At 37.9% G+C, this 72,089-nt stretch overlaps 2 protein-coding genes across 3 annotated transcripts; one reads left to right on the forward strand and one right to left on the reverse strand.

Moving 5' to 3' along the window:
- Positions 1-27,133: 27,133 nt before the first annotated feature.
- Positions 27,134-35,158, reverse strand: LOC139123208 (S-phase kinase-associated protein 1). The gene is made up of 5 exons (XM_070689315.1): positions 35,024-35,158; positions 32,381-32,477; positions 31,917-32,131; positions 30,977-31,117; positions 27,134-29,944 (listed from the first exon to the last, which is right to left on the reverse strand). The coding sequence occupies exons 2-5, from the start codon at positions 32,475-32,477 to the stop codon at positions 29,909-29,911; spliced, it is 489 nt and encodes a 162-aa protein (XP_070545416.1). The 5' UTR covers positions 35,024-35,158; the 3' UTR covers positions 27,134-29,908.
- A 177-nt stretch (positions 35,159-35,335) lies between these two features.
- On the forward strand, positions 35,336-44,606 carry LOC139123211 (vesicle-associated membrane protein 7-like). 2 transcript variants are annotated; one of them, XM_070689322.1, is made up of 5 exons: positions 35,336-35,715; positions 36,597-36,796; positions 39,513-39,714; positions 40,683-40,838; positions 42,254-44,606. In XM_070689322.1, exons 2-5 carry the CDS (start codon positions 36,648-36,650, stop codon positions 42,398-42,400), a joined length of 654 nt encoding a protein of 217 aa, XP_070545423.1. In that variant the 5' UTR covers positions 35,336-35,715; positions 36,597-36,647; the 3' UTR covers positions 42,401-44,606. The 2 variants fall into 2 exon arrangements, with proteins under 2 accessions (XP_070545423.1, XP_070545424.1); XM_070689323.1 differs by having other exon boundaries at positions 35,618-35,800.
- The last annotated feature ends 27,483 nt before the right edge of the window (positions 44,607-72,089 follow it).

A 72,089-nucleotide genomic window follows, 5' to 3' on the forward strand; every position in this document is an offset into this window, starting at 1 on the left:
TCCAACTCCTCTGTTGTGCATATAAACTGTCCCCTATAATGATGCTTTCAATAACAATTTGGGAGATCACTTATTTGATATTCTCACATTGGCACTACATTGGGTATAGGTCGGTGTCAAATGTTCATGTAGCTGTATGTACATTTTTTGAGGACATTGACAGAATACAAACTATTCAGAATAGTGCAAAATGTCATCAATAACAACTGGAAGCTTCAGGTCGAACAACTTTTGAATAACAAATTAGGATCAGATAATCTATGAGTTATTTGTAGTTTCCTCATAGCCTACAATGTATAGTGAATCAACATTTCGGTGAAATTCCAAAATCAAATTTCTTGAACACAGATGCACGTGTTACCACCCTCTCCTAATCAATTACAATTATATCAATTATTCAGGGTCCATATATGCACAAATAGTGCATATTTTTAATTGTGAAATTCTTTTTTACAGTTTTGTCATAGACTCCCATGTATAGTTGATCAACATTTTGAGCGAATTTCCAAAATCAAATATCTTGTTAAGATGAGCGCTTGTAAACAACCCATGCAAATCAAGTATATTTATATCAGTTATTAAACATCTATAGATAATCACTGAGATATTGCTAGTTTTATATTTGAAAACACACGTCCATAGTTTTCTTATAGTCGACTACCATGTATAGTGAATCAACATTATTGATGAAATCTAAAAATTACATTTTTTGTACACGCATGCACTTTTTACCTGCCACTTCAAGCAAAGTACATTTACATGAATTATCACACACATATGATTTGATATTTTTTGGACAAAGCGTTATATCGGCCACAGTTTGCCTTCCTTTTGGGAGGGGACTTCAAAAGTATAGCAAGTCAGAAGGAGGTCTTGAACACATTGCGGGTTTGTTTGAGGGGTATTAAGTAACAGGGGAGGGTCACCTATTTTCATGCATGGATAAGGGGGAGGGTCACTAATTTTTGTGCATGAACTTTTGAAGGGTCACTATTTTTGATGCAGCGGTGTTTCGAAAAACACCGGCCCACCCCACCCCCTGTAATTTATGTCCAGTCCCTTAGCTCCCCACATACTGCCTATTTTAGTACCCGCATCGATGACCAAGTAATGGTTTACTGGTTCAGGTTTCACTCCGTAGCGTCTAATAAAGTGCTTGTGTAAAAGTGATATGTATATGGAAGTGACTGGGCTCGCGTATGGTATGCTATTTTTACGTTTTATCGCGTGTTAATAAACAACATGGTTGACAAGCGTTTTCAGACTTCAAAAAAGGACGCTAAATCATTGTACTGATTGCAAGGTGCTTCTATAAGGGATCAATGACCCCTCCCCACCATTTTATCTTGCCGCCAGCAAGACCATGTTTATCCTTAACATTATTGAAGCTCTGGCACTAACCTCCTGCCAGTTAGAAAAGCCGCGCTTTTAATGATTATTCTACAGAAAATGCGATGTCGTCATTCGGAAGATAAGAGTTTGGAGAAGACATCGATAAAAGGCATTGACGAATCTGAACATTGGTGCGATTTGGACTGAGAAATTTGATTCAAGTTCGCTGTAATATCTAAGATGAAATCAGTCATTGCATTCAAGAGAATGTCTAGTTTAGTTTAGTTTAAGTGTTTGTTTGTAAAATGCAGCGGGCCAAGCTAATAGGCAAGACTTAAAAGGCGCAAGTCGACACATTAAGAACAAATAAAGTCTATACACCGTAAGATAGATATGGTAATAATTTATATACATACGACGGCGCACATGCAACAATAACTTTTTTACCGTTGACTTCTCTCGCTAGCGTCGGGAAGTAAATATATATATTCTTTGAGCAAAATCGAAGTAAGCTTAGGGCTTTTATACACATTTAATGCAATTTTTTTGAAATTGACAATTTCAAAACAATTACAAACTTTAGGAATTCCCAATTTGCCTGGAGAAAAAAAACCTAGTGTATCATAAAATATAGCTGTTTATTATGTTACGATCAAGTGACAGTGAGCTAAGGTGTCTGTGACCTATAGGCATATCCAACAAAACATACGAAGACTATCACCACCATTTCTGTACAACTCGATAAAATTAAGTTTAAAAGAGATATTATAATTCCTTACAAAATACATGGAGTACGTTGGCAGTTGACTGTAAAAGGGGAGAGAAGGCGCAAGTGTGAAATTGGCCATTGCGTATGACCTGATTGCAGACGAGATGCTATATTCCAGGTTATACATTCAAATAAAAGTAGACCCAGTGGACTTATTATTCCAAGTTGACGAAAATGCAATGATCTTGAAGTTGCAGAAGAAACAATAGAGCGCTACTGATAAAGTTGGAGCAGGTTCCTCCACAGACCGTTTGTGGATGGAAACTTTGTTTTGTCAATATGAACTGTGCTTCAGACTGACGTCGAGTAGGCAAAGTTGTAACGTAATTTCCAGTATGATAAAAAACCGTTTAAGGCAATCGTAGTGAGTGAAAAGCAAAGCTATCGGTGTAACCTACAAGGGCTCAGTGCACAATGTTCCATACAAGCATAATCCAGCCACAGACACTTTAGAAAAGAAACGTACAATAGTAAAGCAACAGAGAAGCAAACAACAAAGAACCAAACAAACTAACAAACAAAAGGGTTGCAAGAGGGCAACGCTGTTTCAGTCAATTTTGACTGATTCTGTAGTGGGCAGTTTGGTTTCAAAACACAAGTTGGCTAGGCATGGATGTCAGAAGGATTCATAGTCACTCGATGTTATTTCGCATCGCTGTCAATGCATTCGCAGCGAGTGGTCGCCGTGCTATTCGGAGAAATGTTAGTCTCAAACAGTTATCCATTCACCATTGAACAAGACACAGTAATTGTTGCGATGACCAACACGGATCCAAACCTTTATTGTAAATCATCAAAGAAAACTTCTTTGATACAATTTTACAAACTCGCGAATATAACGGTGCGGGCGATTAGCATATTGAACTGACAAATTGCGATGTGGCCTGTGCTCCGATCGATCGACACTTTGTATACATACTTTTAACTTCCGTAAGTAAGTCGTTCAGTCACGCCAAATTTCAATCGTCTTGATATCAATTTGTGATGAAAAGTTTACACAGCTGAAACTTTACTAGTAGTTGATATTAGGTGGTTCAGTCTGAAATGCGTCAACAATGAGGGCAACTTCCGTAATATAATATTTTTCAATTTAGCTTATATAATATATATATATATATATATATATATATATATATATATATATATATATATATATATATATATATATATATATATATATATATATATATATATATATATATATATATATATATATATATATACTTATATCTCGAAGTATACAGATATCCTCGTGGGTAATTATAGTGCTCAATGCTAAGGAGAGCGTTATAAATAAACAGATGACTTCAAGTACAAAGTAATGATTTCATTACTTTGTACTTGAAGTCATCTGTTTATATATATATATATATATATATATATATATATATATATATATATATTTATATAAATAAACAGATGACTTCAAGTACAAAGTAATGATTTCATTACTTTGTACTTGAAGTCATCTGTTTAATATATATATATATATATATATATATATATATATATATATATATATATATATATATATATATATATATATATATATATATATATATGAATAAACCAACCTTTACCGGCGCTATCACTATCTGCAACTCATTCTCTATTCCTGCTAAGTATCTCGACAATAAGAATGTATTTTCAACTATTTTTGCATGGGCCGTCGACGGTTTCTGCTCGAATTGTGAACTTTTAACCTCCAACGTGTTCAATGCGCTGTACGCTGGAGGGCAAAAGTTCAAATTCAAGCAGCAAACGTTGACATGCTGTCACAGTCGAGATAGTTAGCAAGAGTAAGAGATTGGTAGTAGATAGTCATTGATAAAGTAGGTACAGGTTGATTTGTTCAAAACTAAACCTTTTTCATTATTTTGCGAGCTAAATCAGCAACGCCGATCGGTGTCGTAGAAAACTACCAAAAAAGCCTATGACTTGGCATGCAGCGGTTATGTGGCGATGACCTCTGTCCCGCGCGATCGATACGCCCATGGAGTTACGTCCCATGCACGGATGTAATATATTTTTTACATCCATGCTCCATGATACGCCATACCACTGCCGCTGTGTAGTGACAGCTATGTACTGTGTGAAAGTAGCGGTAAGGGCTAAACAAAGGCATGAAGTTGCCGAACAATCAATCAATCAATTAAATATGTTTCCCTAATACTTTTCTTCGTTCGGTGAAGAAAAATACGAGTGATGTATGACCGTGTCACCGCGAGTCGAAGACGAGTGATGACACGGTTATTACACCGTTCCAAACGGAACGAAAAAAATATTAGGGAATGATATACTTATAACATGCTCAAGCCATGAATTGATAAGTTTTTGCAAAATAGGAACTACTTTTGCAACTTATAATATCAATACGCCGTGCGCGAGCTGTCAATCATTTCTTGTCGTCGGTCGTGTGGGCGAGGAACACAGCGTGTAGGGAGCAAATGCCAGATGACCTCACACAACACGTACCATCCGTGAAGTTTTACACGATTTTAAAGACAGGGTACTACTAGAAATTCAACTTAGACAAAGTTCCGTTATTTTTCCAGAACAAAAATCGACTGAATCTCAACTGCGCGAACACTCTCTTAACGTTCGTTGTTTCCAAAAATTATTCGCGTAATTCCTTGGGAATATACAAGCGTTACACTCTTGTGTTTTCATAGTTCGGGTTATTATTTTCGTAGTCTATGAAAACTCTCTGTTCGTTGTTTACGAAAATTCTTCACGTAATTCCTTGGGAATAAACGCAGCAAAGTTGATGACATAGCGCCGTTGTCTTGAGGTAGAACGACCAGAGTATAAATCCTGGTATTTTCTCTTCAGAGACGACGAACGTGGCTTGTGTATGTGATCATCTTTATTATTCACAATCTCACTTTCAGACCCGTCTATAATCGTTGCCTCTGGAGAAAATTCACCTAAAAATCAATACACATATCTTTATTGTTTTACACAACTCAAAGAAATCATCCAAATGTCATTAATCAAAATAGAACCCAGGATATGGATCGATGGCTGAATAGACTGTCTGGGAAAAGAGCAGGCATGCTACAACAATTACCTGTAGTCCAATCGAGTTTGCTGGTGCCACCCTCGGACAGGTGTTCGTCCAATGAAAACAATCGACACAAATCGCGGTGGTGTTAGATTTAGATTAAAGCTTTCGCAGCGATTACACCTGCTTTTATTCCTTAACTTTTGCACTATTAGGTCTCCACGCATTCCAAACCTTACGTAAATACTATTTGGAAAGTTTCGAGTTAAGCGCGTTACATCGCTTTGTTTGCTCTCGGTCGTCTCTTCCAGGTAGTCAAAGCCGAGCTCCTAAAGTCTGTCTGTCTGTCTGTCTGTCTGTCTGTCTGTCTGTCTGTCTGTCTGTCTGTCTGTCTGTCTGTCTGTCTGTCTGTCTGTCTGTCTGTCTGTCTGTCTGTCTGTCTCTCCTCTCTCTATCTCTCTCTGTGTCTGTCTGTCTGTCTGTCTGTCTGTCTGTCTGTTTGTCTGTCTGTCTGTCTGTCTGTCTGTCTGTCTGTCTGTCTGTCTGTCTCTCTCTCTCTCTCTCTCTCTCTCTCTCTCTCTCTCTCTCTCTCTCTCTCGTACTTGCTCCCTCTCTGTGTTTGTTTATACCCCTCCCTCCAATGCAAGTGCCAGGCGTCTTTGCGAAGCAGGATTTTTAAAACCACGACAGTCGGTTAAATGTATAAGTGTTTAATCATAGACAGTAGGGAAACTACTGTTTATGTTTCATTGACGACAATAAACTTTCAGTTCGTCATTAAGATGAGATATGAGACCACAGAGAACGATAATGTAATAATGTAAAACTGCGTACTACCGCATCCCTTGATGTGGACAAGCAGGTTGTCGGTCTCATTACTTGTGGGCACAAGCTATTGGCGTGGGCTCTAACTTGGCGGTAACGTCGCTATTAAAGGTCTCCTAAAACCCTCTCGCAGGGCCAGAAACCAAATGCATGCATTGCTTCCAACCCTGGCGACATTTGTGCCTGAATTTGTACAAAATACTTGGGAGGTCATCGGCTGATACTGAATGTTCAAGTCTCATTACAACCGGTGACTTTTTCACTTTTTCACTGCGCTATCACAAAGCTAAATGAAACGTCCGCACCTTTCACGCGATATATGACCCCTGGGCATGTACTTTACCTTTTGAAATTTGGCGGAGCCACAACTGCAGCATAGCAACAACCATCCCCCGTACATTTAGCTGCTGGCCAGTAGTTTTTATCCAGCTAGTTTGTTTTGCAGTGGGCCAACCGTGTGCAAGGAGATGCCAAATTTAAATGACTGATCGACGTGTTAATTTTGAGAACTCAGTCCTGACACCAACGTTCTTGACAAGAAAATTTCGACCAGGCACCAGCTTTACTCCTCAGGGGCAGCCGACTCCCGGAAAATGTAACGGAAGGTTTTACACGAAAATGCTCAATCCTATCATATTTTGAACGGAATTTGGAGTGAAAACGAGAGCTATTCATTACACCCTTACCATAATTTAAAACACAATTTCCCTCCCGTTCGCGAGCGTTCTTCTCGCATGCCACTGGCGTTCCTGTCTCCCGACTATTCACGAGGAAAACTCCCTTTGTCTTCTCCCTATCAGAAGAGCTCCTCACCATGACTGACCCTCTATCTGCCTAATGATTTGCCCACTCTGTCGACCGATTTCTATTTCGTTCCCTCTGCTAGCATTTGAAAAGTTGCTCGAGTCGCTGACCAATGCTAATTTAAGAGAAAAAATTCCTACTCGCCCATGATAACAATCGCCCGTCCATTCTGCCCGCACGATGTCGCTGTTACGCGTGTACGTGTCAGCGGAGTAGCTTGCAAAAACACTCATTGACAACTGGCTGTGTTGACTGCTCTTGGATCTTGTATTGCCTTGTTAGCCAAGGGAATTGAGCTACTACAAGTTATCTTAAAGTAAAAAATCCCGCTCTGAAAAGTAAAACATTTGCTCGATGTTTTACGAAAACAGAAATAAGTGGTTTCGAAATAAAGAGCACGTTCTAGCATGGAATACAGTGTTAGGGGAAACTCTTTTGTGACAAATGTGATTATTTCACAGTCAACACTAGAATGCACATACGTCGACACTCTGGCTCGCTCTGAAATCGTCTATCTGTCTGTCTGTCTGTCTGTCTATCTGTCTGTTTGTGTCTGGCTCTCTCACTCACACGCCACCTGACACGCATTCTCTCTCTCTCTCTCTTGACTCGCATTCTCTCCTCTCTCTCTCTCTCTCTCTCTCTCTCTCTCTCTCTCTCTCTCTCTCTCTCTCTCTCTCTCTCTCTCTCCTCTCTCTCTCTCTCTCTCTCTCTCTCTCTCTCTCTCTCTCTCTCTCTCTCTCTCTCGTAGTCGCCTTGGGGACAGATGTTTTGTCAAACTTTTTCCATTTTTTTCTGATCTACCACTTGTGGGGGTTCATTTTGAGGCCCTTGGAGTAAGAAAAACTTTCACCGTCTTAGTTTTTTGAAAATTGAAATTTTTATTGTTCTCCATAGAGTTAACACAAGGATGGTGGCCATTTTGAATTTCAAATATCTTGGGTGATTTTTTCTCCAGAGAAGTACCAAAATTTGTACTTTACCCCTAATTTTTATTCTTGATTTTGAAAGAGAATGGTTGAACTTTCGAGGTGCATACTATCGAAACACAGTTAGTCAGTCTGCATGGGTATGATCACAGATAGTGGCAAGGACGTAAATAAGATATAGAAAAAGAACCCGCCTCAATCACTTATGTAGCATACCATGTTTCTTATCCTAAATAAACAATGAACGTATGAAGGAACACATACATACATACATACATACATACATACATACATACATACATACATACATACATACATACATACATACATACATACATACATACATACATACATACATACATACATACACACATACATACATACATACATACATACATACATACATACATACATACATACATACATACATACATACATACATACATACATACGTATGTACGTATATACGTATGTACGTATGTATGTATATATTTTTTTTTTACTTCCGTGTTTACGTAGCTCTAAAAAGGCCATGTTCGGCAGGTAAGGTCGGGTTATCGAAACAGCACAATATTTTTATTGTTCGGCCTTATGAAGTGGTGCAAATAATCTCCCACTTTAAACTGAATAGGCTAGGTCTGTAATATTTGAAGCATGTCAGATATTCAGATCACATCTCTGGCAATGCTTTGCCATTACTGATAAGAATAAAACACCTACAAACATGACAAAACACGGTATTTTGCTCAAAATCACTTTTTCAAAAATTCGTTCAATTTTCATTGAAAAGTTAGCCCAGGTTTAAATTAATATTGGTTGGAACATTGGTTGGGTTCACATTGTAGCATGACAAGCAGTCGTGAGTTGGGTGAGAAAGAATGGCAAATTTATGCAAATTTAAGCAAATCATCCACTTTCTTGGCTAACTTTCTTCTCCTGTTTTTAACATTTCAAAAAAATAACTCCACTTTCACAATATGCTCTTTAAATATATATAACGAAACAATACTTAGTGTTTCGCAATGAAGCTCTTACATTTTATTTTTCCTTATGATTTTGATAACATTTTTTAATGTCAATCTTTCAACTCTTGCCATTAAGAATGAAAATAAATACCGGTAATGCAAAACAAAAGTGCCGTTTTTTTTTAATTTCTACACATACTCAGTTTTACGTGAGATATTAAATGTCATAAAGTAGCGTCAAGTATTAACTGGAATTAATTTGTTCATTAATACCAAATTGAGATTTCTATCCTAAGTATGTACCCCTTCATCCTTCAAGTAAACTATTGCTACTATACTAACCTTTAGAATTTCTTTTCTTTGAAAATAGATAGTATTAGTGGGATTTTCATGTTTCCATGCTGACGACAGAGGTGAAAACATGACGTATATTAGCTCGCACAAATGCTACGGGCACGCCACAACCAATTCTCTGTGTGGTGTGCAGATATTATAGAAATACTGCGTCAATTTTGCACATGTGTCTATGAAATTGACTACCAACGGAGGTAACTTGAGGAAAGTGACATAATATTTGTGGACGTCGGACAGGCAAGAACGCCTGTTATTTCGTCTGTGCATCTCATTCACGGAATTCAGTACAAGTAAACCAAATAAACTAGATTCTTGGGTCAAAAGACAAATTAAATGGTCAGTTTAGATAAGTTGGTTTCCCGAGACGAGTCCATTAAATGATTAGTAACTGGATACTTCTCACATTTACTCGAAGCCATTATGTAGAGTTGGCAGCATACCTCTTATATTAGTCTCTCAATGTCCGATTGGCAGGGGTATTTAATCTATTTGCCTCTGAAGAGAACTTTCTCGCCGATATTTTGAAAATTTTATTGTGACTCTGTCAACTGCACGTGCCTTGGGCCGCCAAAGAGTATCGGGTTTACCCATCTGATGTATACATAGAAATAGATCCTAGTCTTTGGAGTTCTGTACTCAAAAGGGGACTTACAGATCGCCTTGTAACGAAGAACGGAAATTGTTCAATGTCTCATATCGTAATTCTTACAACTACCTCTCCATCGGGTTAATTGATTTATTTACATATGATGCCTGACAGACAATTGAATAAACTTTTCTGGATCAAAAAATGGACCATCAGATATAAACACACGCTTCGGCAGCGTGCCCCTAATGGGTGCGAAGCGTACACCGTTATTGGCCGAAGCACAGTCTCTCTGGAGGGACTGTGTTTGGCCCAATGAAATACGAAACAAAGCATACAGGCAAACCTACTTTGAATTTAATGTGTTGTCGGGCACAGAAGGCCGATATTTGTTGTAACAATGAATCGACTCTTGTTTTTTGGGTTGTTAATATGTGTTTAATTATATTCAATTGTTCGACAATAAGATATGCAGCAATGTGTTACAATAGGTACTCCTCAACACACCAATAGAATATGATAATTTATCTCCGTGACTTAATTGGCCTATTCATATATAGGCAAGTGTTTCACGAGCAGCGATCGCTTTATCAGCTCATTTTCATTACTTTGATAGTGACATTTCCTCCGACACAGTTCTCTCCTCCTTTCGTAATCAGCAGAAAAAAAATCATGAATAACGTACTTTTGAAATCATGTGTGTTGATCGATGTTTCTCAACTCTGATTCTCCACGAAGTGTCTGGTTCTAGCCAGTGGCATTCTAACATTATTCTAGACTCATTTTGACGTGGAGGATTTGCTAGCCACATTTAGGCCAAACTTGGCCCATCAATTCATAGTGCATGATTTGGCCAGCGCAAGTCGCGGATAAGTATTCCATATTTATCGGAGATTTCCCCACGGACTCAACCGACTTTCTTACTCCGACTCGAACTTCGACACTTGACTATACTAGACCGAAATACCCGATAATTATCGCAGATTTTACCACCTTAGATACCTGGCCCTACGTCATCAGTCCGACTCTGACTTCGACACAATCAGTTAAAACCACGGTGTCTGAATCAACAATTCTACTTTCGATAATTTACAGTCTGCTAGCTGTAAATATCCTAAAATTGCAATATCGCTGTGTCCTCCAAAATGACTTAATTCTGATTGCAATCCAGGCGTTAGTGTATGTAACATGTTGTTTTAAACGAATTGGGTGCCTGTCACATCCAGTACAAAAATAAAGCCTTTTTTTCGTTTAATTCCCTAACCATAGACCCTCGATGGTCTATGCCTTAACAAAGTCCTCATACAAATTTAAACATTGCGATATTAAAGTGGGTTAAATATTTATTAGTGCTGCACTCTTCCGGAAGTGGTTGTGCAACACATCGTAAATGACTATATTGGGAAAACCTCCGTAAGCAACTTGCTACCCCCAGTCTACGTAGCAACTTGCTATCCCCCAGTCAGTCCCTCTATAGAGGGACTGTGCCCAAGTGTTGGGAAAGAAAATGCATAATGTCTGATGCAGATGAGTGTGGGTTACAGCCAGCTGTTTCTGCATCGCTTGTCACGAAATGGCGGATGGTTACACCTTCAGGTTCAAGATCAATCCACAGTCCCCGTGATCAATCAAAGCACATTTGACACCCAGGGAGTAAATGGTCTATTTAAAGGTTGTACTTTACGGTTGACCAGGCCTGTTGTTCACACTATTGTTTTCTCATTTCACTCACTGAATATTTACCAGGGGCTTCTTGTGGTAGCCTATTTGACCAATCAGTGACCATGCTTAGTTTTGGTGTCAATACAGTTCAAGTGCGTACATTTTGACATTCACACCTGATTATCATTGGTCATACCTCATTTGCATCAACAAGAATCATCAGGAACCTGTATTGGAAAATGTCGTCATGAGAGGGACATATTAAAAGCTATTCCGACTACTCGTCCTGTAATGGCTGCGGTCAGATCAATACATTCTCACAGGATTTCCGTTCACATGCTCATGGAATTGGATTTTTCACACGAGGATGGTAGTTAAGGTGATATGCTCATCGAAAATGAAATATTAAACTGTCGCTCAAACTTTCCTCAATGAATCTTTCAACGATTCTCTCTCAAAATCAAGACTCAAAATCGAGGGGTCATCGTGCAAATTTTGGTAGAAGGAAACAAATTACCCAAGATTTACAAAGATTTGAAATTAAAAATGGCCGCCATCCTTGTGTTAACTCTATGGAGAAAATTATTTTTATTTTCGGAAAACTAGGGCAGTGAAAAGTTTTCTTACACCTAGAGCTCTAAACTGACCCCAACAAGTGATAGATCAGAATAGAATTGATAAAATTTGAAAGCCCAAATATCTGTACCCTAGGCACGTTCTACCTTAAATGTAATGCACACGGCAATAAACTGTTGCCCTGTCAGTGAACAGCAGCAACGTCACTGGGATAGAATTTGAACCAGGCATGTTGCGTAAATATGTATACATCTCCTGAAATAGCCAAATTGTCTTCGAATTTGGCTGCTATCACAATTACTTGGCGAGGTTCCCTATTTTTGTACATTTTCAGATTCTAAAATTTGGTAGGTAATTCAATAAAAATTATGTCATCTAATGGTTTCCATGACATTAATTTTGAAAAGATGCTGTAACATAATATGGCCGTCGTCGCATTTTCCTGGGAAAACAACAAGTATTCATTGTGACAGGGGGCAGATGATGCAACTGTTGATATCTTCCATACTTTTGTTCTGTGTATCAATCAGGGTTTCTTGTTCTACTCCCCGTGGCATGTATTGAAAAATCCAATGATCACTTCCAATATCAACACAAGCTTATATTGTAAATTAATTCGACTTGATTGTAGTTCAGGATAGTCAGTATATGATTTCAATTTTGACAAGCAAAATACGTACTTGTCTTAGAGAGTAAAGCAACTGCTGAAACACAGAATATCAAACTTGCCGTAGAGGGTCTGTGCATAAACGCACTCTGACGTTAATACATGCGCAAGCGTACATGGCTTGTTTGAGAAAAAAAAACCGAGCGCGTACGTCTGTACGGAGGATGGACGCAATGAGAAACGTGGTGGATTATCGTGATAAACAATTCAAGAGTTTTCTGTCATTAATTTAGCGTGGCCAAATTCAACGTCACGAATATGTCAAACCTTTGTTTCAGAGGAAATTAGTCACTAACTTGCTGTTGATGCAGCCCCGCTGGTGATAGCGCGTGCTGCTATAAATTTGCGTGTGTGGGGGACTGTGTTTTAATTAGTCGATTGACAAAATTTTTTGAGGGGAAGTCAAACGCAACGCTACTGTAACTTGACGGCATTGACAAGTACTTGACTTTGTACCGCGCATTGTTTGAGAAAATCCGAGACACGCGACGCGCAGCGACCGGAACAATAACAGTTCTCGGTGGAGTCAACAGGATGTTTTGTTCTTTGTTTTCGTGATGGTTACCTTGAAAAACAAATTGTTGATAGTTAGTTACTCTTTGTGAATAAATGTGTGTGTTTGCCGACATCTCTATACTGAGCAAGGATCTTCTTGTTAATTAAATGGCTTCTCTCCTTTGAAAAAAAGACCATGTTCCGATTTCCAAGGAAAACTTGTTAACTTGCTCTTTCCTGAAAAATACAATTCTATTCGAGTCAATGACCCTCTAAAATGTCGGCAAAATCAAAGACAGTAGAGCGGGAGCATCGACAAGATGTCACAACGTTATTAGCATCCCTGTTTTATCGATGACATACAACCGCTAACGAGGCATCGCGATCGATTGTCTGTTCGCGCACAGTCTTTGCATCCATGGTTTGGTGTGAGGTAGAGTAGCCTGGCGTATCTCTAATCAGGGCGTGGGGGTAATGCTGCTGCATATATACCTGCATTGAGGTAGTAAGTCCATTTCATGAACATTCTCCCATCAAAAAGACCGCATGTTGCGATTCGGTAATACGGGAGCCACTCTTGAAGAGTATGTCGCACACCATCATGGAGGTGGCAAATTCATACAGAGATTTGGACAGCGGACTACCCTGCCGTTAATGTTTAAACAATAATTGATAATACATGCAATGCCATTCGAGATAGTTGCTCTCTATAGACAGACTTCGGGTCGTTCTATGATTCATCTCCTCAGACTTGCTTATCGTTTTATTCTCCGCAAAAGTGACTGCGCAATAAAACCCTTCTGGCAGTTATCCAGCTGTCGGTGTCGGAAAGGATTTATGATTTTTTATGATTGACATTTACGCCATAATCCAAAATCCTTTTATTTAATGTATCACGGAGAAATAGATAGAAAGAATTCAAGTTTTAATCGGATTGACAGACACCAATAAACCAATGAAACAACAATAAACTATGCATTAGCGACTGTTCAGCCACGCATTGTTGTCATCGACCGCGATCTTCAGTCCGTTTTCGTTGATTTTGGACAATTCGGTTTTTTTCTTCTGTTATCCAATTACTCGTTTTGGCGTCGAAACACATTTATTTGGATTTTCCCCGTGGAATTCATAATACGGACCGAATGTTCGTAAAATGACAAAATCTTGTAAACGTGTAGTTCAAACAAAATCCTGACCGTAAAGTGACCTATGTCTCAATTCAAACACAGACAAGGAGAATAAACATTTTTTCTCCTTGTCTGTGATTCAAACGATATGATTTACTGCTGCAACGTCTGCTTCTGCAGTGTTATTAAAACCATTTAGTTCTCTCTGTAAAATCACGGTTACCTTACCCCAATATATCCTTTCGTTTGCTATTCCCAAAATCGCTTGTCAACTTGACAGACTGCATGTGTGTAACTTGATTTAATACTAGGGTACTTTGTGGAAATAGGCTGTTACTTTTTATATCAACGTAACGCCCTTTGAGGCGAATGAGAAGTATAGTTTTCTTTCGAACAAAAATTATGAAAATATTATCAACAACTGTGTACACTCATGGTCATATCAGGCAATAGGAGGCAGAAATGTAAAGTGTCGTCAAAATTAGAAGCTAAAGGTTGTACGGCCGTTCAGACACAAAATGTCCTGATAAGTACGTTTTGTAAAACGACCAAATCTTGCAAACGTGTATTTCGAAAAAAATCCTGACTAAAGTGACATATTTCTTGATTCAAACGATTGGGCTGTGTTAATCCGATTTTAAAAACAAAATTGCAATGAAACGCGGACTTATAATTAACTTTGCTCAGCTGTCAACTTGCATTGCAAATAGTACGATTTGGAGTTTTTGTAAATGGAAACCTCACAGGTCAGAACAGTTGTAAACTTCACAACGCCGCGTGGCAAGTGATGTTTACAATGCTTCTGACCAAAAATTTGAGGTTTCCCTTGTAAAACCACAATACACGAACATTATCATTTTCAAAACCAAATCTATCTTACTTACTAATCCCGATACGGGACAACATGGTAAACGACATTCAACAGTGGCTATAGAAGAATACATCTGCAATACAATACCTTTATTCTGATTGGTCCGTTAAAATCACACCTGGTTGTATTAGTTGTATGTACACGTGGTCAGTTCTCCATTTCATTTGAGTCGAAGCACTCGTGAAGGATGGACGTTATATATTTCTCTGACATTTCGTACAGTGAATATAACAGTGCTAGTGACATTGACCGGTATGTTTCCCAATTGAACATTGTCCAAGTTTAATACTGTCTCCGATACAGCAAGCCTTGCAGGAAGATTTTAAAACTTAAAAAATATAAGAACTGTCACGTTTTGCCAAGTCAGTCAGCGTAGAGAAGTTAGCAATGATTCAACATCCACGTGTAGCAAGAAACATTTGGCGTCGCAGATGAGATTCCTGGCATTGCAGCAGAAATGAATGCATTAAATTGTGTGGGAGTGAAGAGCTGTGAAGTATGTCCACTCGTCTGCTCTTACTGTGCATATTGAAGCAAATGAGTCATGTTTTCGGCCGTACTATTTTTCCACGCGAGAGCTATAGTTTCGAAAGATAACTAATGTACATGCTGCGATAGTTTTGTCTGCATATTGCATGTCTTAAAAATATGACCATAATCATGTGAATTTTATATTTGCACAAAAATGTTTCCGTGTGTTCTTCTACGCAAATAATTGCCGTGTATAACTTATTCATGTATAGCTTAGTATACCTCTATATTTTTATTCTTATTGAAAGAATATAAACCAACACTTCTTTTGATGTACTAATGTAATGATTGCTATTCAGAAAAGAGTTGGGTTTACTATTTAACATATGAATAAATGTGTGAGGGTTTACTAATTTGCAGTAGAATACAATAGAATAAACTTCAACAGATATATTGGATTAAATTAACGGCAGGAATAAAAGGTCACGTGGCCAAGACTGGTATAATGATGTGTAATTGTGCCTTTTCAAGACTTCCCAGTCAACCACAGCAGTTTTCGAAGTCATATGTTCGAAAACATGTGAAATAAGTTCAGTATACAAAGTTTTGCCCGCGTGGGTTATCATTTCAGTTTCGACATGCGAAGAGTAGCCTTCGTCTGAAATTTCGAACATTGCTGATTGGCTTTTCTCCGGAATATCCCTGGACGAATGTTAGCGTTTTCCCAGACCGGCTTATCCAGTCCCTGGATGCGTCATTCCCTTGTCTTCACAACGACCTGTTGTCAGTTTTAAGTGCCAACGTATGATGATTCACGCGACGCCATAAGGTGAAAACCGACAACGCTTTGCAATAAATTATTTCAGAAATTCTATAAACAGCTCTCATAAGGGACAAAGAGAACATAAAGAGTAAAATACATCCATTAAAGATAAAAAGGCAAATGTTGGGTGAAAAAAAAACATAAAAATAAGAAGCAAAACGTGATGATAAAAAGTTCTTTATAACATGATCTTAATTTAGACTTTGCTGTCTATTAAAATTTATCACCATAATACACGTGTCCGCCGCCTGTCTTTGTTGTAATCCATTCACAAACGCTCATCTCTGTGAAACAGCACCGCTTGGTGTTTGATTCGTCTGTGAATCCGAACAAGAAATTAATTTATTCAGGGGGAAATGTTCATGGAAATGAACTGGCATGAAATGGCAACCACTTTCCACGCCAAACAAAGGTTCATTCCAGTGTTGAACCCGGAACGCGTCCTTTCTCTGCGTTTGAACATGACTTTGTATGACTACGATCCAAGAGCGTAAATTGATAAGCACCGGGCTAATTGATTTTAGATAAGTGAGAAGTTGGCCACTTGACGCGAAAGTGATTTTGTAGGTGACACGGCCAACATTTGCAAACGCTATACTTTGCTGGCTTGCTAAGCGATACGTTTTACATTGCATTGATGTGTCAGGCACAAAAATGCTTTGATTCTTCGCATAGTACAAAAAGACCCTGGGTGTGTTGAGCGAAACTGAGGCTCGAGCCTAACACAGGTATAAGACAACTATCAAATTGTAATTGTCAGGGACCACGTTAAATGCGATGAATGTTCGCAGTATGTTTAGGTCATACTATTATTTCCAAGATCTGCTACCATTTTATCTTGAAATATTACGGATTTCATCGGTATTATCAGAGAAGTTGAGAACGCAACGCAGAGCGGTTTAGTCGTTTCGTACCCGTTAAGTTGTGCAGAGATTCGGATAGTACGTGACTTGGTATAGTTGTGCATCTTGAGTTTTACAATTGAATTAACGTCGTATTTCATATTTTATTTCTATTATTTTTAATTTCTGTTTTGAATGCACGACCACCTCCTTAAAAGTTCTGCTAGGCCACACGATAAAAATTCCAGCTCTACATCCATTAAGGTGTGTAAACAATACATATCTCGCCTCTACTATAATGAAATTACCATTTCCAAAGGACATACAATGGTCATGTGAAAGTTATCGATAGTAGCCAACCGTCATTGGTATTTTTGAGCTAGAAACAACGTCAAAAGTTCATGTCAAACCTAAATGGCAGAAAGCTATCAAAACGCGCCAGCAATTGCGTCATTTTCATTGCAATATCGTGGCTCGTAGAATGATCATAACACGGATCCCTCACAAAGCTTCTGTTTTGAAAACTATGTCCAGCTCTTTTATGACACCAATTATCATTTAAAGTTAGCTATCAAAATCTCTTCAGGGATTATTTCAGAAGCTCGCGTTACAATGCGAGACAGACTGTGCGGGGAACAGAATCAATTCGAACGCATGGTATCAGTTTCGGTATATTATTTTGAATGTTTAATGGTTGACAACGAGTTTCAACAGCAGCACGATAGAGGCATTTAAACTTGGTATTTCATCCCTGGAAAACAGGGTAAAACCGGGAAAATCCTAGCTGCAGTCCAGGATATCACCTAAAAGCATTCTACATCTTGCTCTGGACTTCCTGCTTCTATTTTAGACACCAAAATATTGCCACAAAGTCAGTGACGTTTACGACTGATGTAAATTTAGGAACAAATACCAAACGTAATCTATTTATTATCCATACAGCTTTATCTCACCATAGACCCCCATTGTCAATTTTCCCTGGTCGCTCTGTAAATGTAGAAAAATGAAGGAGGACAGATTACAGCATATGGAAGATTTGATACAACATCCGTCCTCATCTGTTCGAAACAAGCACACAAACAAACAAACAAAAGCGTGTGATGGTAAACGCTGGTAACTATTCACCATACGAATACAATAGGAGAAAAAAAAAAGAAATTTCAGTGAATCCATAAAGAGTTTAATGGGCTTGTATTTGTAAACAGGGGTAAAAACAAAGTTTAAGCGGCTAATGGATGGTTTTGCCTTTAACTGAACAAAAGGTCTGTATTGTTTGGATGCATACGACGAGCTGCAAAGAAAAAGTGCTTTTTCGAACAACATTTATGACTTCATGAACAAAGCGGAAAGGGGGCCAAACACTGCCGCTGCATGACAATCAAGGCGACTGCCATGGGGATGTCAAGGTGATGTTGATAGTAAAAATGCGGAAGAGTTGAAAGGCTGTTCATGGTTGTTAAAATTTATGAATGAAAATTGCTCCCGTATCGTTTTCATTATGATTGTCTCGTATTCTATAGTAATATTTTTTGCAAGACTATGTGTACCGACAGTTTGCCATCGATTAATGATTCACCACAGAGCTGGTCGTATTTTAATACGCAATTCATTATCAAAGTCTGAATAAGTTTTTTGTCTCAATGGTTTAGTTCACCGCGACTATACGGTAACAACAACAACCAAGTCCTGCTGGTTGACGTTGAAGATGCCTTTCACGGTACGAATCGAACATTCTGAGCTTTGATTTTGTGGAGTTTTGCTAGCACCGTTTCAACAATGTCACGACTGAACAAATCGAAACTTGTGTCTGCTCTCTGACAGAAGAAAAGTAATCATATGATGGAATTTTCTTTTTTCTCTTGACCACTTTGGGACTTTTATCGCAGCTCGAAATTGAAAGATTTAAACTTTGACTCAAGATTACAAATCAGGACTCGTGCTAACTTTGATACCAGTGAAACAAATAACAACACAATCTTTACCAACGCTTGAAATTCAAAATGGCCGCCATTGGTGTGTTAAATCTTTGGGAGAAATGGTTAATTTTCCAGTTTTTTGTTTGCCTTCTTTCAAAGATACGAAGGTTAAAATTTTGTCAAGTGCAACTACGGGGTCAAAACAGAAAAAAGTTATAATGCGCGTCGAGTCGTGAAGTGATGTCCGAATCAAGTTTACATTAACTTTACACACAATAAACTCTACAATATTAAAGTTGACGGACGTGAAAAAGTCCGCTTAATCGGGTCCATTAACAGAAGACATTCTATTGGTCGCAAAGAAACATTTGCAGCCTTCTTTTTCATAGAGAAACGTGTTTGCAGTTTTACTATTTGATCCGCATTCAGAGTACTTCGACAAGTTTTCAATTCCCCTCTCGAACAACGATGGTTGTTTGTAAGGTGTCACATTTTACGCTGCTGGTTAAACACGAGAGAGAGAGAGAGAGAGAGAGAGAGAGAGAGAGAGAGAGAGAGAGAGAGAGAGAGAGAGAGAGAGAGAGAGAGAGAGAGAGAGAGAGAGAGAGAGAGAGAGAGAGAGAGAGAGAGAGAGAGACAGAGAGACAGAGAGAGAGAGAGAGACAGAGACAGAGACAGAGACAGAGAGACAGAGAGAGACAGAGACAGAGACAGAGACAGAGACAGAGACAGACAGACAGACAGACAGACAGACAGACAGACAGACGGACGGACAGACAGACAGACAGACAGACAGAGAGGAGAGGAGAGGAGAGGAGAGGCGAGGAGAGGGAGAGAAAAGTGGGGAGGGAAGAATGTGAGGAACGGACGGGTAGACGGAGACTGAGAGCGACAAACGGGAATTTACAAAGACAGGTGCAGATAAAAAGTAACGGGCGAAAAAAAAACAGAGCACAGTGCCTCCACGGGCAGACAAAAATAGACCAACGGGAAGGCAGACAGACGGGTAAACAGACCGTTAGACGGCACGACAAACAAAGACATACTAGAAAGACACTAGAGATGGTGAGACTCGGACCAGTTTCATATCTGTGTGCTTAAATGCTACACGAAAATTACTCACAGTTTTCCTGTATGATAGGTATTGAAAGAGAAACAGCCCCAAAGCTGCATGACAAACACTCCATTTGTGAACTTTCCCTCTACACAGTACATCATGACAATACGCCAATAAATGCTGGAATGTGAGAGGCTATGCGGTAGAAACAGGTGAGTATACAACAAAAATATACAAGCCTTTGAACAAAAAGCGTGTTTCAAAGGAGGCCAATGACCCTGACTTTCTATGCCGTTTGAAGGCTTCTATGAAATACGTTGACATAGTATATGTAGATGTATACTATCACATTTCTTCAACACAGTATTCAGGATAGTGTTGATTATTACGCGATTAATTCATGCTAGAAAATTAGTAGGTTGAGTGTTGCCCGATAATGGCAAGAAAATATGCAATTTCTTGAAGTACAATTTTCCTGGTCGACTTTTAATTGAACGACTGCTCATAGCCGATGAAACTCAAAACCGATCAAACTCACAGCCAATGAAACTCACAGCCGATGAAACTTCACAGCAAGTCGCGCGCTGCCGTTATCTTTAATTGCAACAGTTTTGCGCGCAATCAATGGACAACGGAACCATGGTTGCAACAAGACATCACGAAAAATAATCGTAAAAATGATGACAAGTAACAGTATAAACATAATAATTACGTTGTGTTTTCATTCTCTTTGAAATCTGTGCATGATCCACTGTACAACAGGAAACATTCACGAACAATCTCGAGTTACTTGGCGAGCTGACGAACCGTTACATTTACGTTATCGTACTGGCATTTTCTATCCATTGTGACGGGAAACGGGTTTGTCGTTGAGAAACAGCTTTACAGAAGTTTATTCCTAAGGATATTGAGTCTGGTCCGTAAAACTAAAGTACTCTGGTTTTGAAGATTTAACGAAAAGGGCTACAGATGTACAGCGACAACCGTAATGCAAAAAATGCGATCGACTGATAACGGGCAGATGGCGAGACTATCATTACGTAATACATGCATTGGTTGTTTCAAAGTTCTCCGTCCGTCGAGCCCAGAAGGCTTTGCCAAGCAATTATGCAAATGATGCGGGTTTCGATGCATCGATAACCTGTAATTTCTTTTTTGTTTTTTCTTTTTTTTCCCATATTTTTTGCATAACAACTTGGGGAATATTTGAATGAAATTAGACAGGCGGCATGCGAAATCGAAAGTCTATTGTGAGAGAAAATAGGCTTCTTCCATTATTGTTCATTATCATTTTGCTCTGTTTTCCTTCCATTGTATAGTTTGTTATTCTGTTATAGTGAAATGGGATCAAATTACAAATTCTGTCCAAAAACACACATCAGTAAACGGTAATCTTCCAGCCCAACGGACAATCATGTCACTTTGAGAACAGCAACATAAAAGAGGGTACAATACACAGTTACAAAGATATGGCAATATCGATAAAACAAAACCCAAAAAGCTCAGAACGCAGAACACCGACGTCGCTCAAAGTTGCACAGTGGAGCATCAGAACTGTTCTTACATCTTCAACTTGTTTATGGAGAAATCCCCTAGTCATCCCGCTGAAGTTAGTATGCTCCTCGAAACTGAAAAACTTAAGAACTTTTGCTAACACATTTCTCGAGGAAAGTTTAAACCGACCTCTTTCCAAATCAAAAGTGAAAAGTAGAGGCATCCATACAGAGTATGGTGTTAGGGAAACACATGGCATAAAACTTACCGACATTTGAAATTCAAAATAACCGCCATCCCTGAGCTAACCCTATGGAGGAAATTTACTTTATTTTCACAATAATAAGACGGTTAATATTTTATTTACTCCAAGAGCTTCTAAATGAGTCCATACAAGTGGTACTCCAGGAAGGCACCGTAAAAATTTTAGAGTCCAAATATCTGTCTCCGATTAGTTCTGAAGTGAAAGGTGGGATGCCCACCACGGCTTACAATGTTCGCGTAACTTGAAGCAATAATTATGGCTTTCTTCATATCACACATAACATGTGTATCAAGCTTTATCCTTCAAATGTTGGCCAACGTATGTATGTGTATTTCAAATTGAAAAGTATTGAATTTGAAGATGGAGGTAATGTCTGTACTGGTACAACCTATATGCCCTGAAATGATACAGAAACGAGAGAAGAGACTCACCTCATATAGTAGGTATTTCACTTTAACAAAACAACTTATAGGAACAAAGTCGCCCATTTTTAGTGTCTCGTATCAAACAAAATTCATGAAAAAATGGGCGATTTGTCCCTTTAAGAATCGAGTCTTCTCTTACAAAACACTGATACGCCAATGTCTGTAATTTTTTTGCCACATGCACAATGACGTAAACCTAGTGACATTTACAATCAGGGTCTGATAAAGTTAAACCATCCCTCACAAACAATCTGAATTATAAAAACTTTAATTATTATGGGAAGCATCTTACGCTATTGATCCAAAAACTGAAAAAAATTGATTCCGGCAAGTGTGATGTCATCTACCGTACATGTCAAACCGAGTACGCGGAATCGAAAGTGGCGCCGAACAACCTTGCAATGTTCACTGAAATACAGAAGTCTACGGAGATTTGAATACGAGAGGCAGCCTCCAATCAAGACAGAGCTTTCAGTTGACAAGTCGCAACAGGTGGTTTCCCGTGTCATCCCAAAACATGCATACAAACATTTTGAAGATGGCACTAATACCATAATGGCACATATGGTGACATGCGTAAACGTCATTCATCTGTTTCATATGTGGAAATGGACCTCATCAAGATTTTCGAGAATAAATTGTAAGCAGTGCAGTCGATTGTAACGAAGGAAGTGAAAAGTAGGGTAGCTGATAACGACCCGGAAGTATAATGAAGGGACAATATGTTCAAGTTCACATATTTCTATTTCACAGTACCGTGCAAGATTATCTACAATTTAAAGTCGGGTACAACAAAATTGGGTGGTCAAATTTGATGTCTAAGAGGCAGAATTTTATTTTTTAGCTTGCGAGATCTCGCTCGCGACACTTCGATATTTAAAGTGTTGTCGGTTCGATCCAAAAAAATTGTGCTGTTCCGATAACCCCACCGACCCTAGACTTTTTAGAGCTACTTAAGCATGGGAGTAAAAAAAGTAGAAAAAAACGTAAAAATCACGCGTTTGTTACCTCGCGTTTGATTTTTCCTTGAACGAGGAAGTCTTTTATGTTTTTATTCCTTTCATACTCTATGACACGTTTTTTCTGGAAAAATTGTGGCAAGTGATTGATCAACCTGAATCACTGAAAAATGCGTATTTAAAAAATACAAATATTTTGAAAAAAATGTTCCCGCCTACCTACCCTATTTTTGAAAACCATGTTATCAGAACTGCACAATTTATTTTTTGGCCTTAAAAGTAACGTGGAACAAGTCAAGATTAAAGGGGTGGTCGTCGGAACTGCGCGTGTGCGACTTTCTTGTTTATAAACAATGTATTTCATGCATGATTACTATATGCATCACTTCAACATAGCTGCAACATATACATTTCACGATATTCATTGTCAACAAGCATGTTTCAACTTTTATCAATCACCAACGTACCCTAGATACAGTTACATCGGTCGTAGGGGTCCCTGGCAACCTTTGAGCAGAGTTCCGACGACCACCTCCCTTTAACAATCATGGACATATCAGGCGTAGTTTAAGCGAAACCACAGCCTTTTCTCGTCCTAGATAATTGAGATGAGTTGCCGTGCACTCTGCTTTGTATCACAAACACCTGCAAATACAAGATTCATGCAATATTAGAATGATTGCTGGAACCTAACAATCAGTCATGATGAAATTAGGTATATACGCATGGAATTGTCCAAGGGGCGAGGCTATATTGTGGCCTCAGATGACATTCACTGGAGGCATAACACGTGATTGCTCCTGACATCCCGACTGGAATTCCAATCGACTATTGCTTAGTGCTCAATCACGGAGAGTTCCAACCAAACACAGTGTATAATCACTGTTGTCCTACTCATTCTTTTGGCCTCGGCAGAAAGGGGAGCGAGTTCAGCCAATTATTTTGTACAAAGAGGAGACTGGGGCATTATTAGAAGCGATTTAAATCGATGGATCATACTCATACCTGTTGCTGTTGTTGTTTGTCTGTTTCATTAGAGCACAGTCCCCCGGGACGGTGTTTGGAGCTTTCGTAACGTTGATTACTCGAAGGTACGGTTGCTAATTGTACTGATTCAAATGCTCCCTATACGTAATGCAGTATATATACTGATCGGTCCTTTTGCACTTGTGGAATGCGAACACGGTTGCAGGCATAGTCTCAACACATCGACGGGGACAACGTCACGAAAAGCTGCAACTTTTCATAATTGTTTTCACTAATTTTGGTTTGTAAGTCAATATTGCAAGTTCTAGTTCTACTCCCAAGGCATGTTGAAACACCAGCTATTTACAGCGCGCTGTTGGCGTTCACATTTGAATTCTTGTCCGAACCAGAATTCACTCGTAAACAATAGCAATGTAGTTTACCCGTGTACAGGCTGAGCTGACGACCTGAAAACTGGGAGGAGAAGCACAAGAAACTGTTGTTGGCATTAAATCAAAACCCGTGTAAACCATCAAGTTACAGTGGAGACAATGTGAAAAAAAGAGTGTAAAACAGCAAAAGCGCAAACAATCAGGAAAATGTATCTATCAATTTTCTCAAGTTCGCAAAGAGCGACGCCTGATTTTCCCATGATGTCACCGCGATTTTATTTTTCATGATCTAGGATTGTCAACAAAATAAATTCAAATGCTTTGAGATGTTGCACTCTCTACCTGTGAGAGGGATTGTTAACTTGCATAAAACTTTCCGGTCATATACAACGAATTCCTACCGATACATGTAAGAGGCAGTGAAAATCAGAAATGGGAAGCTGAGAATCGGTTGGTATGGCCTGAAGATGAATCTAATTTTTACATCTATTATTTGTACAGTTACAGTGTATTACCCATCATTCCTTGCGCTGATGCATCCTGCATCATGTCCAGTCTCAATTGGCGGCACGAAAATGTTGCTTCACAGGACAAGATAAATGAATGAATGAATGAATGAATGGAGGAGGGTGGGAAGTATGTAAGTTTTTCACGTAATGTTTTTGACTTAAAAAAGATTGGTAAATACACGTATGTAGTTTTTATGTCTTCAGCATCTTTAATTAATCTTCTTAATTAGTGAAGTAGAGATGTCACATGTGCTCCAATAATTCGAGCACTGTAAGTCACAATTTGCCTGTCAGTACAAGAAAACGTCATAGTATGGCAGGTTTAGGTCCTGATGAACTGAATGAATTTCGGAGAGTAACCAAACCTTATATACCGCTAAATATAGTCTACATTAGTACCGTGAGGAGACAGTCACCATGACAGATGAATATGTTTGGTTTCTCATTCTATTGTGCGTCGATATAGAATACTTAGTCACGTCAGCTTATTTCACGGTTGCTGGAAAAATATATTCAAAATGAAATGCTGTGCAATTTTCTAAAATGAATTAGTGCTCGTCATTCCCTTCACAATTACTGCTAATTTGTTAGAACCAGTCGGGTTTTTAAATTTTTTTATCCATGTGTTGGATCTCGTACGGCGCCACAGATCATGCTATTAAAAAACCAAAACAATTCAAATCAAAACATACCACAACACGACACAACACAACACAACACAACACAACACACAAAAAACGATAGTTAAATTTTTAAATAAACCACTCCAAGCATCATTATGGTAAGAGCCCTTGCATGAGAAAAACACACATAAGCCACTACGTTTTAGTCGAACTGCGCACTGACATAAAAAGTCTCAGAGAAGGGGAATTGATATGTCTAACTGTGGAGTCATAAATACTGTTTATGTGGTATTCTGGCCAATTTCAACATCTAAAAGATTATGAATTCACTATCCTGCAAGTTTAGTATAAGATAAAGAATCCAAGTATAATAGTTTTTAAACTCACTGGAGCTTTTAAACTTCGATACTATGGAGCCCCCGCCCGTTGCACGTCAGTGAATAGAGGGTTACGTTTGGCCACGGTGCGCGGAGGAGTTCACTAGTATTGCCAGAGAGGGCGCCTGTCAAATTTAAAAGGAAAGACAAAGGAAGCATTGCAAATTTCTATGCCATGTGAGCACCTTTAATACTGTTGTGAATGAGGTAAAACGCTTCAACACACTTTACTTTAGTGTAAATGCGTCAAACAACTATCGCAAAATACATGTGGAACATTTAATGTTAGAATACAAAATAAACCATAACAAGGAGAACCTGGCCCTGTGCTGAGACCAAGATGTCCCTACCCATTGGGGTTGACATTTCTGCAACCCAGTATATGAACAGGTATACACTCACCATTGATAACAATAAGTTTGGACCAAACCATGATCACAGACATGAAGGTTTTGTGATTCATGCAAGATGTGATTCCTGAATCCGTCACCAAACCAATATACAAAATTTTGCAGGAAATGTTGTGCAAGCTTAATTTTCATTTCCACGTTCCAATGCTCCAAATTTTTGCTAGAGAGTGGCATGATAAATGATCTATGTCTTCAGACATATTCTTTTCCGTAAAATGATGTTCAAATACAAGATGTCAGTTTCACAGACATAATGCATTCTGTACAACATACCATATTGCTGTTGACATACGAATTGTCTCAACAAAAGTTCAGCGGTCTGCAGTAATCTTGGATATTACGAAAAAACAGTGTTGACAAGTTGCACTCTGCACTATATTGGACTAAGTTGTTGTGTAAGAAACTCAATTTTACGGCGAGAACGAAAACAGAATACAAGCATTACTGCCAATGGTGCATTAACCCCTCAACTTTCATTGCCAATGTTACAAGTATCTTATGTACAAAAGTAAAATGAAAATGTATATCATCTCCTAGGAAACATGGTGATTCACTATGGCGCCAGAAATACCTGGTATTCAAGCTATTGAAGGGGTTAATGCATACACAAGAAAATAAGACATACTGACACCATAGCATCGGGAGCTTTTGTTCAATTTTATTCATTAACCTTTGCATACAAATACAAAAAAAATAAATCTTTTAAAAACACTGAAAGCCAAGAAATTACACTAAATTTTCTTTGGACATTTAGGAGCTGGTTTGATTATTTGAACATTCAACTGATTCTATGATGTGAATTATTAAAGGTTAAACTGTCAATGTTATAATTATCATTGTTTGAAAATCTGTAAATTTTCATATAGAGTCAACACTGTGTAAGTAAACTACATTTTCTTGCAAAAAAACTTACGTGATGCAAAATGCTAATCATCTTCAGTTTTTGAAAGTCTTAATCTCTCTGAGGATAAATCTTCAAAAATGTCCGATCAAACCTATACAAGGTAAAACTTCAAAATACTTGAAACTGTCATGAAACAACAAAAATTTAATTCATTCAAAAGAAACAAGAAGCTTGGTGGATTGTGGTATACATGCTTTCACACAACTTGACAAACAAAGTCTTCCAATATCATTGCAGTCGTTTGGTGGCAAAATGTGCATAAGCAAATTGTATGTGGAACACAGGTTAACTTTTCTCAAACTGTTAACTATTATGGAATGGTTCTACTCCAGAATAAAAAGGATGTGATGTGTTCTACAGACTCATTACACCAAGAGATAAGGTGATGGCGGTACAAACAAATCAATGTGTACAAATGCACATGGAAATACATGTACTGTGCACGTTTGTGCACATGTGTTTGTTTGTATTGTGGTCTGTTTGAATTCCGGGTTTGACCTATTTCTAACAAAGTTATTTTCAATACTTTATCACAAGTCATTACCATGTGAAGTAGTTTCACTCTGAAAACTGTGCCTTAGTCAAGTCATTGACTTCAACATATCAAAACACATTATATTAGCTAACCAACAGAGTGTCTGCACTTGATAAACGCTCTGTTATAAATTTGAGTTTGAATTCTAATCTAGCCCAGAATACCATTGTCAACGACACGTGCAGGCTGCACTGACAAGCTGAATACCAGTGCAACTAAACATGCTTTGGGGAGTAGAACAAGAAACTGTTGCTATTGAAAACACAAGCAGTGACAAAACCACAAAGTTACAGCTACTGACCCTTTTAGGTTCTACTGACACTGTGCTGGTACAGTGAGACACTTGTAGCAACGGCAATAATGCATTTCCCTCTAGCGGTTATCGCGATAACACGCGGCTTTCCAATCTTACTACTGTCTACTCAAGTTGACTGAAAAATTGATAAATCCAAACTCGTATTTCTCTGAGCAGAAGACAAAAGTGACTTAAGGCCAATAATAATATGCAATAATATGGCTCCAAAGTGGTTGACCTTGCTCATTCATGAATCATCAAACTTGTGCTCCTAAAAGCAATGGAAGTAACTCAGCAATGGTGAGATTTCATCACAACAATAAAGGTCTTATTCAAATTTCTTATCCACACAGTTCAACAGTTCTGATGCAGATACTGCATCTCGACTAGAGACAAGTAACATTTTCAAAGGAATTCCAGAGAAAGATTTTAAGTGCATTCTTATGTGCTTCATGCAATAATGGAAAGCTACACCATTTTCACCCTTTATGTTTGGACAGACAAGAGACAGAATAAATTAATTACACAATGACAAACTTAAATTGCAGTTTTAGTACTAACATACACTAGTTTGACCTGAGAAGAGAGGCCCTGGATTCCGATGATGATTATTTATGTCTTTCTGGTTATCAAACGGATATTGATAAAGCTCAGGAACAACAGAGATTTGATATCTCATTGATGAATATCAGTATTCTTTGATGTAATTTCACATGTATGGGTTGTATTTGTGAAACTGAAACAACAAACATTATGGTCTAATAAATTCATGAAAGATTTTTATTTTTAAAAATAAAGGTAACAAGCACTGGCTGAACAACAAACACTGAGGGTTAATTTCACATTTCTTAAACATTTCATTGCCTCACATGAAGAGGAAGTAAATATCTGTGAGCTTCCTGTTTGGACCAAACGCAAGATGAAGGAAACTTCAACATTTCATATGCAAAGTTGTGCAGTATCCTAAGAGTGCTGGTAATATAAAAGAGTTTGACTGTCCCGTTCAATGGCTATTTGCAGGGTGGACAGGACACAACAACGTACCTTACAATGGATTGGACACATTTTACATAGGTATTACATTACTAGACAGTGACTCTGGTGGATTATCAGATTAAAAGACATGAAAACACTCAGCCCCTCCTACTTTGAAAGAATTCAAAACAGCTCAATCATTGAATAGTAATAAGTTCTGATGCATCAACTTTACAGTAGAACACTTAAATATAACAATATATATGAAGCGTTTAAAATTTTCAAAATTGGTCTGTTATGTTTTTCCTTTGTCAATTTAATGTCAGTCAAAAAGAAATGTAATCTTAGGACTTGCTGAAAGACATAAGAAGTGCCCAGTTCATACAGGGTATGTCTTTGCAACCAATTCACATACACTTTCTGACTTGACTTTGCCCAATTGCCCAAACCCCCTACCTTATTACCGGGTGTAAACTAGGCTTTCTATGATGACATCACTGAAAGTACCAAACCAGTGTACACTTCACGGGGAAAACAGACAACTAAAAAATTCACAATGGTGAAAGATACTAGTGTTGTGATTGGACAAATGATAATGTAAGCAAAGCACTGTTCCTATCTATGACTTGTAGCATCTATGCATTAACATGTTATGTACATTTCAAATTGTTGCAAGTCTGTACAACTTAGCTATTTCATGGTCTTTACTTTTCTTCACACCAGCTGTTTTCCTTCCTCACCTGATAAAAGATAGGAAAATGCGATCAGCGATCATCAGTGTGCACACCCAAGTAACAGAATCAAATGATCTATGTCTGGGTGTCCAAATTGCTGCATATCATCGACTCTTTATTTAGTCTGGAAAGTATTGATATCTGTGTAGACTTGTACACAACATGAACTATTACACAGAAAATGATAGCGTTACATCAAAGTTAGGCAGTCAATATTGGAAGCATGCTCTGTCCTGCATACATGCACAGATGGAATGATTTTTATTTTGATGTACGGAATAATTGATGGATGAATGTCTGAGATATACATTCAGAGTATGACAAAAGTATGACAAAAGAAATAACTTTTTAATAGATTAGTGCTCCTGGTGTGCCTACCATGACAAAAATCTTGTCAATGGCTGTGAACCTCCTTCAGTGAAAATAAACATAACTACTGTAAAGTCAGTTATGTTTACATATTTATTTGTACAAGTATTAAATGTTGTTTTACTTTATGGTTTCTTTTGACGAAAAACTTTGCTTTGAGTTAACCAAACAAAATCAATATTAATTTTCAAGTAAAAAGTGGGGTAAAAACTGGGAGATAAAACATTTGTTGCCCTTGTGGCTGAAAAATGACTTTTCAACCATCTCCCGTAGTTACCTCACACCCCTGAATGTCAAATGGTTCACCCCTTAAAACGAGTAGCAGATGTTGACATTATCACCAAGCCTGATAGCTTGCGGAAAAAAGCCCAGTTCACTATGCAGGGCAGTACATGCAAAAAAGGTGATGCTACGGTGTATGGCTTTTGAAATGTGGGCAGAAGGAGGTTTACTGAAAGATGTGGGCTAAGACTGACTCCTTCTGTGAATTGCTGTACCTTGGCGCTAAAAAAACTGTGACAAAATCATGTGCATAGAAAGTCACCAACAATGTGGTTGAAAGTGTAAAGAATGAGACAGGAGAGAGGGAGGGAGACAGACATCCTGAGGGATAAAACCAAGAACACTGCAAAAGATGGAGAGAGTGAGAGAGAAGGAATCTAGGTGTACCTGTTCTTCCTCTGCCGGGGTAAAATCATTTTTGATATTGAATGTCTTCCTGATTTCTTCTGGAGTCTTGCCTTTGATCATGTTTGCTACTGTTTTACATGTTGCATCCAGCAAACCTTTGATGTCCAAATAATTTGCAGCCTGCAAAGAAGGCAAGGAATTGAGTTGACCTGTTCCTACTTATGTTTGTTGTAATAATGTTAAGGCATGTTTACACCTAACGACTACTCAGGACTATGGAATGATTTTTGAAAACCAACCATAGTGAGAATGGTTGCATGCTACATATTTACAATTATTTTCAATTTTCAACACCCAAATACTGATCCAATTAATGTAATTTGTGTCACTGCCAAACAGAAAAGCTCTGTTTGCTTACAGCATATCTGAGATTTTGAGTTGTCACTGATTATTACAATCTCTTTTAGTATCAAATGTCTCTTCCACAATAGAAATACAAACTTTGAAATTCACTTCACTGGCCCTTTTAGGCCTGACTTTCTGATAATATACCTGAAACACCCTGATATGTAATGGTTCAGGCCTGGGAGCGCTGAGCAGTTGATTATATACCTGAAACACCCTGATATGTAATGGTTCAGGCCTGGGAGCGCTGAGCAGTTGAGTCTAACAATCTGAATTTCCTACCTATTTGAAAAATTTTTGAACACCTTGCAAACTGTACATCAAAAATAAAATTTCCCTTCTCTTACACGTTTTGAAAAAAGTAAACATTAGCATTTTTAAACTGTAAGACAAAATGTAAATAACAATCAGACAACTTTTCCAAAACCCATTCATATCTATAGCCTGGTTTCACATATACATTTAAGTTAGTTCACTATTGGATAGCTTACCATGTCTGACACATGTTAACTTTTTTTAAACAATACAACAAAATACTATCAGTACATGATACAACAGATCAAAGGTCACCTACCAAAATAAGTTCGAAGAGGGTTCCTTGGTCTACTTTGAGAAATTCAATATCATATGGACTGAGGTCATCTGTTCTTTTCTCTCTATTTTCTTCATCTTCTGGTGGTGGTGGGTCATCTTTGTGATGTGTGCACCATTGGATTACTTTCTTTAAAATAGCTGCATTAACATTGGGCAAGGGAATTGCATCGTCATCATCTTCATCCATTCCTAGATCTGTTAGAGAATAGGAAAGCCATTACACAATTCAATATCATTCAAAGTACCTCCTTGCAACTTGCCATTATTATCAAATTTTGAAATGATGCATATGCCCAAATGATAGTGCAGGGAGATGGCAGTTCTGTCTCTACAAGGCAGTAATAAAAGGACGGACTTACACTTCAAAGGAAGAAACTTGGTACAAGTTTTTCAAACTATTCGTATATCATCACTCCCTCTGACACTGAAAAGATTGGAGCTTACCTTCTAACATGGTTTTAATTGTAACTGACTGCTTAGCAATCTCAACATCTACTTCAAATATTTCCCCATCTGAACTCTGGAGCTTTATGTTGGGCATCTGAAATGAAATTTGTTAAATACCGGTAATCTCAAGTCTGATGCAAATGATGGTAAGCTAGTCATTCTCCTTTACTGTCTGTGTCATAGAGTGATCCAAGAGTATTATTGCCCCATCTCAGGTTGTGGCACTTAAACTTGGCATATAAATACACTGTTAAAAATTATGTGTGAATAGTTCACACTGTTCCCAGAACAGTTTATATTTGTGATCGTATTACCAGCCAGACCTGATCCATAAGCTGATTAACTGCTATCCATAAAATATTGCGTGAACAGTCCAAGCTATTTCAGGAACTTTCCAAATGCAACTGTAAGGTCACTATTTGTATCCAGTGATAAATTGGTAAAATGACTGCCATTGGCCCATTGCGCTGTACTCAGATTATAAAGATAAATGCAGACCAGGTCTAGGCGATGTATGCAGGTAAAAACCCACAAAGACATGCCACAGCAACATCATTCACATCCACCATCCTGAATATCATGCAATACTTGGCCATAAAGATGGATACACACTTTGAAGTGATGGAGTTGTTAAACTGGCTTAAATACCAAGACAAAAGACTTATTCTTAACATTGTTTCTTTGGACACAAATGGACTCAAAATTATTAATCCTTCCAAGTTTACAGAGCATGGACAGTATCCGTAAACGATTTCCAATCTTATCTAATGTGAACCTGGTTTTAGTTGCATCGAAAGTCTTTCTACACTCTCCGTGCCATAATCGTCCAATCACAGTCACTCCCTGTGGAGGGACTGTGAACCAATGCATGCACATAAAAAAAAAATGCAGTAGGATCTAAATGAAATGAGTGACACAATTTCCTGTAGCTTCCCTTTATTTGTATATGTAATACTGTTTCCTACACCAAAAGATCATTTTTTGTCTTCATTTTTTTTTTGGCGACAAGAAGAACGAACCAAGAGGGAGCCGGGCAACTGTCTGACCTATAGCTACAGAGTAACAGGCACCTTGCATATCATACTCATGTTAGCAGGTCATTGAATGAAGCCCCTCTGTTTGTTTCCTGAATATAGACTGTCCTTCACAAATCCTTTTGCTGATTCAACCAAAGTACCTTGGTTGATTTGACTTCTCTTAGTTGGTCCCATTCCCATCTTGCAGCGGAAAACAACGGATGATATTAGGAGTCAGTAAGTGGCATATTTGTTGTTTTAATATCATAGTGAGGAGAGACTGTGGTTGGGTGGAGGGACTGTGGCAAAATACAGCTTGAGCTACAATGATCACATGATGGTATGGCCAGCAAAAAGATTATTGATGATGCACTGGTGGATCTAGAGGTCAAGGTACAGATTTCTCACTTTGGGCTCAACGTTCATTGAATCAAGAGTTCTTCTCTAATCATAATTCTGAAGATTACTTGAGATCATGTTGGTAAACCATCTTGTATCAACTCAACCCTTAACTGCAATAATTGTAGCCTAAGGGTTGCTTGAGATGGATGTTGACTTCAATATTCATTTCCAAGAATACAACTCATACTTTGTAATTACTATGGCAATTTTGCATGTTGCTCGTCTGCTGTGCACATGTAGGGTCGCACTGGACTACCATTTTGCAATTGTTGCAAAATGGTGATCCACTTTGAAATCACTGCCTAATTTAGTCATTAAATTTCATTTTCCAGCGAAAAAGAGTAAAGTCATCCATTTTATTTGGCCATCACAATTCCAAAATGATAGCAGAGTAGGCTATGTTGAGTTGGTATGTTGAAACACACGCACTCCACATCTGCAGTGCGAAATTGCCATAGGAAAGACACAGTACGAGTTGTACTTGTACTAGTAGCCTTGAGAAGGCGAATATTAGTCAACAGAACCACATCCAACAACCCTCAACTACAATTCTTGAAGTTACTCAACCCCTAGTATTGTTGTTCCCCGACCGAAAAAAATGCATGACTAGATCGACGTGCCATAGTACCAGTGGGTAAAATGTGGCTGAAAGGGTTTAATACGGGTCCCAACGACGTGACAGACATGGGCAAATTCCAGCTGCAACAGTTGTAGCCCGGGACGTGCAATGGCTTCGCTCTTGTCTGTTGATGCATCGCGCGCGCGAAGCAACCGCAGCCATCAACAGCCATCGGGGTACAACTGTTGTAGCATCATCATGCCTTATCGGTAGAACAGAAACATCGTGACGGCGAGTCTCGATTTGGACGAAAACTTCAACAGTCGTTCCACTCAAGCCAATATACACTGAAGGCATGGTTTCAGTGAATACGTCCGCAGTTTTGTAAAGGTGAGGAGGGTAAACGTCACAGCAGACAAACAAAAAGGTGCAACACTTCCGCCGCGATAAGTACATGTATGTCGCCTTTATAACAACACATTATCCTGTGATATGAACTCGACGATTCATAGCGACCCGAAGTGGCGGCCATTTTCACTTGGTGCACAACGTAACTGTAATAATCACAAAGGTATTCTTAGCATGTTTGTTTTACTCAAGGACAAAAACTGCAGAAGCAAAACATTTCTAAGAGAAATTACATTTTCTCAATTTTCCGCTCACCTTTGTCGTAACAGCAGCAAAATTTGAATACGATAAGGATAGTCTGTGCCAAGCGCTTTTCGACAAGGATGCAGCAGGGAATTTGCTGTTTATACAAATGTTGAAACTGATTTTCGTAAGTAACAACCAGCGCTGTTATTCGCCACAGATACTGACAAATAATACATTGATTATATAGATATTTGTGGGGATAAATTTAAAAGTAAAAATTTTAAATAAATTGTTTATTTACATTTGACATACTTCAATTGTCCTTTCTGGCAAATATAGAAAAAAGATATTTGAATGACAGTACTAGAAATGGCAAGCTGTAGCTAAGCGCCGATGACGTCATGGTATACATAGGACCTCGAGCGAGGAATCTTTTTCAGGCCCATATTTTCCATGTTATGGCCGTCCATTTCCACAGTAAATATCTATTTCTTTATTTGTTCATTGTCCAAAACAAATACCTTACTTGCAAATCTTAATTGAAGTATTTTGATCATAAGCAGTGAACTAAAAAAATATGTCGAAAGTGTAATCTCGAACCTGTTAGACTTCTCACGAGACTTTGTGTGGGAGGAGGATCCCAGAGCTTAGTTGTGTCTTGTCAATCTGGTTTGTCTATCCCGAGATATCACCGACAGGATAGAGTTCTCTACATGGCGATCTGACCACAGCCGTATTTATCGCCATCCGGTACAAGCAAGGTGAATATTGTATGAATATTAACACAAAATATTGAAATGGCAAACTCGATCTGAAATATTTATTTTCAATTACAAAACCCATCAGGTAAATGCCGTATTTTTCCAACAGGTTGCCACGGTTTACACGTGATTTGTTCAAGGATGCGCGCTTCCGTTTAGCCATTTTTGTTCTCTCATTATTTGGTAATCTAAGCTTTGCATATCATATTGTCTTTGCCCTGTGGAAATGTACAGTGTGGGTCGCGAAAAATTCTGTGGATGTATTTTAGTGTTGGTGTTGGCCGGCCTGTAGACCGGTCGCCCGATATAGTGACAGTGTCACACACGACGAATGTTTATTTCCGTGAGCCTTGGCTGTCACAGTATCAGACAGATTGATATCCATCGCTTTGTAGGGCGTCGCTTATACACGCTATCACAGGCATTCGACTTAATGCAAGCAAACCGCCACTGTTGCAACATCAGTGACGGTTTGCTTGTATCAAGTCGAATGTTTGAGTCAGCGATGACTAAACGCCACGTCCTAAACACGAACAACACCACTTCTTTCCATGTACTCGATCGTGCATGCGCTGTTTCCAGATTTAGGTATGCTGCAAAGTCGAAGGCATTTATTACGTCATCGGTGTGTTCAAACTGAGAGGAAAACCCCAAACAAATGCACACGCGCTCGCGAACCGCATTATATTCACAACATCTTCAACATGATAAGTGGTCACTTTATTGAAGTACGTCTTTCGCAGAAAAAAATCAAATTCTGTAAAGTGGAAACGCCATTTCTTCCGCAAATTTCACATATGATTTCTCTATCTTATTTTGCCCGTTACTATGCCCAGGTTCCATGACAAAGTTGTCATAACAAACGTTTTTTCTCCCTTCAGAACCTTGTCAGTAACTTCTAATACTACAGCTCATCACAGAAAGCCTTCAAAATGACGATCCTCTACTGCTGTTTAGCAAGGGGGCCAACCATTCTGGCGGAACATACAATTTCGTCTACCAGTTTTCAAGATCTTGCTAACTCAATGTTGAAAAACATTCCAACCAAGGAGAACAAAAAGACCACATATACATCAGACAAGTAGGTTTATCAGTTTCTCTCATACTCAGAGCTGTAGTTGCAGCATTTTACAACTTTGACCCTGGTTTATAGTTTTGTTGCGGATGTATGTGAAGGAGTATTGATAAGAGCAATAAGTTTAATGACTTTCAAGATTCATTTTCAAATTAAAGTACCTTTTATTGCTGTGCTGAAAACTGCAAACAAATACAGCATACAAGGGTAGTGTGAGTTCATCACATGTATTTTTGTACATATATAGTATCTATTCACTCCATCACTTTGAAAAGATGCAGTTTTTGTCAGAATAATGCCTGACATCTCTAGCAATGTACTCTTGTTTATAGAAACTCATTTGATGTTCCTAGTTGAAATATTTCCAGTGACATCATAATACATCTTATTCAAATTATAATGAAAGGAGCAATATTTAGATATTTTTGCCCCTTTTTTAAAACACGCTCACAATCTAGGAATATGATAATTTATTACTTTATTGTACAGGTTCTCAGAGGGTACAGTCGATTTTGCTTAAGTGATAAATGGTACAATATTTCACTTTGAGAGGAAACTGCTGTAGACATTTATGCCTTTTTTCTTTCTATAAATATCACAAGAAATATGATAAATAACTAATACTGCACTCCCTTGTATAGCATAGATAGCTGCTGTAAGTGAATAGGAAAATACAAACATACATGTTGTATATTTGTGTGTATATTGTTAAATACACACGCACACACACACACACACACACACACACACACACACACATATATATATATATATATATATATATATATTTATTTATTTATTTATATTTATGTGTGTGTACATGTATTAGTCACACATGCACCAATTCTGATAAGATGGAAACATGATATCAATGTTTGATTTTTTTAAGATTGTACATTTGACAACTGCAAGGCACAAATTGGATACATACCAGTAAACAAATATCTAATGGATACATACCAGTAAACAAATTGGATACATACCAGTAAACTAATATCTAATGTAGACATAGCTAAGTAAAGTTATATATCAATCAGTCAATCTTTAGTAATTAATTACTAAAGTTACATATTAGTAGATTATGTTATGTGACTGCCGCCTTTGCAGGGAATGAGAGAAACGTCTGTTCTTCAACCACGTAATAATTTGGAAATAAAAAGGCAGAGTTAAAAAGGCAAAGTTAAAGTGATTCATGGTGTTCTAATTAGCACAGTCAACAATATTTCTGTGTTACCAGTGTTTCTACAGATCAGTAAAATGACAAGGCTTCTTTGTCCTGAGAGCAGAAAATATCAGTCATACATTTGCCAATTTACATACTGAGGGACAATCGTGAATATCCGAAGAGGTTTTGATCATTTGACAAAATATGAATCCTTTACAACATTTTGCAAAATTTTCCTTAATTTGCTTAAATATAAAAGCAGTCTGAAAGACTAATTATCAAACTGATACCATCTCTGACATAGTGATGTACTGTTCGTGTCAACAACTTTCTTGCTTACTGTTCACAAGTACACCTTGGTCTGAAAATGTTGTCCTGAATGACAAAGTTTGTGAAGTCTTTTTCCCAAAGGCTTAAACTTGAAATGAAGTCTGACACTGCCACATTAACCAGGGCAGAGGTTGAATTTTAAATTTCAAATGCAGGCATTATTGGAGGAAGAAAGATCATGACTTCCCACTTGTCAGTTTTGAGATAACAACACCAGACATGTAGTATGTTTTGAAGGTTAATATGTGATTGAATAATTACTTCAAAGTTCCTATTACTTCTTTAAATTCCTCTATCAACTCCCCAAATCCACATGAAGATTTCACCATTAACATACTAATGAATAGAAATATATATATATAATGTGAAATTCCTTTGAAATTCGTACATTGAAAACTTTCATTTGGTACAAGGCCACAAATTTAAGTACTTTGTTTGGCTTCAGTTGACAATTTTATGACATTTTTTAGATTTTGAGTTTCAGGACACATGTAGCAAGAGCAATAAAGGTGGGTTCTGTTTAGCAAGAACCATAAATTCTTTTCTGTGTATTTTTCAAAATACAACATATCTTGTAACTCCTGTGCAGTTGCTTAAAAATTGTGACATATTAAACATAAACCCTCCATTTCTGCATTTGAAATTATACAAAACTTTTTCATTTAATGCAACAAAAATTTGGTATCATCCATTGAAATATCTGTTCTTCATTTTTGCCATTTGCATCTGAACTGAGGATCTAATAGCTTTACTCGTACAGTGAAGCATACCCTTAACATAACATCAAAGCAGCAAATAAGACAGATGACTAATCGCTTGATCCTTGAACCAGGAACTGTGACTAATTAATTTGTGTCTCTGTTTGTGGTTCATTATAATATGTAGTGATTTAGATATTTTTTGCTGTAGGTGGGCTAGACAAATAAACAGTCAGTCAAGGCCAATAAAATTTGTTCATATGTGCAAGGTTTCTTGAACCTGTACACTGAGTGTAGCCGGATATTTTGACCCATGACTGGCAATCATCTACACAACAGGATATGAGTTTGTTTATGTGTAAAGACCCTTTGTGCATAAATTCCTTTGTTCACTGGAAGCCAAATTCAGAGGCCAAATTCAGAGAAATGTGGAAAATGAAATGTTCCCAATGCAGAAGACTCAGGGCAGCGTACTCATGATAAAATAATTTGTGTAATTAGGAAATGCATTTCTTTGTCTTTTTTGCAGCTACTTATTTCACGTCATTGTTGAAAATGGTATCATTTACATGTGTGCTACGGAAAAGAAGTTTCCCAGAGCGCAGGCATTCCGGTACCTCCAAGAGATTGTCAGGCATATCAGCCATGACACTGAAGTTGGTCCACAAGTACAGTTTGCAGGTTCACACGAGCTAGAAGGCAGTGTTAACCATGTCATGGCAACAGAAATGGTAGGTTACTATTTGACTTATTTATGAACACTCGGTATACTTACAAGGTGATGAACAAAGTTGATTTTGTGGGTAAATTTTCAAGACTGATGAGGCTTGAAGATAAAAGTTTCTATCTTGAACTCATTCTTGTAGTGAAACTATTGACATTCTGTGGTTTCTGGTTTTTTCACACGGTCTGCTTTTCCAGAACATTGCTTTGTACATTTTTATGAGCTTTTCCTTATTTATGTAGATATAGAGATTAATGTTCATGGCAGATATATTGGCTATCAAAGTTTTATACGTGAATAAATTTTACTTAAAAATAAGTGACAGGTTACTCAGAAGGCCCCACTTGTGTATTCTCCCTGATTGAAAATTGTTGGTGCCGTTTGACTATTTGAAAATCTCTGTGTCATGTTATATCACATTCATAACTGAAATGGGGGGAAAAATGAAAACGTGAAGGTTTGATCCGATGTCTAAGTTTTTGTTCCTGCCTGTAATTATGGTGGGATTTTGTGTCTTCATATGGTCTGTGTTGCCATGGCAACTGAGACCACACATGTGAAATCAGTTAGACTGCCAGAAAGTGAAACTCCACTTTTCTGTTGGAAGGTCTTCCTTTTTCTATAAATAGCAGAATGATCTCTGAAATGAATACACATCTGGCATAAGAACAGAAATTACAGTTTTGTATCTGAAGTGAAACCATTTACCTTCTCATAAATCAATAGCAGCATAACTGTGTCCATATTTCCAACAACAAACATTAACCAATAGTAATTAAAATATGCTCAGAAGTTGGTTTAAAAGTGATTAGGTAGAATGGCATCCCTAAAATTTCCATGGAAAGATGTAAATGAGGATATTCAAGTGATTAATTTAGATTCTGGATGAATGAATGAATGAATGAATGAATGAATGAATGAATGAATGAATCATAAAAAGAGAAAATTACCAATTTCAATACTGATTCATTTCAGGAAAAATATTCCCATGTGAAACAGGATTCTGTGACAGTATTGCAAAGCCAAGTAGATGAAGTCAAAGATGTGATGACACAGAACATTGATAAGGTTCTTGAAAGAGGGGACAAGATTGACACCCTCATATCTAAAACTGAAGATCTGGAAGCAAACGTAAGTCAGCTTGTTTTCATATGATGGACCGACCAATGTCTGTTGATGTTATTTCCAGCATTTTGTGTGGATTTATAGTATAGACCTTGTGTCAAAGCAATTTAGAAAATGAAAGACTTTGTTTTCAATACTTTGTGTGTTGTTTTCACAACTGTATAATCCTCTGAATATTCGGTCATTTCATTTCTAAATCAGCCCTCTATGTACCCCACAAAGTACCCCAAAATGTTGTTGTCATGGCTTAGACATTAAAAGTGCAACCAGTATCACTATCTGACAGCTGGGCTGAAACTGGCATCCATCATAAACACATCTCTTCATAGCATGTAAAGCCCATATATAATTGTACACTCACTTGGATCCAACGTACAGCTCACAAGTTCCGTAACTCTGATGAAAGTCACATATAAATGTTGTTTAAGTGAATTTTAAAATGTGCCCATCATCTGATCAGCCATTGGTGATAATCTGTGTATCATGATGCGTAATTTGAAAAAATGCCAAATTGTGACACATTATGAAAAGAACTGAGGTCAACCAATAAGATTACTCATTCTCACATATTCATAATAGTCAATACAATATTATAAATGAGTAGTTATACTGAATATTTATTTTGGACAGGGTGGAAATGTCTTCGTACTAGGTACCATATTTATCTTCAAGTCGTTTTCATCAATCTTAATATTATTTTGGACAGTAACTCTTCACAGTATTCTGCCTTGCATATCAATATGTAAATCACAATACAACTCTTGTACAAAAATATTAGCAGTGTCCATACTAGCCATTATCATGGTCATTCTTTTACTATCACAAAACAATGAAATGTATTTTGCATTAAGTATCAGAATAATTGATTTCTGATTGAATGACAAACATTGACAGTTTATGGAACATAAATGTTAGAAAGATCCACAACCATCAGTAGGTATTACAGCAACATCATACATTTGGTGTGAGAATAGGGATACCATGAAGAGAAAAACACAGGTTATTTAACCCCTGATTCCCTGTAAACAGGTTTACAATCGATGAATCGCTATTGATAATAAAGCGTTTGGGTCAAACCATTGTGGGAAGAGGGTTAAACCTTGGACATGATAGTACTATTGTTGTCAAATGTGCCACAAACTTATCACTGTGATTTAAAGGTATACTGTCACGTGTTCCAATTTGCCACAGTTACCATGGAAAGAGAAGATCTTATCAATCATAGATTTTTAGCGGGTGGCCGCTTTTTAAAAAATAGTGCCCTCACATGGGCATTTTGAATACCAAGGAACCATATATGGGCATATTTAGATTACAGGTGACTGTATACCTTCAATCAATGATACTGTAAAGCACATAAATATAATTGATATACATGTTAAGATAACAAAAGCCAACTTTTCTTCCATTTTTACCGACAGGCCCAGACATTCCAGAAAACAGCCAAGCGGGTTAAGAACCAGATGTGGTGGAAAAACACACGGAATATGATTATTTTAGTGATAGTGGTACTTGTCGTGATCACAGTGCTAGTGTTGATCATTTTGGGAGCGACGGGTGTGATCTAGAGAGTATGTTTGATCTGAGTGATGTGTGGAGTAGTGTGTTCCAAGTACATGTTACTCACTGTTACTCACAAACAAATCTAATCAGTAATTACCAGCAAAGGTATGAGCTCTTGTGATGATGATAATCTTTTCCAGTGTTTTGTAAAGCTTTCACCCCACCCTAGGGTGACTGACATAGTAATTAAAAACTTTGCTAATGGTAAGGAGTCTTCTTACTCATAATATATGAGCTGCCTTGGAGAATATTGATGAATGAGGTAGAGAACTTGAAACTAGGGAGTTTTGATGCCCTACATATGGTGGTATATGTAAATGAGCATGTCTCCCTAAGCTACTGCATTTAAGCATCAGGTGCCAGAGTTCGAAGACCGTGTGTTCTGTTTTATTTATGAGATCACAATTTGTCCAAGGTAGCTCAGATATTAGGAAGATGAGATTAAAATTTGAACAACCCATGAGTCACTGTGACTCAGATTGTCAAACAAGCAGTGGTCATTTCGAACCGTTGAGGTCAATTCCATACAGCGTTGATCAATGATTTGGTTTGAACAAGTTCATTTATGGCTACTATCTTTCATATATTAACATTTTTTGGAAAATATCAATGCATTGCACATTTTGAACAAAAGTACTTACAAAATTGACTTATGTAATCGGTGCTTTAAAACTTACTTGGAAGCCTTTTGTGAGATCCCAGTGTAATTTGTATATTTAAAGTTTGATGTAACTATTGCCTTAACAAAAGACAGCATTTTGGGCCACACAAATGTGCTTCACCTTGATTCTGTTCCGATTTCATAATTTTACAACACGGATATCAATTGTCAAGACAGGTGATTTCCCGGTCACACACTAAGTCACATGGACAGACTATTTGGTGATCACCAAAACTGTCATCCAGTGAAGAAACAATTTTTCTTGAGATAACAAAATTTGCATGATCTTGGTAAAATTCAACATCAGAGCTTCTGGTTTGTCTGCATCTCTTATCTAGACAGAAACAAATATTTCAAACATGAAATTCTTAAGTTTATTTATAAATATATATACCGGTATATATTACCTTGATTCAGTGATTGTTCTTTACTCATGAGAGAAGTTTACATTAAAATGACGTCATTATTCTATATTGTGATATTCAGAGTTTTTGAGATTCTTTCCAAGTGCATATAAATCATATAACAAGAATTTCCCTTTATGGAATGAAATGATCACCATTGAACAAGTCATATCATTTCGGAATCTGCAATCACTTTTTCAGAGCAAAAAAGATAGCACTGAATATATTTAAATTTGTCACTGTACTACCAAGAATTGTAGACAATATCTGTGAAGAGATTTTTTGTATATACAGGATAATTTTTGTCTCGGTTGTAACGTGAGCGGTATTTAATGTGACTTTGGCATGTTTTTAAATGTCTTTAATGTGTTTACCACTTTTAAATGTTATGGTTGTATAAAATCGTTACCTGAATTATACCGTGGATGTTTATGAGCAAAGGACTAGCATTAACCTGTTCACCCCCAATTTCCTGTGAACCGGTCCACACTCTCCATTGCTAACAATGGTTTTGGGTGAGACCATGGCAGGGAAAGGGTGAAAACTGTGCGGAACCCTACCAAGAGTGCAAAAAGTCATCTTAGAGGACTATATTTACCTTAGCCTGTCACAGTGACAGATAGAAACTCACATTGATACCATATTTATCAGTTTGCATGTGTTTGTCATTGTGACATGATTTTTGCCACTGAGCAGTCCTTGTGAACAGTGTGTGCACAGACATCATATTGTATCTCACTATTGCTCAGAGGAGCCTCATCTTATACATGACAAAAAAAATCAAACAATGAATGTTTACAGACTACACAGAAGAATTTACTTCAAAGAGACAACATTTGGCAACTCATCAGAAAGGCAAAAAAGTCAAAAACATTGAGGATGAACACACTGTTTACATTTACTTGTAATGTTGATTATTCTGCACTTGCCTACAACTTGTAGCTGAACTGAACAGAACATATCTTACAATCACACCATGAAAATTTGTAATAAATTTGGCCAGAGTGAGTCTGTACAGATAGTCTAAGACCAGTTAAATGTTTTAAAAGTATCTACTGCCATCACAACGGTGTGCTAACTTTCCTTTACAGTACTTTGATTGTTGTGGTCAAAATTTGATGTTGATTAAAATTATATTGTATCCAAGTGTGTGTACTGTATTTAATTATCTCTCATCGCATCAATCATGTAATCCACCCAAATAAAATTCAGTCCAAAATGCTGATATTTGTGGAATCAATTTGACCTACAGTACGTATATGGAATTGGACTGCCATTTCTAATATGTGGTATATTTTATATATTTTGACTTTTGCACAAACTTGATGGATGTTGGAATTGTACGCTAGCTTGATAGACACACATGTTTTGCTCAATTTACAGGAAATTAGGAGAGAAAAAGTCAGTTTAGAGTCCCAGTACAAAGTTTCAAATACAACAATTTTAGTAGGCTAGGAAATAAGTGCCTGCCTGCGTGGAAATTGCAATTCTGTTGTCTGTGATGCATATTATAGACCATAATGCTAAGATGCTATAGCACCATGAAAGCTGCATAGTATGGTCTTCTGTTGCTCACTTCACAGCCCAGGCCAGCGCAACACAGGCAACACTACAGAAGAAGCCAGTGCACACCCTGTGCGTGGGCAACAATTATTGCAGCTGTGTAAAACTGCGAGTTGCATGAAACAAATAAAGCCATGTCATGTTTGTCTTGATCAAGAACAGTTTCTTCAGTGAATGAAGAGTGCTAAATACCTGCAAATATTATGTATACCCTATTCCCCACAGCTGTTTTTATGTGTTGTTATTCCGTGTTTCCGTATTCCATGATTCCTGTAATTCCATGCATGATTGTACCTTCATCAGTTGTTTCATACACTGAGAGCTTAACTCCAGCAAAGCGGTGTACCTAAGATCACTAGCTCTGTTTGCCACTCTAAGCTAGGTTGAGACATACTTGTACTCTGTGTATGGCAAACAGAGCTTTGCAGCAAATGAGACAGTAAATTAACTAGAACAGTAGGACAGCCCATAGCAAATTTATCCCCATGCAATGCATGTTTTCATGTCCCAAATTTTGTCTAACGAACTCTAACAGTGCCTTTCCAGACAAACTGTTTCTAGAATCATCTTCTAGATTATGACACTGATTTGAAGAAGTCTACCTCCTTATGTGGCAAATGTTTTGCTATGAAGCCTAAAAAAAAGGGTGCTAAATTGTTAAACGACTTTAGACCATTAGCCCTGACCTCCGTTATATGTAAATGCATGGAAAGGATTATATATAACAGGCTCACCACGTCTCTGTCCGATCGTATGAACCCGCTGCAATTTGCATATAAGGCTAAGAGAGGAGTAGAAGATGCAACCTTAACACTTCTCAACTTAATTACGAGTCATATGGATTCCACTGGAAATTTCGTGCGAATCTTGTTTATGGACTTTCGTCAGCATTTAACACAATACAGCCTCATGTTCTGCTCAGACGCCTTGTTGATTTGCAAACCAACACTACATTCATTCTTTGGATTAGATCATTTCTGTGTGATCGGCCACAACGTGTAAGCATACAAGGTTATCTTTCGAACGAATTGATTTTAAATACGGGGGCTCCCCAAGGCTGTGTACTATATCATTCGTTCTTTTCTCTGTTTATACAAATGAATTAAGATGTAACAAGGCAGTATTGCTGAAGGCAATGAGTACTTGGGCCGTGATAGAGTAATTTTGAGGACAATATATACTACTATTCAAATATGGTCTTGAATTTCCTCCTGTCAATTAGGCATTTGATTAACTGGTTATTAAACGAAGCAATGGCATGACAACGGCAAAATATGTCTAGCAACTTTTGTGGAGTTTGAGGCAGGGGTTCTTTATTTATAGTGAAAATTGCTTAAACTCCTTAAATATTCAAATTACAGCAAATTTCTTTTGTTGTCGATGGTAGATGTCTAATATTTAGATGGGCATATTTAGATTTCTACCCTATAGTTATCCCTATATACCAAAAATCGGACATCCAGCTCTATTGGCTTGCTCAGAATTAGATATGCGCATAATTAATGAGGTACAATATGTGGTGTCATAAGGTGTCCCATCATACCAAATATGAAGGGTGTAGCACTTGTGGTTACTGAGTTGTGGACAAATATATCTATTTGAGGTCAAAGGTCATTGAGGTCACTTGACATTTTGTCAAAATAATTGTATTGCTAAGTTATTCCTATATACCAAAAATCAGACCTCTAGCTCTATTGGCTCGCTCGCTTGAAAATAATCTCATAAACCTGGCCATATGGGCAACTGTGTATGGGCAGCTGGATGATTGACTTCCCGGAGAAGGCGAGCTGTCACGTTCAAGCTCAGGATTATTTGTCGATCAAATTTCAGTAAATTTACCTTACCTAGATGAAATTTTGTCTATAGGCTGAAATTTCGCCGAATTTTGACGAAATTGCATCGATTTTTCAGGTTCATATCCGACATTTTTGAGTTTTGAGTGCAGACGGCAGAAATAAGTTTTGAGGCAACATGGCTGCAACCCCATGTTGACCCCGGTATCTGCTAAAGTGCGGGTTGCGGGCTACGGGTTTTTAGAATTATGGCTAGATTTCTAATATATGTAATATGGCATTTAGTATATAAGAAATAAAACCTTTAGAATGTGTCTATTATAAATAATGATGATCAGGTCTATCGTACAGTATCCCTTTTCCTGCGAAGTCCATATTTCACCATCAGGTCAAGATGGTTAAAATTAATGAAACACTACTATATGGTGTATTTTAACGTAATACTGTATATTTGAAGGCTGTTGAAAACATCAATGCTGTAAACTTGATTTTTTTGGACTAAAGATGCTATAACAGACCAAACCAAATGGGTGAAAATACGTTATGTTTCCTAAAAAAATCAAAATCTGCTAAACTAAAAGCGGCGATTCTGAGGACCAATTTATTTATTCCGAGCTGCCTGGCCATTACAAATAATTAGGGATCTGAATCACTTTTCTTTCTTCCCATGGATGTGAGTGAGAAATATACGTAATACCAGACTGACAAAAAAAAATCGCGCCTCGGAAATGTCGCCACTTATCGCGGAATGAAAATTGTTACATTTCTAGTATCAGGCCATAGGAAGTAAATTCTTTGTAATGCATCCATTCACAATTCGGTTCCAGGGCAACTCATACAGAAAATTAAACAATGCCTAGTTAAATGCAATGCATAAGGAAATATTTGACTTAAAAAAGCGTAGAAGTGATGTGTATTGTAAATGCCGTGTATTTTTCATGAAATCTTTAAAAGAGAAAAGACGTACAACAAAGGACTTAGTTTACTTTGCCGTTTCGGTTCAAGCGAGGTCGCGACCTCAGAGAACGATATTCTGCTAACATTTTACGCGAGAATTTCAGTGGGAAAAACACGCCGGTGCGTTGCCTTATTTTCAGGAATCGATCTATAGGAATATTTTTGGATGAGTTTGTGTTCTGCAGCTCTCAATAATTTATCTCCTAATATCATGAACGTATGACTTGCACCTGCAGTATGATAGTCGCTCCATGCCGGTATGCCCCCTTCAAGCATTTGATCCAGCGTGACTTTGAAAAGTTTCCTAGGACTATAATCGTGTTCACCACAATAAAATTATTTGAAACGGCGTTGAAAACGATTTCGAAAATTGTGCTTTTATCGGCGGTTGAACTAATCTGAAGTGTGAGAAGGGCGAAAATGATATAAAAAAAAACCCACATTTTTTCATGCCCTCAACCCGCAACCCGCAAAATAGCGCATCCGGTTGACCCCTAGCCCTGCGTACGATGCTATGTGCTACAGCTAACACACAGCATCGTACGCAGGGCTAGCGAGAGAGTTGCCGACATCGACGGTTATTTACGAGAAGTGAATAAAAGACTGTCATTTTTGGAAGCGATCGAGTAGCTGAGGTAGGCTGGGATACGACTTGGGCCCAAGAACGCTGAATTTCGGCAGTAATTTGGCTTTTTACGTGAAGTCCCAAAATGGATTTGAAGTCACCGACCCTACGTACGAGTCTTTGCAGGGCTGTGGTGAGCGGGGCGATTAGCTGTAGCGGAACACACAGCATCGTACGCAGGGCTAGTTGACCCCAAGTGAAAATGTGTTCGCGATCAAATCTTCCTATATTTTTTTCAGAATTTTCGACAAAATCATTGCTTCTTAAATCTTTTGTAAAATATAAAATACTAAAATAAAAATGCGATGTGCCATGTCTCCAGATTTCTAAAACATCGTTCGTTGACCGTTCGACGGAATACTCATTTCGCAAACTTGTGACGCAGTTGAAATTCAATACTGACCGCCAAATAATCTTAATGAGACGAGATCATTCTAGACCCTGATTCTAGACATCCTCCAAATTATCCAACCATACGCGTTAGAGTTCAGCTCGCTTAGAGTATCATAACATCAATTCTTCGGCCTTCGTTTAGATCGACCCTAATCTCTCCCATTTAGGAAACAAATACACAAGCTACCTCGACAAAACTTCGTGCACCATCCAGGACCAAACGCACTACAAATCTGTCTTGACGTCATCATCTCCTTACATGGTAATCGGCATACCGTATTTTTTAGCAAAGGAGACACAGAATACGTCGGAGTATTCAGTTTCAAAACGTATTACATTGTGTGATGTTGTCAAAAAAAGGTAATGTTACTGCAGTGGTATAAATTACAAAACACAAAAGTTCAAATCAGTTTATTTTGGACTGGCTTTACCCAACATTTCATATTGTTTCTTATGCCAGATTTGACCATGTACTTACTGGCGACCCCTTTACATGCAAATTTTGTGTCAAATGGTGTGTTCTCCTGGAAAAACAAACGTACGATTTCTATATGAAGGAGGCGAAATTTGCCCTCAAAACTCGAAACCACCCCTTTATGGGGTGTACCTAGCTATTTTGAACGAGCTTCTCGAATCTGCAGCTCTATTTCGAAATGATGGTCTGGTTTTCTCAGCTCAAGGATAAGTGTTCTCCATCGCTGTGGGCATTACTATTCTCAACTGGGGGTACAGTTTCCAGTCGTAATGTTTTTCATTGTGTCCGGGATATAAAACCTTTCCTTTTCAAACTTTCAGTTTGATTAACACTAGTCCACATCTTATCAGTGATTAAACATGTTTCAAGTTTAAATGTTAAATTCTGGTCTCGAGCCCTCCTGTTCGACCAAACTGAAATTACCCCTCCCACTTTGGCTCGTCCAGTGGGTGTAGCAAGGGTCGTGCCATCGCTTAGGAAACGGAGGGTGCATTAATTGTTGCATTTCGATGCACATTTTGATTATATTCAGAAGATTTTGTGGCAAAAACTCAGATAGAGAAGCATTTATATTTACATCCCACTTATTCATGACTGGCTGAGAGCAGCACTTCCATTAAGTTAGCATCATTACGCCATTTATTATGCCAAGAAAGATGAAGCCAAGACATTTTGCCCTCCCTGGTCTCAGCCAGAAATGGTTATACCTTACAGAGTTTTTTCCCACGGAATGAAAACAAATGTACTTGGCTGAGGCCCAAGTACAATAAACGTCATTCTCACTCTCATAAAATTTGCTGATGACATGGCCTTAGTTGCACTACTCAAAGACGAATACTCTCTTGGTAGTTATTTCCTATTTATAGATTATTTGAAGTGTTGGTTCGACCAAAGCTTTCTTGAATTAAATGTCGGTAAAACTATAGAACTTTGTATCATGGGAGCACAGAAGCAAGTTCCGGACTCATTACTTAGACCGATAATCATAGATGGGAAACAAATTGAAAGAGTGTCACTATTTAAATATCTTGGTAGAATTTTAGATTCGAAATGTCGTTTTACAGACAACACTGAATTTATAATTAATTGTTAAGAAAGCACAGCAGCGCTTATTCCTCCTCAGGAAACTGAGAGGCTTTAATGTCAGCAAGAATATTTCAGTAACTGTGTATCGTTCGCTTGTTGAGAGTATCTTAACGTTTAATATTGTATCCTGGTACGGGAACCTCTCAGTTAAGGACAAAATGAGATTAACACAAGTCGTCAATCTGGCAGGAAAGATTGTTGGTGTAAAACAACGGCAACTTTCAGTAATATATTACCAATCTTTGAAGGAAAAAGTCATTCAGATCCATCACATCAGGATCAAACACATCCATTCAGCACAGAATTCAAAATCCTCCCGTCAGGTCGACGACTTAAGGTACCTTTTGCGCATAAAAACTTGTACAAAAAGCCTTTTATACCTTCAGTTGTTGCAGTTTTAAACTCGGAATTTTATACGTAATTTACTCCATTTTTTGTGTATATGTGTGTTTTTTATTGTAAGTCAGGAGCTTTGCGGTGCCTAGAGAAAATTTTCCATTTGTGCGTGTTTCATTAATGGACAATAAAGTAATTTGAATTGAATTGAATTGAATTGAAGTTTACCAGTATACGGTGCCCTTGAACAATTGTGAACAGCGCCCTCACATGCCCAAAGCCCTTTGCAATGCATCTAAATGACATTTCACTGAATCAGGTTTATAGTGACTTTGCAATGCATATAAAATTATGACTACTTACTCCATTGAGTCTCCATTAGATGTAACTCATCTCTAAATTGCTCTTTATTTGCTACTCCAAAAAATTATGTTGAAGTGCCCTGTGTTAACAGTGTGCACTGTCTAAATCTCATTGTTCACGTCTATAGTTTGCTCAACAGTTACCAATATTAACTCCCTAAGGTTGTATGCACTTTGATATATAGGGATTTTAAACTTTTGCTCAAACTTTCCTAAGCGCAACTTTCTCTTACCAAAGCAAGACTAAAAATCAGGGGTCACAGTGCAAACTTAGGTCTCAGAGAAGCAAATGACTCGATATTCACCGATATTTGAAAATCAAATGGCGACCATCTCTTTGATGATTGCCACAAAACTAAAAGGGTGAACATTTACTGGCTCCAAGAGATACAAAATGAGCCACATTAGTCCTAGTGGTAGACCAGAAAAGATTTGTTAAAAAGCTTGAAAAGTGAATGAAAGATTTGGGAGATCAGAAGTGTTTTGTTATATATATTATAGTATTAAATGTTACGGCTTTCCTCCCTTTAAATAATACATGACAATTGTAACAAATATATAAAATAAGCTGACTGACAAACATTTTTCATCCGCAAACATTTCTTTTCCAGGGTTAGCATTGCCTAATACAGAGGGCAAGACAATACCTGTAGATTTAATGTGAAAATAGAGAACCTTTAAAGATCTACACACAAAAAAGCTGAATCAGTCTGTTTGTGGTTAAAAGTAGCAACAATGGGGTTTGGTGGATATGTTGCGCCCTCTATGTTCAGCCCAGATTACTCCAATATTCCCTTTAGGGGCAGCCGACAAAGCTGTCTTGAAAACTATTGATGGCCGCGCAAGCCATTTCTTGGAGGGCAAGAGTACATGTAATGTTGCATCCGCTGATTGGCATCCGCTGATGTTAGTATAGCATACACTGTACATGAAAAATACCACTGTTAGATTTTCTGAAGCCGGTTAGTTTCCTGCAACTGTCCCGTTGTTTACTATTCTGGTGAGTCATTCTGACCGTTCTCACACGCTCTTTTACAATTTACTGTACACGTATATACTCCTCATAGATCGGCTAATCGGTTGAGGGCGCACGAGGGGGAGAATTAACCCAAGACTTTGAAGCTCATTATGCGGGGAGCTGCGACACTATCTGAGCAAAACAGATGCAACAAGAGTGCTTTGTGACATATGCAGGGTACAGTATGCACCAGGAAAGTCCTTTAAAGGCGCAAATTTCAAGGTCTCCCTGAATTAGGTAAAATTGATGGGTACACCTATAGTGACCTATCGTAAAATAATACTTTGAAAATAGTATTTTAGACCTCAAAAAGTCAAACCTGTGAAAAATTTTGTAAAATATCCTGGTATATCCTCTAAAGCCCTTGAATTTAAGTAACATTTAGTGTATGGAACCTGATATTTGAAATATTAGAAATGGTTACAATGACAGAAGGGTACGAGAAAATAAGAAGTTGATCGATTGATATCATATGTCCGGTTGTGGCCTTTTAGAAGGAAAAGTGAAGAAGGCAAATATGGATTTACCTAAGCAGTTTAATGAAAGGAACGCAGAGTTGAATGCTATTCGATGCCTCTTTTATCTCACAGAAAGCTAAAGCCAATTTATTTATACCTCTACATATGTAAGTCGGTCAAAGGAGACTGACGACAGCCGTTGTGCTGTTTTGGCTTTTTGTTTCTCTTCGTGTGGCTGCACGACAATTGGGCCGGGTGCTTGCTCATGCCTTCGTCACTCTCACTCAATAACTCTGCATTTGACTGTGGGTATAAACCACTGGATTCAAACCTGATATACGGTAGTTGCCTGTGACACCGGTTACGACTTAATACATTCTATTTTACTTAAGAGAGAGTTAAGTTATTATAGCCGAGCGGCAAAATCCCGGGGGATCATCTGTAATTGGAAAACTGCAAGGGCATTTCATGCTTTTTTCAAACAGTACAGTGGAGTGTCACTTGATTTTCAAAACAAATCCACCAGTCAAAAAATCTTGTTTCAGTGTACAAAAATATTCTAGGAAATAAAGGCGATTCTCGATGTGTTTTCATTATCTGAAGTCGGTACACTGTGGCCGGAATATACATGTACATGTATTTTCTGTCTCATTAACTTCTTGTCTTTGCAAGTCTTTACAACAGCGTTTACAGGCAGAGTGGAAATGGCGGGTTCTTGGCATGCTGTGGCTCAGGTACAAGCTATGAGACATGGCTTAGCATATACCATACACACGGACCTATATGGGTACGTGAAAAGTATGATACTTGACACAACTTGAGTTATTTTTACTCCGTTGTGGATAAAGGGACAAAGTCGGCCATACCGAATAAATGGGTGACCATGCATATATTCGACCCCGGTTTAGACACGATTCATGAAACCATCGCGAAAATGAATTAATGGTCATGACCATTAATTCATTTTCGCGATGGTTTCATTTAATTTGTCTAAAACCGGGGTCGAATATATGCATGGTCACCTATTCATTCATTATCTTTCAACATGTCAAACAATATAAGTAGTATCTCGTACCTAACAAAATTCATGAAAAATGGCCGACTTTGTCCCTTTAATTTATATATTGGAGACCATATAACACAAAATATATGATGGTTGACAGCATTTTATTTACTCCATGATGACATCAAAGTAAGACCTATTTAGGATAATGTATTTAGTACACTATATTTATTTGAAGATTAAATATCGGTATCCTTCTGATAAAAAATTATGAAGTGTTTACTTATGAGACATGGCTTAACCTACACCTTACACACTGGGCTCAAAACATATGATACTTGACACAAATTTATTTTTACTCCGCGGTGGATCTTAATCAAATTAAGATCTACATAGGATAATAGTACACTATCTTCATTTGAAGTTTCAATTTTAAAGGGACAAAGTCGCTCATTTTTATTTTTTTTATCACATCAAGAAACCATAAAATGCTTAACTTGCATAATTATTTAAAGTCCTCAGTGTACAAAATGACGACGGTACATTACTGTTAATGTGTCAAGAATTACCCCTCTGCTGAATGCAAACAGATGATATCGTTTGTTAGCTTTGGACAAATATATTATTTTCACTTGCAATGTTTACAGTCTCATAATAAAAATTTGAGAACTAATAAAGCCAAGTGATGCAGGCTCCCTGATAACTGTGCCAATGCTACACAAAACATATGATCATGATGATGTTCTTGTCAATACAAAGTTTAGAGACATATCCAGTTAGCGGCTAATAAATTATTTAGCAATTGAATCGAATTCTAGAATAAAATCAGACTGCAAATAAATATACTCACTGACCGTGGTTCCACACGGAGCAATACTCATTGCAATATATGTGTTATTAAGGGCCCAGTAGCTATAACCTTTGACAACTGTGTTCCAGGATTTCGTTGCATGAGTCACCAACATTACTAGATGTACTTGCCACTGGGTATTTAAAATGCTGTTGGAAGTATACAAAGAAAACATTGATACATGGAACAGAATTACTGAAAAATTGTCAAAAAATAAAAGGAAAAATTATTGAAATATAATCAAAATTTCCTCTAGCAATGGCGCGTAGCTGGGGGTTGGGAGGGGGATAATTTTTTTATCATCTTCTAACGGGAGGATCATCAAAATTGTTTTGAGTAGGTCGTGGGGTTCTATTATTTTGACGGAGGCGCGAGTAGAATTTGCCAGTACATCCCTGTTACAATAACCGAACGCTCACTAAAGGAATACGTACTGTCGACAGTCTACAGAACAGTCTATTGCATCGATAAGGTGATTTAATGATCGTAAATTGCGTCAATTCAACTCACCGTAAAGCTTCACTATCTTGTTACACTTAAGTGGGCGCCCATAAGGCGATTCTTTATAGCGTAATAAATAAGAAAATGTTCTACGTTTTCGAGATCTTGTAGAGTTTAGGTCATCAGTTTTTTCAAACTATTTTCCTCAATCGTCACTGTTGCAGGAAAAAGTGAGAAGAATCGTTTCAAAAAGTTAACACTGCATTATTGAAGATACCTTGACAACGTCACCAAGCTTTTATCACTTTCTCTAAATACTGGAAATTACACCTCTGCTCAGCTCAAATTTTCCTATTCAGCTGCTATTTAAATCTATTCATAGACAGTACAAGAGACCTAGTCTAGGTTCTGTCGCACGATGATACCCGATGCGGTAGTAGATTTCTAGCCACTGGCGACTGAGCAGTGAGCCGTTTATCGATGTGCATGTGTCCGTGATTAAAATGTCAATCCTCACGTACACGGTATTTCCTCAAGGATGTCAAATGCCAAACCGCCACTGTACAATGGCACAAGATATAGCTCTGACATTTCCTGGAATTCACACACTATTGGAGAAAATTGGTTTTAAGGCAAGATCATCCAACAGTCACATCTTTTACGAGACACACTAAACCGTGTCCGTAATTGTAGCCTTCTTGCACTCAACGGAATACGGTACATGAATCTGATTCGTTCAGGACACGCTTCACTGCTCAGATTATTAACTTTAACAAGGAATACGGTCATTCAGTCGATATTACTGCCCATATATACACAAATAAAATGAAACACTCTATACTTGTACTGCCACCGTATCCCGCTAGTCTGAAAGAATTTATTTTAAACGCACAAGTTTCTCATTAGTAGCATAATACCCACAAACGTACATCGAGGTAAAAATGTATGAAGGCAATAACATGCAAGTGCCGTAGCATATTCCTCGATCGTTGACTTCTTAGAACGTCAGACAATTATAATCTACGAAGAACATGGTTCGTCAATTTTTAAAGTTTTTATCGCGTAAGTGCTTTTATATTCGGCATTGCGAGATCCAATCCCGACGGCTATATTTGATAGTGTCTTCGTCTTCAATGACGCAAAACACCAGATTTTGAGGCGACTGTGATTTAGCTGGCTCAATCCAAATCAGTGTTACATGCACCACGTGATTCTAGAATGTCTGAGCTTTTAGCTCTAGGGTACGTTGTAAGAAATAGAATTGTCCTGATGCTGGCAAAACGTTTTTTTTTTCATATTTTGCGATATTTATTGGGTGGGCTTTAATTATTTACATTACATCTATTGAATTTTTTCCGTACAATAAATAAATTGAAGTATACATAAAGTATAAATACAGCATAAATTTGGCATATAAGTGACATTTTGCTGGTCGATATAAATAATATAGTAGGGGTTGCCACTTTTTCAAATGAGAATGTACATGTAATTAGTTATTTTTCTTTGCGATAAAATATTCAATATGCTAGATTATCTTAACCTGTATGGTTCGGTTTGCTTCCCTGCATTTTACAGTAGTAAATATGTTTTCTAATAAGTAAACCAACACAATTGACTAACAACGTTTCATTGAAATCAGATAAGATTTAACAGAGTCTACTTGGCCTACGAGTAAGGTCCAATGGTTGTCCCCATACAAAAATTATCTCTCTCCATAAAGCTACTGTATAGTATCACTGGTATGCTGGCAAAACGTTTCTCGTTTTTGGAATTGCCTACCTTCTGGTACTGTGCGCTACTGTTACACCACTGCACTCCTACAATCTACAACCGTACGGTGTCTTTTATTTTGCTCAGATGTTTTTAATCTTTGCACAAAACTGCAAACTTCGCTAAATATTGACATCGCCATCACTGGAAATGCTAAGGAGGCATAACTCTCAAAACATGCTATGAGTAAAAGCCTGCTCGGCCTGGTCTGTGTGGAACAAAGTCGTGTTCGCGATTGTTTCTGAAGAATTCATTGCAGTTGTTAGACTAGTACATTTAGGTTATCAATGGAGGAGTGCGAAAGAGTTGGTGAAAGTGCTTTCGTTTCATGAAGGGACAGTTTTCCACAATAAACTGTATTTTCGCTACACAAGGTTAAAATAGTCATAGCGTAGGGATATTTACAGCGCTACATATTCCTGTTTAATAGTGCATGCTGCATAGTGCAATGATATTTCTAATAATAATGGCACACTTTTCTCTCTTTTCGGTGGGCAAAGCAAAGAGTGTCCATCATAATTGTTAATACGAACCTAGTTATATGTAGTAAAGAATACTTATTTGTTCAAATCACAATAATTCCAGAAATATGGCCGTCTTTTTAATACTTTGTGAATCTTTTCACCCGTCAATTACAGAAATGGCGCATGATTACTAACGATGTGTGGGTAGACGTTTTAGCGATTTTTAATTGGAAAATTCGCCGAGGTAACTTCAAAACGGGCCTTTTGATACGTCCAACATTTTTCCAACATGTTACCTTTGTGGAGCTTGTTACACTTAGCCATCAAGTTCAGCATCTCCTTTATCGTTAAAAACATCAAAGGACCTCTTGACTGTCATTGTCCCATTGTCACTGTTCTGAAGCACTATCGATATAGCAAATACCGTAACCAAACAGGAATACACCCTACTCGACTAATATAAAAACAGTTACTTACTTTGTTCATATATATTTAGGTGATCTTGGAAAATACGCCCGAAGACACTGTGGATTGTGCAGTCTTATGAAAAACTTGGCAGAAGAAGACATCCACGGAAGGTTGCATGCCGAATGAGTGTTTGCGGCAATAAACGTAGGTGTTTAGCAATAAAATTTTGTATTGTTCTCGAAATATTTTTCGTCCATCCTATTAAACTATTCATAAAACATAAATGTTGTAATGTGTAGACCTAGGGCTACATATTTATCTTACTATAATACATTTCGCCATCGTAAATCAGGGAAAAACTATCACCCATCTTCAATTATGACATGAAAACGTGAGTTTTATCGGAAATTTATATTTTCAGAGTCATCAGCGCTAATATTAAATCGGCCGAAAGCGGAAAAAATTCTGCCACTCAAAAGATCTCCAAATCAATAATGTTGTGAAGTCTGAATAAAGTTTTAAAGGTATACTGTCACATGTTCCAATTTTGCCACAGTTACCATGGAAAGAGAAAATCTAACCAATTATAGATTTTAAGCGGGTGGCCGCTTTTAAAATCAGCGCCCTCACATAGGCAACGGTATTTTGAATACCAAGGAACGTCCCTTTGACCATATATGGGCATATTTAGATTACAGGTGACTGCATACCTTCAACCACAGAGTAACATTTGCCCGACGCCAGGAGGGCAAATTGTCTCCTGCTGCGAGGGCACATAAACCCATGTATTCAGGCAATAATATTTTTATTACATGCCTCTTCATAGTTAATGCTATGTGACATTTAGATAAATGCAGGGCATTTTCAAACAATTTTACCATTATCGAGCAGCATCAAACAGATTTTAACGAAAGTCAAAATAGCAGTGCGCGCATGGATATTTTACATCTAGCGTTAAGCGTCTACTTTGACGTCGAAAACATCGGAAAGGCTTCACTGGCCCGGGTAACCATGGAAACCGGTGAGTACATCGTTCACCGGCCCGCTAACATCCCGGATGTTCCTATTCAAATCAATGCACTGATTTGCATTCACCTCGAGGCTTGTAATAAAATATACACGTAAGTTGGCGGATGTGAAAGTCCTTTCTTAAAGCAGTACTCGCCTCGAAAGTGAAAGACTTAAACTTTCGCTCAAACTTCCCTCAATTAAACTTTCAACCGATTTCTTACCAGTTCAAGTATAAAAACCATACGTCACCGCGCAAACTTTGGTACTAGAAAATCAATTAAAAATGCCACGTGGCCACAAAGCGCTTCGCTGATGATGTATCTGCTATATCTACATCAAACACGATTGGAACTAATTTGGGATAATTGGATGGTGAAGTAATGACGGTTTAGTCTGTAAATGTAAGCTCATCTGCTTTTCTTTTTACGTTACACACTTGTTTTTGTGAGTAAATTGTAATATTGCAACATTCAGCTATAGAGTACCTAACACGTTATGGAAATTTGGAAAATATCTTGACCCAATTATCCCAAATTAGTTCCAATTGTGTTATCAATCCAATCCCGAAAATTCATTTATCCTTAAAGCTATTTCTACTTATGAATAAATTGAAGTTCTTCATTTGAAGATTCACGTGCTAAATGTTAGGTTAGAAATCCATTTCCCCTACATAAAAGGTACCACATTTCACCGACCTTTGTCTCGTTGGAGTGGGAATGCATCCCACAATTTCAAGTCAGTCATTAATCCAAGCTTCTCCGCATTCGTTGCACTGAAGTACCTAAATGCAAGACTGAAACCGGATCGTACAAATGCAAGCATCATGTCTTGAGTGGTTTAGTCTGACCCAAACTAAGCTTGTCTTAAAGACATCGGTGAATGAATCATATCATCCTCGAGGACACATATGATGCCATTACCTCTGATCATAGTCCACTGAAAACCAGTTACCATCGGGGATATTCCACATAAATAAACTTCAGCATGCTTAAAGTATACAGCGCCGAAAGGTGTGCTTGCTGCGCTCTAACGAAGCATACGATGTCGTCCCAACCTACATGTCAACAGCGTCGGAAAATGTTTTGAATTCAAGTTGTGGATGACGTGAATCGTAAATCAAACACATACCCTTTTCCTACTATCATGTTTGTAATATGTAGTACAAGGGCCAGAACACAGAGCATAGGAATGGACATTGCTCTAAATCATAGAGAAAGATAGATAGAGTGGCAACGGGTATTGTTTAAGGCGTAAAGCGGTTACGTGACCCATCCATGTTCGTCTCGCCTCAGGTTGCTCTCGCCTCTCTTTTCCGAAGTGTGCCGACCATGAATCCTTCGGTAGTTTTCGGATTTTCGCCAATTGTTAAGCGAAAGTATGTTCGGCAAAGTTTGTGTTGTTGTCGTGTGGTGCTGAGCAGAATTGACGTGCTGGCGTGCTGGAGTGTTTTGAGCTTCAGGAAAACGAGTTTTACCGTTTTAAAAATTCCTCTCATATTTTTATGAATATATAATGAGTGTGTTTGAACCAAATTCGAAAGTCTTTTATCGATACTGTCTGGTTTTACTCAATGGTTTACGGTCAGTCGTACCCTCTTTTACACGTGCGTCAAGGAAGGACATGTTTATGAAACTGCTGCCGTGTTATGTTTTGATTGGCGTGAAGCAGTGTTTCTGGCCTGAGAGCTCACAAAGTAACTATGGTTGCTACGCGACTGGCAGTACGATGCCATCTCGTCGTATTTTTCGCATAATCTCGTGTAATCATCAACCACAAACAAAGCCTCCAAAAAGTTTAACACCTTTGGAGCTCATTTAAATATGAAAAGCCAATAGTCTACCGAGACGACCATGGAACAAAAGGCATGCAAGTGTTGCTACTCTGTCTATGTTACTCTGTGTCTAAATGTAAGAAGGAGCATATGGGAGATAGAACACGTGAAGTTGCAACTGGCTAAATGAGAGAGAGAGAGAGAGAGAGAGAGAGAGAGAGAGAGAGAGAGAGAGAGAGAGAGAGACTCGACATATAATTGTGTCGATATTTCTTGTAACCCGATCTACGGTAGTTCAGACGCCGTCGCTAAAAGTCTTACCTGAAAGAAATGAATCAAGACAGGCAATTTTGAAGAGCAATCGTGAGTTCAGTGATATCGCGTTAATCAACATGATGAATGGCACTGTTTGTACTTCAAGCTGGTTAAACCGTAATATGAAGATTGTAATCACAATCCCAAACGCTGACAGTGTTCACGACATGAGAGCATTGAAGTTTATGGGAAGAAATAGGGAACTGAAGATGTTGAGAATACTTTCCACTTTTCTGTCACAGTTGTCTTTTTCCTTGTAATTTGATGTTGTGTAGCCGGAATTAAGAGTAATGTTATGTAGGTCATTTACCCCACCACTCATCATGACCTGAGTTCAATTAGTCTAGAACATTCTCAAGGTCACTGCCCTGATGACCTAACAACCTTGAATTCAATTAGTCATGTTTGGAATGTTCTGGAAAGTTGATTAGTTGTGTAAGGGAGATAATTTTAGAACAGTAATTAGCATGTCAATAAAAGTTCTAGATTGTTCTTATATGCCTTTATAAAAGGGACGTGCTCAGCTTCCAGTCAGACTTTTGGGATCGTGTCTCTTGTGTGTTACTAAACTCCAGCAGTAGTCATTCTCAAGACTTTTCAAGACCTTCACTGTCAACACTGGATTTATACTGTGGACTTTGTGCAACTGCAAGCCTGCAAGCCGAAGGACTGTTCATTCATCAGACTGACTGTTACAACTCTGAGACTGGAGCTTTGCCGTCCCAGCTGAGATAAGTAGTCTGTACACTTTTAAAGCTTGTACTCTATCCCTGACTTAGCAATTAGTTTTATTTTCGTAATAAATTTTGTTTAAACGTTAACTGCTGAGTTCACCCTTTTGTTCGTTTTCTCTGCACGTAACAAAATTGGGGGCTTGTCCGGGATACGAATATTTTGAGCCGTTTGACAACATTTTGACAGCTTTTCAAAACTACTATATACTGTGAACTCAGCGAAATTTAATCATGGCGGAATTTAAACCAGAGGAAATGGATGACCTTGATCAGGACACATTTGATTCCCTCAGAAAAGACGACCTCATAACACTGGCCAATTTCCTTAAGGTAGAAGTTAAACGATCTATGCGCAAGCGAGAAATACAGTTCAAGATTGCAAAACATTTAGTTAATTCTGGCCATTTTGAAGAGTCTGCCTTAAAAGATTATGAGCCTGAGTCTTCCTTCGAACTCAAAAAATTAGAATTAGAAATGCAGACAAATTTGGAGATCAAGAAACTAGAATTACAAATGAGAGAGAAAGAATTACAAATGGAAGAAAGACAGAGAGAGAAAGATAGGCAGGAAAGATTAGAAATGGAAGAAAGACAGAAAGAGAGGGAATTGGAAATGAAAGAAAAAGAATTGCAAATGGAAGAAAGACAAAGGGAGAAAGAAAGAGAGGAAAAAGAAAAGGAAAGAGAATTAGCAGAACACCGACTGCAGTTAGAAATGAGACGTTTAGAGCTTAGAAAGTCAGGAAAATTCTTCCCTTCAGACAATTTTGACATCACTAAGCATTTCAGGTTAGTTCCCCCTTTCAAGAAAAGGATGTTGACAAATATTTCCTTCATTTTGAGAAAATTGCTCAGAGTCTGAATTGGCCTAAGGAGTCCTGGTCTATGCTTTTGCAGAGTGCTTTGGTGGGTAAAGCCAGAGATATTTACATTTAGTTGTCAGTAGAGCAGGCTTCAAATTATGATATTGTGAAGGAATTAATTCTCAAGGGCTATGAGTTGGTGCCTGAAGCTTACCGTCAGAAATTTAGGGATTGTGAGAAGGTGAAGGATCAAACTTATGTTGAATTTGCTCGAACAAAAGAACAACTGTTTGATCGTTGGTGCTCTTCTGAAAAGGTCAGTCAGAATTATGACAAATTACGACAGCTCGTTTTGATTGAGGAATTTAAAAGGTGCATCCGGAGTGACATCAAGACGTTTATCAATGAACAAAAGGCAGATACATTAGAGGTTGCTGCACGTTTGGCCGATGATTATTCATGACCCACAAATCTTCATTTCTCAGCAAACCATCCCAGTCCTTTTCATACAGAAATAATGCAGGTAAATTTAACTCGTCCTTTTCATCCAAGAATTTCTCAAAGGAGAGTAGAAAATCAAATGACAACAGTTCACAAAATTCAAGTAACACTCCCACATCATCAGATCCCAAGTCTCAATCTCCTTCTGACAAACAGTTCGGTACACTTTCTTGTAATTATTGTAAGAAAGACGGCCATTAATGTCAGATTGTTTCAAATTGAAAAGAAAACGTGAAGGTCAAAGTGGTCAAAGTGGATCTAAGCCCACCGGCTTTATTTCTTCATCAACTCAATTAGAGTCTAATAATGTGTGCAACACATTTTCTGAGGTTAAACCCCTCTTATCCCCAATTAATGAGGTCAAGGTCAATTCTTCTCAAGATAGCATTAGGGTATTTTCGAGCCATTTATTCATAATGGTTTTATATCACTTTCTAGTGATTTTTCTTCCGCTACCCCTGTCAAAATTTTAAGAGATACCGGGGCTTCCCAGTCTCTTTTGTTGGCAGATACCCTGCCGTTTTCTGAAAAGTCATTTTCAGGTTCTAAAGTTCTTATTAAGGGGGTAGATTGCAATGACTTTATTCCTGTTCCTCTCCATAATGTCTATTTGTCTTCGGACTTTGTTTCTGGACCTGTGACTTTAGGTATTAGGCCTTTTTTGCCTTTGAAGGGATTCACCTTCTTCTTGGAAACGACCTTGCTGGGGACAAGGTCATTACTAATCCACTTGTGACTGATAATCCTAGTTTAGATCAAAATCCAGAGCCAATAGAGGAAGACATTCCCGGCCTTTTCCCATCATGTGCTATTATTCGAGCCATGTCAAAGAAAACTTCCGAGAATCAAAATACTCTCAAAAATAATGTCACAGATGTTGACTTAAATGACACCTTTCTCAGTCAGGTGTTTGACACGGATCATTCCGTTATCCCTCGTGGATTTGAAACTTCCAGTAAAACTTCTGCGGACCAAAGTCAGACATTTTCTGGATCAAATCTCATTGCAGAACAACACAAAGACCCAGATATTTTGTCTTTGTTTGACAGGGTAGATGATGAAGGTAAAACTTCAGATAGCTCTGTTTCCTATTATACAAAGTCTGGTATTCTCATGCGTAAATGGAGACCTCCAGACGTCTTGGTTGATGACGATTGGGCTATAAAACATCAAATTGTGGTTCCAAAGTCCTATCGTGCTGAAATATTGCGCCTGGCCCATGAAACCCCCTGGGCTGGTCATTTGGGAGTAAGGAAAACTTATCATAAAATTCTCAGTCACTTTTATTGGCCTAATCTCAGGCAGGATGTAGCACATTTCTGTAAAACTTGTCACACATGTCAAATGGTAGGAAAGCCAAATCAGACCATTCCAAAGGCCCCTTTACAGCCTATTCCTGCATTTCAAGAACCATTTAGTAGGATTCTAATAGACTGTGTTGGGCCCTTACCAAAAACAAGATCAGGAAATGAGTACATGCTGACAATAATGTGTACATCAACTCGGTTCCCAGAAGCCATACCACTGAGAAATATAAAGACAAAGACTATAGTGAGAGCTTTAGTCAAATTTTTCACTTTATTTGGCCTCCCTAAATGTGTCCAGTCCGATCAAGGCTCCAACTTTATGTCTGGAATTTTTCAACAAGTAATGGATCAGCTAGGCATTAAACAGTATAGGTCATCCGCCTATCATCCAGAAAGTCAGGGTGCTCTTGAGCGATTTCATCAAACTTTGAAAAACATGGTTAGGACCTACTGTTTTGACACAGAGAAGCAGTGGGATGAAGGAATCCATTTTCTGCTCTTTGCTGTTAGAGAGTCAATTCAGGAGTCTCTTGGCTTTAGCCCATTTGAGCTTGTATTTGGACATACAGTCCGTGGCCCACTTAAGCTCGTTAAAGAGAAATTCCTATCAGACGATGATGATTGTCTGAATATTTTGCAATATGTGTCAGATTTTCGTACAAAACTCTCTAAAGCATGTGAATTAGCCAGAGAAAATCTTGAGTCATCTCAGCAGTCAATGAAAACCAGATATGATAAAAGCACCTCAAAACGGAAGTTTGAACCAGGTCAAAAAGTTCTTGTTCTACTTCCGGTTCCTGGCAAACCACTCCATGCTCGTTACTTTGGGCCATACCTAATTGATAAGAAATTGAGTGATTTAAATTACATCATAATAACACCTGACAGGCGAAAACAAAAACAGCTATGTCACATAAATATGCTTAAGCCATATTTGGATAGGGATAATCCTACTAAAACAAAGCCTGTCAGTACAGTCAGTTCTGGCCATTATGAAGATAGTGATACTGAAACTGACTTGAGTGAAAATACTCTAAAGTCAAAGCTGGGCTCGGTCAAGCTTCAGAACTCAGAAATCCTGGAGAAGCTGGAGTCTACAAAGTTGGCACACCTCCAGCCAGAACAACAACAACAGGTGAAAGAACTGCTCCACGAATATAAACACCTATTTCAAGATGTTCCAACGAGGACAACGTCATCTATCACGACGTTGATGTTGGGGACAGTAAGCCTGTAAAACAACACCCATACAGACTGAATCCAACAAAAGCGAAATATCTCCAGGAAGAAGTCAAATACCTGCTGGACAATGACTTTATTGAACCCAGTAAAAGTAACTGGAGTTCGCCGTGCATACTTGTTCCCAAATCAGATCACAGTTATCGTATGTGCACGGACTTTAGGAAGGTCAACACTTTAACAAAGACAGACACTTTCCCAATCCCGAGGATTGATGACTGCATCGACCGAGTGGGAAAAGCCAAGTATGTGACAAAATTTGACCTACTGAAGGGATTTTGGCAAGTCCCTCTGACGGATCGTGCTCGTGAAATATCCGCCTTTGTTACACCAGACGGATTGTTCCAGTACAAGGTGATGCCATTCGGAATGAAGAACTCTCCGGCAACGTTCCAACGGATGATCAACGACGTCATATCCGGGCTAGACGGGTGTGCAACTTACGTTGACGACGTCATCCTGTATAGTGACACCTGGGAGGAACACATCAAGCTCATGCGGAAGTTCTTTGAGAGACTGAGTAAAGCAATGTTGACTGTCAACCTTGCCAAATCTGAGTTTGGTTGGGCGAGGGTGACTTACCTCGGACATACTGTAGGACAGGGTGAGGTAAAACTGTTGATGCCAAAATCAGTGCCATTCAAGTTTTCCCATACCAAACTGCAAACGACAACTGATGCGCTTTCTCGGTATGGCTGGTTACTACAGAAAATTCTGTCCAAATTTCTCCACAATTACTGAGCCTTTGACTAACTTACTTAAAAAGAAAGTAAAGTTTGTTTGGTCAGAGCTATGCCAACAGGCATTTGATACACTTAAAGCCATACTGCAAAGTGCCCCAGTATTGTCTGCACCAGATTTCACTTTGCCATTCAAATTAGCTGTAGATGCTAGTGATACGGCTGCTGGTGCTGTTTTATTGCAAGAGGATAGTCATGGTATAGATCATCCTGTTTGCTATTTTTCACGCAAATTTAACAAATCCCAGAGAAACTACTCTACAATTGAAAAGAGTGTTTATCTTTGATATTAGCTTTACAGCATTTTGAAGTTTATGTTACTTCTTCAAATCAGCCAATAGTGGTTTATATTGATCACAACCCTCTTGTATTTCTACAGAAATTTAAAGGCAAAAATCAGAGATTGCTTAGATGGAGTTTAATGTTACAGGAGTTTAATCTTGACATTAGACATATCAAAGGCAGAGACAATTTAATTGCAGACTGTCTCTCTCGTATTTAGAGTTTATTGTTGTTCACTTTCAAGAAATTTTATTGTTGTTCACTTTCAAGAAATTTTACTTTAGAGTAAAACAAAATTTGAGTACTTAAATCTTTTCAAGATTACATTTGTAAAAGAAAGATTTTTCTTTGAAAATTTTCTTTTTTTGAAGAGGGGGTGTGTATGTAGGTCATTTCCCCCACACTCATCATGACCTGAGTTCAATTAGTCTAGAACATTCTCAAGGTCACTGCCCTTGATGACCTAACAACCTTGAATTCAATTAGTCATGTTTGGAATGTTCTGGAAAGTTGATTAGTTGTGTAAGGGAGATAATTTTAGAACAGTAATTAGCATGTCAATAAAAGTTCTAGATTGTTCTTATATGCCTTTATAAAAGGGACGTGCTCAGCTTCCAGTCAGACTTTTGGGATCGTGTCTCTTGTGTGTTACTAAACTCCAGCAGTAGTCATTCTCAAGACTTTTCAAGACCTTCACTGTCAACACTGGATTTATACTGTGGACTTTGTGCAACTGCAAGCCTGCAAGCCGAAGGACTGTTCATTCATCAGACTGACTGTTACAACTCTGAGACTGGAGCTTTGCCGTCCCAGCTGAGATAAGTAGTCTGTACACTTTTAAAGCTTGTACTCTATCCCTGACTTAGCAATTAGTTTTATTTTCGTAATAAATTTTGTTTAAACGTTAACTGCTGAGTTCACCCTTTTGTTCGTTTTCTCTGCACGTAAGAGTAATGTAGTCTTGAATATACATGTAGCTGATGTTCCCTTCAAGTCGATCACAGACAGTGATCTTCCGTTGATGGTGCCCCACGTGCTCCCTTTTTCAGATAGATCCATTGCATTTACTCTTCCAAGTGCCCCATGTGCACTTCTTTTCACAGAACAGATATGTTGCATATCTCTGACCAATTTTATTTCCAGACAGGAACTCTTTTCATGATCTAATGTATGTCAGACTCCCCACAAAGTCTCTGAATATTTTACTTACGTCAGTCACCGGTACTATAGTAGAAATATAGCCATTTCTCATTTACCAGCTACAATCAAAATTTAAAAAATTAGACATCTGTTCAAGTAAGGTCTTAAAACTTGCATTAAAAATATGCAGTAATTTTTTTCTTCATCTTATTCTCCACCCTCTTATAATGTAGACAGTTTATCTTTATTTGATTCTCAGTTACCACCAATCAGGAGCTGGACACTCATTAGTTTTGCATTATCTATTTATCATTTTTTATCATTTAATATTCATTTATTTATCATTACTTGTAATTTATAAATTAAATATAATTAAATTAAATTTATCATTATCTATTTCTCTAGCCTCCTATTCACATTTATTCCCCTCACTCAAGGGAAGATATTTCTGAAAAAGAGTTGCATTTTGAAGAAATATAATTTGACACTTTATTTAGTTCTTTATTTACACATTTATTCATATTATTTATTTCGCGTGTTTCTTTACACAACTGTATATAAGGCAGGATCTTTACATCTCACTGGGATTTTAACCTTTGTAATTTGTAACCATAGTTATATAATGAAATTAGAATTGTTATAATTGTAAATTAGAATGAAGGGATGAAATAAACGAAACTATAAAACGGTAGAGTAAGGTGTCACCTTAATACCTGGCTACAGACCATGTAAGACGTGTCCATCACATTCCTTCGCTTGCTCTTCGGAAACAGGTCGATCTCGTACGTATAATATCGGCAGTCCGAAGACTGATCCGAATCTCACTCTTTTTATGTCAAACTTACGTTTCATTAAGGTAGAACGCGCCTCGGGGACAGATATTCGGACTCTCAAACGTTTACAATTCTTTTCTGATATACCACTTGTAGGGGTTCATTTTTAAAGCTCTTGGTGTAAGAAAACTTTTGACTTTTCTCCATAGAGTTAACACAGGGATGGCGGCATTCTTGAATTTTAGATATCGGTAAATCTTGGGACACTTGTTTCTCTAGTACCAAATTTGCACTGTGACCGCCGATTTTTTATTCTTGATTTTGAAAGAGAATGGTTGAAAGATTCCTTAAGGAAATTTAGAGCACAAGTATAAGTCTTTCAATATTGAGTCGCATACTACCTTAAACAGGGCGTGTAATAATAGAAAACACTCGAAAGAGCCGTTTCAAAGTTACAATAATGAATAAATAAATAAATGAGTGCTTTGTCTATTTCATGCTGCGTTATGGTCGATACCTCGACACGACTATTTAATAATGCTGACAGCGTTTAATTTAGTTTGATATCAGTGCAATACATGTCAAACTGCACAACACAAAAGTTTTGCTCCGCAAGTTCGATGGCTGATGGTGAACTGAAAGAGTACATTAAATGCAGTACATTTCTTGAAATACATTTATCAATATTTGAACACAATTTAAAAGTAAACAAAGGTTACAGAAAATATTGTCGCACATACCTACGATATTTCTGTAGCAAGTTACAGGAAATTCACATATTTAACGTTTTGCCTTGCAATAGTTTGTGGTTCTACGAGGCTGGTTGCTTTGGTAATACATGTGTTCCTATTCAGGAGTAAGCTTGCAATGCCCGCAGTCATGTTACGATGGCCCGAAGCTACAAATAAACGTTATGTGTAACCAGACTAAATGACATCTAAGGGACCGACTTGTCACCGTCACTTCACCAAATCTTATTAAAGTAGTTCGCACCTTGAAACTGGAAGACTTCAACCTTTGCTCAACTTTCTGCAGGTACACTTTAATCCATTCCATTTCGGAATAAGACTGAAAATCAGTGGTGGTGACAGAAAATCTGGCACTCGAGAAACAAACCACCTATTGTCTACTACACCTGAAATTCAAAATGGCTGCAATTCCTGTGTGAACTCTATGAGGAAATATCAACCCTTCGATTTTCACAAAAATAAGTTAATGAAGACTTTGTTTACTCTACGAGCTCCAAAATGAACCTCAAAAAGCTCTGGATAAAAAAAAGACATTTTAAAACGGCTTATGGTCTGAATATCTGTCCCAGAGGAGCATCCAACCTAAAAATAATTCGCAACGCCATAACAATAAATAAATAGCATTCGCTTTTGTCCAAGACGTAGACAACCGTATGCAAACAAAATATAAGAGGACGGCAACTGAGAATTGTCTCTTTAATTTAGCAAAACTTCGGCAGTAAAAAAAGTAAACCCCTTGTAGAATGTGTTAGACCGCAGTTGTCCTAATCTTATTAATTTCCCGGTGTAGGAGATCGTAAACTGATATTACAGGGGCGTCGTGGACCATTAATGGGTCTCAATACTTCAGTAAACTGATTGGATTACTTAGGTTGACGATAGTAGATACATTTCGGAGAAGGAATTAAACTTTGATGAGCGGAAGGTTGCCCTAATCTGTACTGCAATAGCTGTCAAAGTTATCGCTGTTAGTCTTGTGTACAGGTACGTTAGCACCAGTAACATATGCTTTCACAAGAGATGGACATTTTCTCGTTTCTGAAAACACAGAACTGTATTTCCAAACTTTAGAAATGGAACCCAGGGACGCAAACCCATGTGACTGGAAAAAAGTGCCAACTTTTGAGGCTGCCTACTGGAGAGTGGTGGATATGATGTTAGGATATGATGCTAGGTCACGCACTGAACAATGAATAGACTGGTGTATTTATGCATTTTTCTCTTTCTATGCATGTACTTTTACGAGCTCCCAGAGGGCTGTGATGGAAATTGCAATTTGATTTGTATCTCAGACTACCCTCTTTAAATAAAGTCTAATAATAATAATAATAATACCAAACCAAAACAAGATTTATTGGCTAAAATTAATGTTATTTCCCTTTTTCAACAGTATTCATGTACATGTATACTGATCTCACTATCAATATTCTATGTCATTTATTCGACATTGTTAACAACCATTAGCAGGTACTTCTACCGAGCAGAGTATTTAAAATTGACATATCACAGGGCTGGCTATTCTTCAGAGGGTCTGTAAATGTCAATACTGCCTGAAGGGAACTAGTATAAAAAGGTTCTCTCTGTGAATATATTTTGAATACTTTAATTTTGCTAACACGAGTACAATGTACGACAGTAAGACTCCTTTTGATGAATGGTGGCTCCTCTGCCATTAATTTCGAAAGAGTTATAATTTGTTATAACAGTGTAATCCTGATTTTTATAGAACAAACAATAATGAGAGTTTTGTGACGTCATAGTGATAAGGATGAACGTGAAAAAAGCTGTCAACAGTTTCTTGATGGGCAACGTTTTCCTGTCCATGCGTGATTGATATACAAGGACTAAATACATAAATATGATGCAAAGTCGTCGACTGCATAGCCAGTACGTTAGGTTAACCTACAATATCATTCAACGATATCATTCATTAAGCTGTTAACGTTTTTCTTTCCCAAGCCTACAGGTCCAGTACCACAGATTTATGATTTATGATTTTTGAGGAGCTAGAGCATCATGACACCGCTCTCGAAAGATCATCGATGAAAATGAAATCCTTTAAAGATCCATGGTTAAAGACTTTCAACAATTCAAGGACTAAAGGGTACATCCCACTTTTGAGGGATTACTCGGTATGTCCCTCAAATTCAAAGAGACCCGGTATATTCTCAGCCGGTATAAACTGGTTGAGGAAGCGCTGTTTGTCTTCACTTGAACAATATGGCAGAACAGAGTTCTTCATGTGTACAATATCTTAATTTATGCCTTCTAGGAAATCGCCATTAATGGAAATCGAAGTGTAAAAGAGGGGGAAAAGGGATCAATATTTGGTCAAGACAGCATTAAGGAGTTATGGAAATCTAAAACAATGTCCTGTTAAATCGCTATATTATTGAAGATAAGAGGAGAGTAAGGTGTAGCGAGTACCAATAGAAAGTGAACGTATCACGGTTTACATCTTACATGTGCTGACTTTGTTGCATCAATAGTAGCCAGAACTGGTATCACCGTCAGAAGAAATACGCCTCCCCTATAAAAACGGCATTGTACAAGATTTTCTGACGCTAGATGGGTAGCACAGAGCTTAAAATAAAATTTGCAATAGAATGTCTCGAGGACAAATTTTAGATGAGATCAACATTTAAAAGGGGTATTTTTTGTGCTGTTGGCAGTCAAATCTAACCTCTTAAAGTGGACAAATATCTCCATTTTCGAATGTATAACTTTTAAAACCCTGATGAAATGCAATGACGAACTAAATCTGTTTGTTCGTGACTATAGTTTCAAAGAGTCTATTTTGCTGATGGTTTTGTGTCCGAAGTACCAGCGGTTGTTTCAGATACAAGAAAAGCACAGTTATACCTTTGTGACTCTGTCCACTATAAATTAACGCTGCGGTAACCGTCACAGAATGAGACACTCTCTTCAACTCATCAAATGAGATCATCATTGTGTCGAATAGATAACAGTGTTGTTATCAAAACCAATTCAGAGCGCACGACTTCACTTTCATCTCAGCTCATGGCCACATAGATGATATAAAACTCAATTTTAAGAGAACAAGGAAATAGGTGAGTAAGCATCCGTGCAAAGAGGTATTAAAATGTAATCCTCATGTAGCACGCTGTTAGTTCTTTTCGGCTGATTGGAAGTTTTAGGTAGCGTGTTCTAATGTGATGATAACAGCAGCTCTATAACATCTTTACATCGTGAAGTTAAGTTATTCCATGGTAAGGCGACACTCTCATACACCTCCGGGGGAC

The sequence above is a fragment of the Ptychodera flava genome, chromosome 22 (genome assembly GCF_041260155.1).
Source record: "Ptychodera flava strain L36383 chromosome 22, AS_Pfla_20210202, whole genome shotgun sequence".
In the NCBI taxonomy this organism is placed as follows: domain Eukaryota; kingdom Metazoa; phylum Hemichordata; class Enteropneusta; family Ptychoderidae; genus Ptychodera; species Ptychodera flava.

What these genes read in the sequence shown, in the direction of transcription:
- LOC139123211 (XM_070689322.1), top strand. Translation starts at nt 36,648, where the DNA reads ATGACGATCCTCTACTGCTGTTTAGCAAGGGGGCCAACCATTCTGGCG. An exon ending in ATGTCATGGCAACAGAAATG is followed by an intron (nt 39,715 to 40,682) that starts GTAGGTTACTAT and finishes GATTCATTTCAG; the next exon opens with GAAAAATATTCCCATGTGAA. An exon ending in CTGAAGATCTGGAAGCAAAC is followed by an intron (nt 40,839 to 42,253) that starts GTAAGTCAGCTT and finishes TTTTACCGACAG; the next exon opens with GCCCAGACATTCCAGAAAAC.
- LOC139123208 (XM_070689315.1), bottom strand. Translation starts at nt 32,477, where the DNA reads ATGCCCAACATAAAGCTCCAGAGTTCAGATGGGGAAATATTTGAAGTA. An exon ending in AATTAAAACCATGTTAGAAG is followed by an intron (nt 32,132 to 32,380) that starts GTAAGCTCCAAT and finishes ATTCTCTAACAG; the next exon opens with ATCTAGGAATGGATGAAGAT. An exon ending in CCCCGGCAGAGGAAGAACAG is followed by an intron (nt 29,945 to 30,976) that starts GTACACCTAGAT and finishes ATCTTTTATCAG; the next exon opens with GTGAGGAAGGAAAACAGCTG.